At 36.6% G+C, this 72,089-nt stretch overlaps 2 protein-coding genes and 2 long non-coding RNA genes across 4 annotated transcripts; 3 read left to right on the forward strand and 1 right to left on the reverse strand.

Moving 5' to 3' along the window:
* The first annotated feature begins 2,245 nt into the window (after positions 1 to 2,245).
* Positions 2,246 to 9,144, forward strand: LOC129263167 (histone-lysine N-methyltransferase PRDM9-like). Its single transcript, XM_064100467.1, has 6 exons — positions 2,246 to 2,381; positions 3,431 to 3,553; positions 6,076 to 6,155; positions 6,700 to 7,015; positions 7,580 to 7,693; positions 8,870 to 9,144. Exons 1-6 carry the CDS (start codon positions 2,246 to 2,248, stop codon positions 9,142 to 9,144), a joined length of 1,044 nt encoding a protein of 347 aa, XP_063956537.1.
* Positions 9,145 to 9,472: 328 nt separating this feature from the next.
* LOC135154345 (zinc finger protein 678-like) lies at positions 9,473 to 19,363 on the forward strand. The gene is made up of 4 exons (XM_064100468.1): positions 9,473 to 9,506; positions 10,223 to 10,246; positions 11,382 to 12,399; positions 19,294 to 19,363. Exons 1-4 carry the CDS (start codon positions 9,473 to 9,475, stop codon positions 19,361 to 19,363), a joined length of 1,146 nt encoding a protein of 381 aa, XP_063956538.1.
* A 1,003-nt stretch (positions 19,364 to 20,366) lies between these two features.
* LOC135154426 (uncharacterized) lies at positions 20,367 to 31,969 on the forward strand. Its single transcript, XR_010293819.1, has 4 exons — positions 20,367 to 20,494; positions 26,918 to 27,123; positions 28,883 to 29,088; positions 31,591 to 31,969. It is a non-coding gene; the product is annotated as an uncharacterized LOC135154426 (long non-coding RNA).
* Positions 31,970 to 36,968: 4,999 nt separating this feature from the next.
* On the reverse strand, positions 36,969 to 44,595 carry LOC135154427 (uncharacterized). The gene is made up of 3 exons (XR_010293820.1): positions 44,486 to 44,595; positions 39,107 to 39,316; positions 36,969 to 37,315 (listed from the first exon to the last, which is right to left on the reverse strand). It is a non-coding gene; the product is annotated as an uncharacterized LOC135154427 (long non-coding RNA).
* Positions 44,596 to 72,089: the final 27,494 nt, after the last annotated feature.

Genomic DNA, 72,089 nt, shown 5'->3' on the forward strand with positions numbered 1-72,089 from the left:
CGGGGGGCATGGGGGCACACCCCCCCCCCCCATCGGCTGACCAAAAAAAAACGGGGAAAGGGGGAAAAGAAGCGGGCCGAAGCCCAGGACTCGCCCGTGTATTAGTTACTTAGGCAGAGCCAGAGGTAACCCAGAGAGCTCCCGCCCGCGCAGCGGGCGGGAGCCCAGAAGCTTACCGTGTATTTTACCATTGTCACCGGACTAGGGTGATTTATGGTCTAAATATTTCTCCAAATGAATTGTGAAAACGGAAAGTATACAATTACCACGATTATATGGATGAAGGTCTAACGAGTGGCAGATTCCTGACATCTGGGCACAGTCTGGAACCTCAAAAAAACGAAAAGTTCTCTCCTTCTACCCAGTCTCGATCGGCCATGTCTGCGCACCCGTTCACTTTGCTCACGATTCTGATATTTTTATGAGAAAGGCTGCATTTTGAGGCCTTCACATCATCACATGAAATGCCCAAATTCATTATTTTTCTAACATTTTGAGTCAGATTTTTTAATGAATATCTGTCAGAGTTGTTTGATTTAAATCATGTCGATTTAAATCATGATTAAAATCGCGATTTAAATCACTTGATTTTTTTCAAAAAAATCACTGAATTAAATCAACTTTTATGAAAAAAAATAGTTTTCTCTATTTTCTCTTCTTAACAGATACTTTCAATGTAATCATTTTCATTTCTGTTCCACATGCTTTAGAGATACTTTAAAAGAATGATGCACCCTCATGGAGTCTGATTTAACACCACTGTTTTATTTTCAAATTGTAAAACAAGCAAAACTGATGAAAACAACAAGTTTCTAACGAAGTAATGATAAATAACTCTCTGTATCTACACCAAACTGTTAAATCTTCAATAAAATAATATATAAAATCTACAAAGGTGCTCAAAGTCCACAACTTGGATACTTTTACAAAACAGCTGAACTACTTGTATGTACCTCCTTCTTGTTACTATTAATACCCATTCTTTCAATTACTTAAGTTGCAAAACCCTTTGTTTATTAGCTATTACCAGCTGTTAGTTGGGAAGTCCCCCATGTGATAGTTCTAGGAAATATTCCTAGCTAAAATCCCCCATGTGATAATTCTAGGAAATATTCCCAGCTAGAATTCCCAAGGGCAGTATGAGAACCCTAACAGGCCTTTAATAATGTCAATTTTGTTGGAAATTCTCAAGTTCTTTGAGTACTTCATGCATTGGAGTAACACTTCGGATGTTTTGAACTGACTGATATAAAAATTTCAAGAGTTTAAATGTATACATAATACATAACATTACTTGGGCTTCCATAAAATGTCCCTCTCTATAATGCAAAAAAAAAAAAAAAAAAAAAAAAAAAATTACCTGTATATAAGTGGATTATTGTGTCAAATAGTACAATACACAATGTTCAAAAGACTACCGGTACTTGACCACTATTATTGGTGTAAAACAGTTTAAATATAGTTTAAAACTTGTTAAGTGTGACCATTATTTTTCGTTGGAAAAAAATAAAAAAAATCTGATTTAAATCATAAAAATCCGATTTAAATAAAAAAAATCAACAACCCTGAATCTGTCTATATGTTGCATGTGTAAAGTTTGTGTTAGTTGCATATCTTCTTTTATTTTATTAGAATCGCGCAGATAGGCGTGTGCGCAGACAAGGGGGACTGCGCAGACTTAGGGGAACTTGCCATATTCATTGTTTTTAGAGCAGCTGAGGTAAGGTATGCATCATCTGGTCGTTCTTTCTGGGATTGTTGGCTTTCCCTGAACTGCTCGCCAGAAAACACCAATGTTGGCATATAGATTAATAGATTATAATATAGATTATAGTAGGAAAGTTATTTATGACTTGTGGCTTCGGTTGAACAAGCTGACAGTCTTTGAACCTTTCTAAGATTTTTCTACATTGGAGATACCTGTCTTTTCTTTTCAAAATCTCACACAGGGATATTCATGATCTTGCCAGCAACTGATAATTATTCAACTGTACAGGCTATCTTTACAGCCAATAAATGATCTAGTTATAGTTTAATATCCCTCTTACTAAGATACCTGTCTTTTCTTTTTATAATTTAATCGCACAGAGTTATTCATCTTGCCACTACCACCATTAACCAACTAATGATTGTTCGAGAGCCTAGGCTTCTCAGCCAATCAATTGGCAGAACCCTGCTGTATAGATATCCCTCTTTGTAAGATTCACATCTTTCCTTTTTACAATCTCCCGTAGAGTTACCAGCCATGCCATTACCAGCAACTGATGATTATTCAGCTGTCAAGGCTTACTTCACAGCCAAGGAATGGGCGGAGACCAGTGACTATGAAAAACTACGTCTCAAGAACATCAAGGAAAACTACGAGATGATGATCGAAGTTGGTGAGTTGGCCACCGTGTTTAAGTCTAGACTGAAGTCTGATGAATAGGTTGCAAGCTTTGGAAGTGTACCCATCTTCTTGGTTTATAACACCATGTGCACTTTACATAAAGTCAAGACTCTGGAGTGTCAGTCCACCTCAATCAAATTAATTCTTTATAAAGGAAAATGGGAAAAGGTTATTAATGCATGGAATACTATGGAATTATTTGTTGAATATTTTCCAGTATTGCTGAGGTGTTTCTCAAGCCACCTGGGGGAACATACCAATTTTTCCTTGGGTTAGGTAAACAACTTGGTTTAAAATCTAAGTCTCTTTTTTTTTTCAATATTAAGGAAACACAAATGACAATTCTTTCAAAGAGTCATGTTGTTTTTCTAGCTAATACTGTGCATATCATTCAGCAGTGAATATTTGTGCAAAATCATGTCTAACAAGGTCTTAGTGTTAACTTCAGGCTAGAACATATCTGGGGATAATGTATTTGGCACTCTTATTGATCAATGGTATTGATCCCTACATTAACTTACCATTTTATATGTATGTCTACTTGATTAAATCAAACATTTTTTTGTGTAAAATCACCAGAGGTGGGAACCCAAAGGGTTGTAAGCCCCCCCCCCCCTCCATCATTTTCAAATGGTCAAAGAGACAAACAGAAAAAAGAGGAAAGAAGAATGAGCATAAAAAAGAGAGAGGTATCAGTGGCAGATGGGGGGGGGGGGCATGATGAGCCCCCCCCCCCCTTGGAGAGGCATAATCAAAACCCCGTTTTGAAAGTGAGGACAAAATGACCTTCAATTTTTCAGTGAAGACCTTATTATTGAATTACTTTAGTATATAATTAACTTGAGAAAACATAAATGTAAATGAAGAATTGATTTGCACGATATTTTCTATTCTTGCAGGCCTAAACGTGCCCTCACAAATTAGTCCAGCTTTGGTTATCCACATATCTGTATACAGTCTACCATTCATGCACAATTAAATGTGCCCTCTCCTGGTAATTTAATTTCATACTTAATATCCCAGTACACTTCTTTTACACAGGACTTGATGTGGGTCCCCCAGAATTTATGCGACCTCGTCGTGGGAGAAAGAAACAGATCATTGAAGAGAGCGATAGTGAAGATGAGGAATGGAAACCGAAAAGGGCAAAGAAAAAGTCAAGAGGTATGTATTTGTATATTAAGAGTGAACTAAAATAAAAAGAAAAGAAAATATCTCTGCCTCTAGTTATCCACATGTCTCTATGCAGGCAACCATCTACCATATGACCTGCATATGTCATTTATTCTATTAAATTATTTACTATTGCTAACCTACCATATGCTTTTACATGTACTAGATATTTTAACTTACATGTAGGTGCTTTCTACTAAAGATTTTAAAATAATCATGTGCTTTCTACTAAAGATATTAAGATACTCATGTGCTTTCTACTAAAGATATTAAGATACTCATGTGCTTTCTACTAAAGATATTAAGATACTCATGTGCTTTCTACTAAAGATATTAAGATACTCATGTGCTTTCTACTAAAGATATTAAGATACTCATGTGCTTTCTACTAAAGATATTAAGATACTCATGTGCTTTCCCTTAAATATATTAAGATACTCATCTGCTTTCTACTAAAGATATTAAGATACTCATGTGCTTTCTACTAAAGATACTCATGTGCTTTCTACTAAAGATATTAATATACTCATGTGCTTTCTACTAAAGATACTCATGTGCTTTCTACTAAAGATATTAATATACTCATGTGTAGGGACAGTGATTTTCCGCGATCGCGGAAAACGGACGGAATTCACGGAAAGGGCCTTTTGAAACGGAAAATGGCATTTCAAACGGAAAATCACGGAAAACGTATTTTCCCTCAAAATACACAGAATAGCAACAGAAAATACTCCAAAATCACAACAAAATGAGAATATTAAATGGCCCAAAAAACCCAGAAAACACGATCTCACTTCGCTACTATCATGACAATTCACACATCGTGACTGCACTCGACATCAGCACACTCGATTGTACCCCGCACCGTACCGTACCCGTACCCGGCCGGCCGGGTTGGGCTTCACATGCACACATGTATCGTTCAACTACATGTACACAGTTGTGTGTTGCTGCCCTCTACGTTTGAAGATGTAACAGCACGATATCGTGGTCTTAACATCCAAGATGGCGGATTGGGAAAAGACGTTGACTGATGATAACGATGTCCAAAAACCCCCAAAATTTTCGATGAAATATCATTTCACCGTGAAATAATGCTAATAATATGAAAGGTGAGGATGTATGCATGCAAAATGGGTGTGTTAAAATATTTTATTCACCCGCATAGATCCGATTAGAACGGATTTTATTGTGTTGTTGGTACAGTAGCAGATACAAATTTTGACCAGTGCGAGTGTGCATGTAAATGTGTAAACGGAATTGTCACTTTTCCGTGTGTACAAAGTCTATGGGGAAACGGAATTTCCGTTTTCTGACATGCTGAAACGGAATTTGAGATTTTCTGAAACGGAAAATCACTGTCCCTACATGTGCTTTCTACTAAAGATACTCATGTGCTTTCTACTAAAGATATTAAGATACTCATGTGCTTTCTACTAAAGATATTAAGATACTCATGTGCTTTCTACTAAAGATACTCATGTGCTTTCTACTAAAGATATTAATATACTCATGTGCTTTCTACTAAAGATACTCATGTGCTATCTACTAAAGATATTAAGATACTCATGTGCTTTCTACTAAAGATATTAAGATACTCATGTGCTTTCCCTTAAATATATTAAGATACTCATGTGCTTTCCCTTAAATATATTAAGATACTCATCTGCTTTCTACTAAAGATATTAAGATACTCATGTGCTTTCTACTAAAGATACTCATGTGCTTTCTACTAAAGATATTAATATACTCATGTGCTTTCTACTAAAGATACTCATGTGCTTTCTACTAAAGATATTAATATACTCATGTGCTTTCTACTAAAGATACTCATGTGCTTTCTACTAAAGATATTAATATACTCATGTGCTTTCTACTAAAGATACTCATGTGCTTTCTACTAAAGATATTAAGATACTCATGTGCTTTCTACTAAAGATACTCATGTGCTTTCTACTAAAGATATTAATATACTCATGTGCTTTCTACTAAAGATACTCATGTGCTATCTACTAAAGATATTAAGATACTCATGTGCTTTCTACTAAAGATACTCATGTGCTATCTACTAAAGATATTAATATACTCATGTGCTTTCTACTAAAGATACTCATGTGCTATCTACTAAAGATATTAAGATACTCATGTGCTTTCTACTAAAGATATTAAGATACTCATGTGCTTTCTACTAAAGATATTAAGATACTCATGTGCTTTCCCTTAAATATATTAAGATACTCATCTGCTTTCTACTAAAGATATTAAGATACTCATGTGCTTTCTACTAAAGATACTCATGTGCTATCTACTAAAGATATTAAGATACTCATATGTTTTATACTAAAAATATGCTTTATGCTAAATATATTAAGTTACTCATATCTTTTTTTTTCTAAAGATATTAAGGTAAACATAACACAAACACTAATATTTTGTCATTATTCATTATTTTTAACCATAATAGTTGTAATTTCATTCAGACAGATAATTTTTGTTGTTATATTGATGTCTAGGAACTTTCAGTGCACCATTTAAAGTTCCTGTCAAACCAAACAAACCAGCTACTAGAAAGAAACAGCCTGTTACCAAACCGGTAAGTAGTAGAAAGTGCAAAGCACTCCAAGGCACCAGCCCCCCCCCCCTCTCAATAAGACCAAAAAATGTAAAAAGTCCATCAGATCATGTGTTTATGTTTGTTTTACACTAACTGTCCCACCATTCTGTAGCCCAGCATTATTTTTTAATACGCTGGGAAAGTTTAAAAAAAAGGCTGTGGATTATTAACCATTTACACTTCATCACTAATAGGTCTTATCACCAAGGCATTAAGTGATAACATGCAAAGCATAAGAACAAGTAGATGACTTCACTGCTCCTGTGCACTAATATGTATACTAGATTCAGTAATATACCATTGGATATCACAGGTAAACTATTTTATCAATGATGCTTGAAATTGCAGTTGACAAGAAGGAAGTTCCTGTGTGAAAAAATTATCAATATTAAATTGATATTTGTTACAATTTTACTTGTTTCATTGATTCTTTGTTGTGACTGTGCAACTTGACAGTAACAATTTGTTTGTTTCTTTTCCTTCTCTCTCCCTTTATCCATCATAAACTATCTCTCTTTCATAGCACACTGAAACGTCAAGTACTGTGTACGATGACGATGGAAATCCACTTGATGATGCTCAACATATCGGAGGAGAACGAATTATTGATCTTCTTGAATGGAAGGACTATGATGAAGCTACCCACACTCAAACCAATCCATCATCATCAGGTGATCAGGGAGACCGGTCAGGTGATCTCAATACTCAGTCATGTGATCAGAAGACTGAGCAAACCTTAGCAAAGTCTTCTCCAGGAAGTGATCAGACTCCCAAGCAATCCCAATCATCTTGTATGAAAGTTGGCGGGCGAGCTGGTGGAAAGGCGAGGTCTATATCTAGTAAGAAAAACTTCCATTTGCATGGAACCTACAACCAGGGATATATTTTCAGGGGTAGCCCTTCAATAATAGATTTTTTGAATACTTCTTGTCGGATTAAGTACTGATCTGTATTCTTAACATTACACTATTCATTTTAACAACTCAAGTTTCATTTGAACACAATGTTATCATATTTAGTCATTTTCTAAATTCATACATGTAGGACATTTCATATTGTGTTAATTTTGCAGATTGTAAAGCAGGGGCCGCGGAACGGTTTTCAAAGTGGGTGGGCTGACCATGCTAAAAATCACAATCATATGGTCATTTTTACGTTTTTGTACACGGTTTTTTTTTAAAGTGGGGGGGCTGAAGCCCCCCCAGCCCCCCCGGTTCCGTGGCCCCTGTAAAGTTCTGTAGAAATGCAGTGCATGCCACATGTAGTAAAAATGAGTCTAGTCAGAATAAAACAACACAAAAAATATTCCCCATCAAATTCATTTGATGATCAGAATATTAATTTAAAGTAGAAATCCTTAATTAATGATTGAAATTAATGTAATATTTGCATAATTATTTCAGAAGCAAGGAAGGCACAACCTCAACCGTCTCCCAGACAATCTAGATATCCTCGTAGATCTGTGACCCGGAAGTGCTATAAAGAAGAAGATGTCCCTGACGATGATCATTATATTTGTAAGTAAATTGATTTACATTAGAAAGGATTCCCAGACATATAGCTACCCTCGTAGAGTAGTGACCTGGAAGTGTTATAAAGAAGATGTTCATGACGATGATTATTATACCTGTAAATGAATTTATTTACACTAGAATCAGTTGCCAGACAATATATTTACCCCCGGTAGAATAGAGTTCTAGAAGAGTTACAAAGAGAAAGATGCACTTACAGGCCCGTATTCTGAAGTCAGGTTTAACTTAGACCATGGTCTAACTCTGTGCTAAAATTATGGGAAGCCAAAAGTTCAAAAATTCTGTTTGTGTTGTATAATTCTTATGTTTACTATTTTGGTGCTTTCATAATGAAGAAAAATACTTCAGTTATCATTCCCAGACAATTATGAACAATTTAGATGTCATATGAGTTAACAAATTGAATGTGTACTGTTAGGGATATGAGCTCCAATTGGCTCTCCATATTTAAACCACAACTCTAAACCATGGTTTAATTTAAACCCGAGTTCAGAATACGGGGCGAGGTGGTGGTCACAATACTAAATTAACACAGAAAGAAGTTGTCTAGATCTGTGTCTAAGTCATTATATTTCATTGAGTTGGCATCTGAGTTTCAAATAAATAAGTTCTTGGTACTGCATGCAAAGTCATAAAATGATATTGTACTTCGGCTTCAACATATAGTTCACTTTATCCCTTTCCCCTCTTACTTTTGTTGTGATTCCTTATTGCATAACTAAAGGTAACTCCTCTCTGATAAATGGATCCAATTAAATTCTCTAGTTTATTCCTCCTTTCTAATTAATAGAAACTTATATAGTTTCTTCTCTTTTTACTTCAGATAGTTAGGAATGTCATGCAGTCTTTCGAGGGTGAGTGTTCCAAATATCCTCTCACCAACATCCAGGATCACCCAACTCTATATACTGAGATGAATTCTTGTTTGTTTAATTCAGTGATTCTACTACCTTCAGAAATGTTCATAATTTCCTACATATCTTTTCTAGATTGTAAGGACTGTCATGAGTTCCTTGAGGGCAAGTGCTCCAAACATCCTCTTACCATCATCAAGGATTACCCCCAGTAGAATAAACTCTACTGAGATGAATTCCTTGTATGTTTAACTCAGTGATTCTACTACATTTACTGATTTTCTATTTCCTTATGTGTCTCTTTTAGATTGTGAGGACTGTCATGAGGTCTTTGAGGGCGAGTGTTCCAAACATCCCCTCACCATCATCAAGGACAACCCCATCCCTAAAGGCTGCAAGGACAGAGCAATAAAGACTCTACCAGATGGTCTACTGGTCAAGCAGTCATCAATACCAGGGGCTGGTCAGGGAGTCTTTGCCACCAAGTTCATTCCTAAAGGACATCGGTTTGGTCCCTACGATGGTGACATTGTGGACCTAGAGACTGGATATGACAGCGGATATTCTTGGGAGGTATATTGATTTTTTTTCACTCTTTTTTCTATGTAGCTATATGTGATATTTGCTTTGATGTATACTTCCACTGCTATTCTAATCAGGCTCAATTTTACATGAGAGCAGGCCTTGCTCATTTTGATACCAGAAGAAACTAGAAGTCAGGGGGAAATACACTGGGGCTCAGGGCGATTTAGCCCCTTAAATGATCAGGGGCCCGTTTCATAAGGAGCTGCAGCTGTTGTAACTTTGCCATTATCGCAACTACTATGGTAACCTTGATTTTGATTGGCTGCTGAGCCCTGTTACCATGGTAGTTGCCATAATGGCAAAGTTACAACAGTTGTAACTCTTTATGAAACGGGCCCCAGAAGAGGCCTGGAAACTCAGTAGGAGCCCTGAAAAATCCCTATTCATTGTAATGTTAAAGCATATCCAATCTTGCTGATTTAGGCAGTAATTAAGCTTGGTGCAAAAAATAGTAACCAAAAAAAAATTGCCTGAAGGAAACATTAATGGGGTATTTGCGTTATAATGGTTTGCTACAGTGATGCTCATGTCATGGTGACTCGGTGACAGAGTGCCTTGCTCATGAATAGGAGGTCGTAAGTTTGATCCCATAGAGGCATACCAGACCTAGATACCTTCATGTAGGTTTCAAGCAACAGATCTTCTGCCTCGTCAGGTGCTCAAACTTTGAGAAAGAACAGTAATAACAACACATGTTATGCAAGACCCACTTGAAAATATAGTTTAAGTGGCTACCCTTTATTGATATTTGTCTCTGCTTACCATGAACACTAAATACCATGTTAAAATAATTTATTCAAATTATATTCAAAACTTTTCAACTGTTATAATTGTGGGCGCGTTGTGGTCTAGTGGTTCTGACTCTCGCCTTTCAAACAGAGGGTCGTGGGTTCAAATCCTAGCCATGGCGTGTTTTACTTCAGCAAGAAATTTATCCACACTGCTGCACTTGACCCAGGTGAGGTGAATGGGTACCCGCCAGGATTATTTTCTTGAATGCACTGAGCACAGGTGATGGTAGCTCGAGCTAAAGCTGGGGTAATAATAGCAGCACTCTGTATCCTCAGGCAAAAAGCGTTTCATAAATCCAGCTATTATTATTATTATTATAATGTTCTACATATTACATCCATACATTGTAGATCTGTACAGAGGGTAAACCCCACCACTATGTAGACAGCAACAGTGAGCTGACAGGCAACTGGGTGAGATACATCAACTGTGCACGCAGTGAGGGCGAACAGAACCTTGTAGCATTTCAGTATCTTGGTGAGATCTACTATCGTACCTTCAAACCGATCTGTCCAGGAAGGGAGCTACTGGTCTACTATGGGGAGCAGTATGCGAAGGATCTTGGTATCACATCACAGCTCAATAAACTCACCATTGAAACAGGTAATTGATCGGAAAATTTCTAATCAGTCACATGAAGAATTTCTTATCAGAGTTTACATTTATCAACCAAAAGTCTTTGAAATCAAAATATAAATAGTCTGTCAATATACAATAAAACAAAATGAAAATTATGACATAGTAATCAATTCAATTTTTCAAAACTCAAAGCAATAATTCTTCTTTATTCAAAATATTTCAATGTAATAAATGTTGTTCTTTCTAATGTAATGTAATAATTGGTATAAATCCACCATTTAAAGATCATTCTTCAGTATAATTTTCAAATATATATGTATTTTAGCAAGTGCAGTTAATTGTTTTTTTTTTATTAAAAAGTGTGTTTATTTCCTCATCATCTCTAGCCATTTTAGATTCTGGACTCTATAGATGTGAGTACTGTGGATCTCTTTATGCTATTCCTCTGGTCCTGGCAAGGCATCTCAAGTGGAAACATGGTCATCATGGTATTGTCCCAACAGCAGATACACCAAAGGAAGACATTATACAGTTCATCAAAGGAGAAATACAGAAACCAACTCAATCTATAAGTAGAGTTATGAGAATTAAGCCTGGTAGTGGTATAAGGAATAATCCCAGCGAACGTTTGTCAAATGGTATAATTACAAAGGATTCTATACATGCTTGTAGTGCTGAGAAGAAATGCAATAATAAAGATGAAATACTTATACAAACAATTCTTCCTGGTAAATTTGAAAATACAATTAAGGATGATAATGCTAATGTTTGTAGTAAGCAATTTAAGGAAGCTCTTTGTAATCTTTCAAAAAATAAAGAAAATAATATATGTGAAGGGCTATGCACAAATAATCAAAATCCACCAAGACATAAATACATCCATACAGGTGCAAAGCACCATGTGTGCAATCAATGTGGTAAGGTATTTGTTTCTAAATCTCAGCTCACAATACATAAACGAATCCATACAGGTGAGACGCCCTATGTATGTGATCAATGTGGTAAGACATTTAATCAAGAACATCATCTCACATACCATAAACGAATCCATACAGGTGAGAAGCCCTATGAATGTGATCAATGTGGTAAAGCATTTAATAAAAAAACTAATCTCACAAGACATAAACGAATCCATACTGGTAAGAAGCCCTATGTATGTGATCAATGTGGTAAGGCATTTAATGTGGAAAATAATCTCACAATACATAAACGTATCCATACAGGTGAGAAGCCCTATATATGTGATCAATGTGGTAAGGCATTTAATCAAGAACAGAATCTCACAACACATAAACGTATCCATACAGGTGAGAAGCCCTATGTATGTGAACAATGTGGTAAGGCATTTAATCTCATGGGTGATCTTACAAGACATAAACGAATCCATACAGGTGAGAAGCCCTATGTATGTGATCAATGTGGTAAGACATTTAATCAAGAACAGAATCTCACAGCACATAAACGTATCCATACAGGTGAGAAGCCCTATGTATGTGATCAATGTGGTAAGGCATTTAATCGTGAACATCATCTCACATACCATAAACGTATCCATACAGGTGAGAAGCCCTATGTATGTGATAAGTGTGGTAAGACATTTAATCAAGAACAGAATCTCACAACACATAAACGTATCCATACAGGTGAGAAGCCTTATGTATGTGATCAGTGTGGTAAGGCATTTAATCGTGAATATAATCTCACAACACATAAACGAATCCATACAGGTGAGACGCCCTATGTATGTGATCAATGTGGTAAGGCATTTAATGATGGAAGTACTTTCAGGAAACATAAACGAATCCATACAGGTGAGAAGCCCTATGTATGTGATCAATGTGGTAAGGCATTTAATGATGGAAGTAATTTCAGAAAGCATAAATCAAAGTGTCAAGGTGCAAACACACAGTGCAATAAGAAACCTGTGCAGTCAGAAATAAGAAACATCAAAACCAATGAATTCTAAATTTTGATTCATGACGATGAACTCTTAAAGTAATGAATTCTCTGAAATAGTCACTAAATTTCTGAAATGTATATTGATGTTCATATATATTGTTTTATAGAGTTTTAACTTTATTTGAAGTTTCTAATTTGTATTACATAGATGTATATCTATACTTCTGAATCATTACTAGTAAGTTACACTATCCACAAGAAATAGTTCCTCTTCTTTCTTGACTATCATAATGCATTTCCATTTTCATGTACTACCCAGGTAACAATACAGCGTTGGACCAACGTTGGATCAACGTTGGGAAATTTTTTCCCAACGTTGCCTCAACGTTGGCAGGCCAACGTTGCATCATCGATAGAAGTGCACGCGCATACATCGTCAGACCAACAACATTTCCAACGTTAGTTCAACGTTGTCCAGCAACAATGTTTCAACGTTGTCTGGCAACGTTGATCCAATGTTGGCTAAATAGTCAAATACAACATTGCTACAACGTTGGTAAGCAACGTTGTATCATCGATAGAAGTGCACGTCCATACATCGTCAGACCAACAACATTTCCAACGTCAGTTCAACGTTGTCCACCATCAATGCTCCAACGTTGGTATAATGTCGGCTGAGTCATCAATAACAGCGTTGCTGCAACGTTGATGGGCAACGTTGAAGCAGCGATGGACGTGCACTTGCATACATCGTCAGTCCAACTATGTTTACAACGTTGGTTCAACGCTGTCCAGCAACAATGCTCCAACGTTGTCTGGCAACATTGCTCCAACATTGTTACAACGTTGTCACAACGTTGCTCCAACATTGCTCCAACGTTATTCCAACGTATGGCAGTAATTAACAAAACATTAATTGGTTTCAAGGTGAAGTCCACCATTACAACTCTACACTCAAATCTTTATCATCATATGTCTTATCCTATCCTAAAATCCTACATCCTAATCCTATATCCTATTCCTATCATCCTACACCTATCCACTGTATCCTGTCATTGACTCCTATATATAGAGCAACTTTGCTATACTTGGCAGAATACAGTTAGTATCATTTTCCACACTTAACCTTGAATATTTCACTTAGAATAATATGTTTTGATTATATATGATATGGTAATGGAGCCACATACTTTTCTGAAACTTTTCATGGTGGAAATATTGAATAAACATAAATACTCTAATTATTATAGCAATATTACCTAAAATTTTGGTCATTTACTGATGTAATGAATATTCATGAGTGCATAATCATTGTCCAGATGAGGCAGGTATGGCAGCGTTGGTCCAATGTTGGTCCAACGTTGGGTGACGTTGATCCAACGTTGGTATAATGTTGGTCCAATGTTGATGGAAAGTTGATTCAACTTTAGTCCAATGTTAGTCCAACGTTGGCGTAAACGTTGATTCAATGTTTGTCTAATATCGGTTAAATGTTGTTGTAACGTTGATTCTTTGTTGGTCTAATTCTAAACAAATCCAACGATGCGCCATCTCCATCAAACAGTTTTCAACACTGTGCCATCATCATCTGTAATCTGTTCATGATTCTATCAAAAAACATTACAACTATTATTACAGCTATTCATTTCTTTTCATTCTTTCTGTTACAAGTCTCTTCACATAATTAAGAGAAATCAAGATAATTACGTGTGATATTTATTGAGGCCTTTGTAGCATTCAAACTTTTTTGACATCCTATTTTTCTCAAACAAGACTAATACCAAAAAAACATATGCATATGTAATAAAAATTAAGATGTATTACATTTTCTTGCGAGTTGCAATCTCTGTTTCTGTCTACAATTGTTTAATGACTCGGTATGCAATGCCAATTGCAACGTCAGTAATCATCACAAAAACTCACATGTGTAATTGCAGTCTCTCAGTATTTACAAAATCAAAAAAGGAGGTCGCGTAACTTGGCCTCACTCAGAGTAACGTAGCTACTGCCTACTGTAACTAAAGAGTGCCTCTTTTTGATTAAGATAGAAGTCAACTGATATCTCAATATGCATGGCCATGGCCTAGTCTCGCTCGTGCCATAACTATTAAATGATATTTCAGCGTCAAGTGTAGCATGCCTCACATAGCAACTACAGGTTTGACTGCAGTTGGAAAACACTCGGTCCAGGCTAGGCCAGGCAGGACCGACCAAGTCAATTCAAGGCAGCGTATAATAAATAAGGCAGGAATGCCAGGTAGCAAGTCATTTGGGTGATTTCAAGTACGGTGTACGGTGTTGAGAGCGTGAAAGGGCTGCTGAACTGAGCTCCAACACCAAGCGTAATATTATTTTTCATTGAAATGTATTAAAACTCTAATGATTTGCTCTCATCTTAAATGTAAAAGATAATTTTACGGAGATGGTTCGTCGTGTTCGCCCCCTGTTCGTAATTAAGCTACAGTTCATCAACACCAACACTGAACTTTAAATCACGATTCTCCCAATCCCTGGGGTACGTCGGTGTTGCTGAATGGGGAAATTGCTTGTAGATCATCAACACCATGCAGCCACAGTGCAGTGTTGGGTTCAGCAGATGACAATCAACACCAGCCTTCAACACAAACTGCCGGAAATACACCATATTTTCCGAGGTCAATCTTAACACCAGCCTGATTCAAGTACGGTGTTGTCACAACACCAACACTAACCCAGGGAGCTCCGGCCCGCTCAGCGGGCCGGAGCCCAGGGGCTTACCGTGTAATTCACCATACCCACGGTAGTAGCGTGAAGTATGGTCTAAATAATTATCCGAATAAATAGTTAAAACAGAAATTAAGCACTTACCACGATTATATGGATGAAGGTCTAACGATTGGCAGCTTCCTGACATCGAGGCACAGACTGGAACCTCAAAAAACGAAAAAGTTATGTCGCGGTAGCTCTCCTTCTTTCAGAATTCATAGCAAAATGGCCGTTCGAGACCGGTACCGAGGGTGTAGGGCGCATGCGCGAATTTGACAAAGTCTATATCATAGAGATGTATACTAATGCACTAGTGCTATTAGTCTCGGTCTCAATCGGCCATTTTGTTTTGAATTCTGAAAGATGAGAGCTACCGCGACAGAACTTTTCGTTTTTTTAGGTTCCAGTCTGTGCCTCGATGTCAGGAAGCTGCCACTCGTTAGACCTTCATCCATATAATCGTGGTAAGTGCTTAATTTCTGTTTTAACTATTTATTCGGATAATTATTTAGACCATACTTCACGCTACTACCGTGGGTATGGTGAATTACACGGTAAGCCCCTGGGCTCCGGCCCGCGCAGCGGGTCGGAGCTCCCTGGGTTACACTCACACGTATTGCCAGGTTAGTATTAGTATACTAACCTCGCACCACGAACCGCGTTTGGCAGTGGATTTCTTACTAGTGGGTCGCACGTGCTGGGATCTCACTTCTTGGGTCCACAACACACGACTTCTATGGCTTGATTTTTCTGTGCGCGGCGGCATGTAATGAACCCTTGGGTGCCTGGGTTACACCAACACCAGATTTCAACACTGTACTTGAATTTTGAAAATCATCCAATGACTGTTGCCTTGCCATTGGTATCGCATACTCGTTCCCACTCACACGTATTGCGAGGTTAGTATTAGTCACTCACACAAGCTAATTACGAGGTTAGTTAGTATGTTATACTGTGCAGTGACTGGTGTTAAGTACTACTTTACTACTACTTACGGTACACGAATATACTAGCGTCGGACTGTACGCACACAGAAGCTGACTCCGTGATCTTTCGGAGGGGATCAATGGTTGCAGTTACCGATTATCTGCAAGTGCAAAGAAAATTCAACTGTAGATTGTAGGTCCTAAATATACAGCTTATAAGTACTGTTCCAGATCACTAGATATTCTGGAATTTACTTATCTATATCCACTATCCAGTCCAAATTCTGCCAGATTCTTCAAGTTCAAAATTGAAGGAAGCAGACTACACAGACATGACAGAAGGAGTCCGACGTCGCGACTAATTCTGCGCATCAGAATAGTATGGTATTTTTAAATAGGCACATATTTGATGCTTGTATTTCCTTCTTCAATTTCTTCTAGTTATGTGACGGTAGGCCTATGACATATCTCGTACTTACTGTGAAAGGCCTTGCCAGCTGCAAAGGATCGACGAGGGCGTTTCTGGAAATTCTGGTCTTGAACTACATTTTTTTTCTTGTTTTTCTTCTTTATTTTCTATATTAATCGACACATTTGCATCCCCAGGTGCATGCAGCCTCTCTATTCTACCCCATCTTTATTTTTGTTTTCCCCTTAGACTTAGTTTTAGTTCCTCTTTCCCTTCCCATTATTTTCCTTCTCTCTCGATTTCTTTTCCCCTTATTGCTGGGGAATCCAAGGGTGACATGGATAGACAAGCAAACTTACTTGATCGACCCCCCCCCCTTGGCCGCGCCCATTGGAAATTATGCCAGTAGTCTTGTATTGTCTTGGGTTAAGTCGGCATATGCAGACTTGCTGTACTCCGCCAACTTTATCAATTATCAATTCTCCAATGAACCAGTTTCTAACGTTCTCAACACTGTGTATATTATGCCGGGATATTATGTTGACTGTCAAACAAATATCCAACAAACTATAGTTTCCAACATTGTGTCAATGTTAACTGTCCAATAAACTATTCCAATTACGCTGTCCACGTTGTGCCATTGTCCGTTGTTCAACAACTCTCCATCAAACTAGTTTCCAACTTTGTCAACGTTGTGCCATTGTCGACTGTCCAACAAATCTCCAAGAAAATAGTTTCCAACGTTGTTCCTTTGTCGGTTGTTCAGCAACTCTCCATCGAACTAGTTTCCGACGTAGTCAACGCTGTTTTGTTGGCTGTTCAACACCTATCCAATCAAACACGCGTTTCCAACGTTGTGACGTTGTTGGCTGTCCAACAAATCTCCAACACACTAGTTTCCAATGTTGTGCCATTGTCTGTTGTTCAACAACTTTCCAACGTTGCCAACGTTGTGTCATCGTCGACTATCCTACTGATCTCCAATCTACCAGTTTCCAACGTTGTGCCAGTGTCAGTTGTTCAACAACTTTCCATCTAACTAGTTTCCAGCTTTATCAACGTTGTGTCATTGTATACTATCTAACTAATCTCCAATCTACCAGTTTCCAACGTTGTGCCATCGTCGACTATCCAACAAATCTCCATCGAACTAGTTTCTAGCTTTGACAACGTTGTGCCATAGTTGGTTGTTCAACAACTTTCCATCGAACTAGTTTCCAACGTTGCCAACCTTGTGTCATCGTTGACTATCCAACTAATCTCCAACCTACTAATTTCCATCGTTGTGCCATTGTCGACTGTCCAACAACTCTCCAACTAACAAGTTTCCAACGTTGCCAACGTCGTGTCATTGTTGATTGTTCAACAACTTTCCAGCGAACTAGTTTCCAACGTTGCCAACGTTGTGTCTTTGCTGGCTGTCAACAACTATCCAATCAAACGTGTCTCCAACGTTGTGACATTGTCGACTGTCCAACAACTCTCCAACTTACTAGTCTCCAACGTTGTGCCATTGTCGACCGTCCAACAAATCTCCAACAAACTAGTTTCCAACTTTGTCAACGTTGTGCCATTGTCGGTTGTTCAACAAGTTTCCAGCGAACTAGTTTCCAACGTTGCCAACGTTGTGCCTTTGCTGGCTGTTCAACAACTATCCAATCAAACGTGTTTCCAACGTTGTGACATTGTCGACTGTCCAACAACTCTCCGACTAACAAGTTTCCAACGTTGCCAACGTCGTGTCATTGTTGATTGTCCATCATCTTTCCATCAAACTAGTTTCCAACGTCGATTCAACGTTAATCCATCAAGTTTTCCCAACGTCCAACGACTTTCAAGTTTCCAACGTGGAGCCAACGTTGGCTTGTTACCTGGGTAGTAATCTGAATAGGATAAAGAAGTTGCTTCTTGTCTGATCCACACCTGTTTAATCAAGGTGTCTTTTTACCTCTATGGATTATTGGACCAATAAAAATAGCACTTGAATACATGTACATGAGTACACTCTTTACCAATTTGTTTTTGTTTTTTGTTTCTTTTTTCTCTTAAAGATGGAATACCACTTTTACAGATGAAAATTCAAAACATTTGTAAATTTCAGGTACATTTCAGCTGAAATTTACATCCTGTTGTAGTTTACATGATGTTAGAGGTAAATTTCACTAGAACAATGTCCAACTGATATGCACTGTATCCTTCCTAGGTTACATTGAAAACACTGCATTACTTATTACATTCAATACAGTGCTTCATTGACGTGTAGTTTAATTGTAATGCAATGTGTGATAGAAAACTAAGAATGTGCTAGCATTGATTGGCCAAAAGAAAACACACAAAATGAGGTACATGTATTCATATTTACAATTTAAAACTGTTATCTTCAATTCGTTTGAAACGATGGAGATCATTCTTTTTTTTTAAAGAAAACATTAATTGATTGATATCAGATGAGTGTTGCATGTTGATAGAAGTGCTCTAAATTATTGACAAGATTAGGCTTTTGCCAGACATTTGTAAATGTGTTCAAAATCGTGTTGACAGCTTTTTAAAAAATGTGTGTTATTACGGTAGAATATAATGCATAATCTAATATTTTGAGCTTTCTTAAATGATAAATGTATTTTGTACTTAAGTTGTGTATTATTGGTACATGTACGCTAGATTTCAATTTGGAAAAAAATTAGGAGCAGTGTAGTACATTTATTTAAATTTGATTTTTAACTCATCAGATAAAGCATGTTTGAATATTTTGTTTAATAGCATTTTTAATGGATCGACTTTTCCTTCAAAATATGTACAGATTTTCACAAGTCAAAAAATTTATCAACCAATTCTATGTTTAAATGGTGTCTATATTATTGAGTAGAAAATTGAGTGATTGAGCTTTGATGTCTAACATCAATACAGTGTGATTTTTGCTTAAGACATCTTTGACTGCCATCTAGCAATGCTGTCTGATTTTTTGTGGCCATTCTCTGCAAGCAGTTTGCTTTTTATGGTCCTAGCCATATTTTGTACTAGTTATTGCATAATTATGTATAATTTGTATACACATATTTTTATGCTTGAATCCTATGGGGCGCCAAGTGTCCGCCAGTGTTTTCCGTCCAAATCACGGCATTCCGTACACAAAATGTGTTTTTATTCAGACGAAAATCATTTCGTCATGACGCTTTTTTATTTCGTACACAAAATTTATTTTTTGTCACACAAAATCAATTTCGTCTCGACGAAATGCACGAAATCAATTTCGTCTAGACGAAATGTAATTGCGTCCACAAAGTTTATTTGGCGTGCCATACGAAATGAATTTTTATCAAACGAAATGGCGCACCAAATGTCCGATGGTAAATTCCGTCCAATTCACGCCATTCCGTACACAAAATGTGTTTTTGTTCATATAAAAATCATTTCGTCATGACGCAGTTTTATTTCGTATACGAAATTATTTTTTGTCACACAAAATCAATTTTCGTCGAGACTAAGTGTAATTGCATCCACAAAATTTATTTCGTTGCGATGCGAAAATCTATTCCGTCGACGAAATCATTTTGTGTCAAAACCACAAAAAAATTCCGTCAACGAAATGATTTTGTGTCAAAACACAAAAAAATTTCGTCGACGAAATGATTTTGTGTCATAACACAAAAAAATTTCGTCGACGAAATGATTTTGTGTCAAAAGACAAACAAATTTCGTCGACGAAATGATTTTGTGTTTTGAGTCTTTTTGACATAAAATCATTTCGTCTCCTCTGTCTCGAAGGGGACATAAGAAGGTCGCTGATTGGCTGCACCTTAATATAATTGCTCAAGCTGTTTTCGCTCGTGATCGATCGTCCCATAGAGATGTATACATCTCTATGGGACGATCACACTTTTTCACAGCTCAGATTGGCATGTTGGTGAACTTATTAGCTTAGATTTCACGTTATTCATGCCTACATGAGCTGCATACAACTGCTCTAATCGGTAGGATGTGGACGGACATTGCATTCGTAAGTTCAGCTATGTTTTCGACTTCAAAATTACGTTGAAAAAAAAATGGGAATTCGTTAGTCGTTACCAAACTTGCAATTGAATTGCATTTGCAAAAAGCTGTGTAACAATACCCGGTACTAACTTTAGTCCCGTGTATTGAAGTTTATGTACTGTAGTCAGCAGACCATTGGGGGGGGGGGGGGGGTGGTCTTTTCTGCACACCTAAAAAGTAAAATGGTTATGAATTATACAGATTGAAGATATTTAGGCCTTGATCTTAATAAATAATGTAAAATTCATTTCGAGCAAAATGCTGAAAATTTCATTGAAATTGGATGACAACAAAAGTTATTGATGCCTGGCCGTACATGCCGTATGAAACTCTAACGTTAGGCTACTCCACTCAGTGACTCACGCGTATTGCGAGGTTAGTATTAGTATACTAACCTCGCACCATTAACCACGTTTGGCAATGGATTTCTAACTAGTGGGTCACGCGTGCTGTGATCCCACTTCTGGTGTCCACAACTCACAACTTCTATTGCTTGATTTTTCTGTGCACGGCGGCATGTAATGAACCCTTGAGTGACTAGGCCTAAAAAACTCAGGCGATGGTTCGTATAGCCAGCCATTAAACACTCCACTATAGCCTATAGGTGAAGCGGAGGTTAGCAATGCAGTAGTGAAGTGTAGTGGAGCTTACACGAACCATCGCCTGCTGTACTACTAGTATAGTTGTGGTACTGCCTGGCCCTGGCCCCACTCATTACTAGTTCGAGGTTAGTTGCTACATATAGTTGCTACAGTACATGTATAGATTTATAGTACTAACCTCGTACACCGAACTGCATTTGGCCCTGGATTTCTGTGAAGTTGGCAAACATCGCTTCATTACAATACAGAATTAATATTTGCCGAAACTCCTCGCTACTCACCGGGGCGCTTTGCGGTGAGTAGCCATAATACAAAAAGTCAATAGTATATTTTTAATTAAATCAAAATCATATTTAAAAAAAAGCAAATTTGATTACTTTGGAGTTTGGACTAGAAAGTGACTTCGCGTGTCTCTTGTTTTTACGCAAATAAAAGGAAGCCAGATGGTGGCGCTAATAAATTTCACAGCCTTGATTCAGACTCGCTTCAAATGCAGCTCCTTGGTAATTATGCCCCCGCAGACAAAGTCCGGAGGGGGCATTAAGCGTTGCCCCTGTCCGTTGATTCGCCCGCCCCCCCCCCCACTTTCCGTGCAATAAATCGAAATATATTTCGATTTATATATATTGATTAAAATTTTTTTTGGTGTGTAGGTACATGACACCATAGTACAGGCTAACTTTGAATTCGGAGTCTGCAGGTCCAAGGTCACAGCTCATGAAATATCCGAGTTGGTTTCCACATGATGACTTATGAAATATTCTACATATTTAAACGAATTTGAGTGTGTAGGTAGATGACACCAAAATACAGGTTAAGTTCGAATTCGTAGTCGGCAGGTCAAAGGTCACGGCTCATTAAATATGCAATTTAGTTTCCGCATGATTACTTCAAAAAAATATTCTACATATTTAAACAAATTAGAGTGTGTAGGTAGATGATACCAATACAGGCTAAGTTCGAATTCGGAGTATGCAGGTCAAAGATCACAGCTCCTTAAAGATATCTTATGAAATATTCAACAGATTTTTTAAAAATGTGGGTGTGTAGGTAGATGATGATGATGATGCACAGCATTTTTACAGCGGCGTAACAGGGTTCAGTGGCCAGGGGGGGGGGGGGGGGCAAGAGCCAAAAATTTCCCGGTCATATCATGGTATGAATAGGCGTAATGGTGTAATAAGGCGACTATTTTGAGAAATGCAGCTCCTTGGTAATTATGCCCCCGCAGACAAAGTCCGGAGGGGGCATTAAGCGTTGCCCCTGTCCGTTGATTCGCCCGCCCCCCCCCCCCCACTTGGTTTCCGCGCAATAAATCGAAATATATTTCGATTTATATATATTGATTAAAAAAATTGTTGGTGTGTAGGTACATGACACCATATAGTACAGGCTAACTTTGAATTCGGAGTCTGCAGGTCCAAGGTCACAGCTCATGAAATATCCGAGTTGGTTTCCGCATGATGACTTATGAAATATTCAACAGATTTATAAAAATTATGGTGTGTAGGTAAATGACACCAAATACAGGCTAAGTTCGGAGTCGGCAGGTCAAAGGTCACGGCTCATTAAATATGCAATTTAGTTTCCGCATGATTACTTATGAAATATTCTAAATATTTAAACGAATTTGAGTGTGTAGGTAGATGACACCAAAATACAGGTTAAGTTCGAATTCGTAGTCGGCAGGTCAAAGGTCACGGCTCATTAAATATGCAATTTAGTTTCCGCATGATTACTTATAAAATATTCTACATATTTAAACAAATTTGAGTGTGTAGGTAGATGATACCAATATTGGCTAAGTTCGAATTCGGAGTATGCAGGTCAAAGATCACAGCTCCTTAAAGATATCTTATGAAATATTCAACAGATTTAAAAAAAATTTGGGTGTGTAGGTAGATGATGATGATGATGCACAGCATTTTTACAGCGGCGTAACAGGGTTCGGTGGCCAGGGGGGGGGGGGGCAAGAGCCAAAAATTTACCGGTCATATCATGGTATGAATAGGCGTAATGGTGTAATAAGGCGACTATTTTGAGAAATGCAGCTCCTCGGTAATTATGCCCCCGCAGACAAAGTCCGGAGGGGGCATTAAGCGTTGCCCCTGTCCGTTGATTCGCCCGCCCCCCCCCCACTTGGTTTCCGCGCAATAAATCGAAATATATTTCGATTTATATATATTGATTAAAATTTTTTTTGGTGTGTAGGTACATGACACCATAGTACAGGCTAACTTTGAATTCGGAGTCTGCAGGTCCAAGGTCACAGCTCATGAAATATCCGAGTTGGTTTTCGCATGATGACTTATGAAATATTCAACAGATTTATAAAAATTATGGTGTGTAGGTAGATGACACCAAATACAGGCTAAGTTCGGAGTCGGCAGGTCAGAGGTCACGGCTCATTAAATATGCAATTTAGTTTCCGCATGATTACTTATGAAATATTCTAAATATTTTAACGAATTTGAGTGTGTAGGTAGATGACACCAAAATACAGGTTAAGTTCGAATTCGTAGTCGGCAGGTCAAAGGTCACGGCTCATTAAATATGCAATTTAGTTTCCGCATGATTACTTATAAAATATTCTACATATTTAAACAACTTTGAGTGTGTAGGTAGATGATACCAATACAGGCTAAGTTCGAATTCGGAGTATGCAGGTCAAAGATCACAGCTCCTTAAAGATATCTTATGAAATATTCAACAGATTTTTAAAAAATGTGGGTGTGTAGGTAGATGATGATGATGCACAGCATTTTTACAGCGGCGTAACAGGGTTCGGTGGCCAGGGGGGGGGGGGGCAAGAGCCAAAAATTTCCCGGTCATATCATGGTATGAATAGGCGTAATGGTGTAGTAAGGCGACTATTTTGAGAAAGCCAGAACTCATCTTTAAAAAAAGTTGCGAGCGAGCGAAGTGAGCGAGCAAATTTTTTTTAACCTTTTTAATACAAAAATCCAATTTTGTGATAGATTTTGACATGATATCCAGATAATAAATTTATTTAATTCTTCTCTCTTTAGATTCCTTTTTTGTCACGGTGGTCTGTACGCGCCACTGTGAAGAGGATTCTTTGCGGCAGTAGCGTGAAGAGTAAAAAACAAAACAAAAAAACAACGAGGGGCGCAGTATAGAACATGTGCCAAAAGGCTGCTTTATATATTTATAAAAAATGCTGAAATAAAATCAAATCAAATCCAACACCTATAGTGTCCTACTAGGCCCTGCCAGAGGCAAGACTTCCAGATTGCTCTTTCTAGAATTGATTTACATCCTGGATAGAAATAAGCTTGTCTTGTATAAGTGGTTTGGGGATAAAGGAATCAATCCAGTGGCGTAGCTAGGATTATTTCTCTGGGGAGGGGGGCACCGGGGGGTCCTTGCTTTTTCAGGGGGGGGCACTATTTTTTTCTCTGTGTGTGTATGTGTCACAAGGGTGTATCAGACTTTCGCCAATAGGGGATGGGGCCCAAAATTATCTTCACCTATATTTTCCCCGATCAGTCATTTCTTAGCCTTATTCTTATAAAACAACATCAATATGAAATAATCTCATAGGCCTTATATAAAAAGTGCGAGCGCGAAGCGCAGGCGAATATTTTTTCTTTCTTTTTTTGAACTTTCATGTATTTATTTTGTCCTGAAAATTTAACATTCTGGGCACTGTTTGTGATCCTGAACAAGATGCGTATGTAACGAGATAATTACTGAGAATGCCAAGCATGAACAGAATATTTAACAAGTGTTCTAGCATGATCGAAAAGGGACCTATTAAGGACTGTTTACCCATGAAGACGGTACATATTTCAATAATGGGGACACGAAGCGCGAGCTAAAAATTCTGACCTAAAAAAATTGTCATTCTAAGCACTTTTTGTAATTATAAATGGGAAAGGTATGTAACTAAACAATTGATGCAAGCGCAAATTGGGAATTTGAGTGTGGCAAACTGATTCTGTTTGGTTCTGCTTGTGTAGACTGGGGCCCGTTTCTCAACACCGTCCTAAGTCTTCTAACTTCTTAACTAAATTGGAGATAGTGAGCTACTTGTCTACTAACTGTTTCACGAATCCCCCTTTGCCAAGATCGGGGACAACTTGACGAAATAGTTATGACATCTCCGAACCTGTCATAACTTCTTTCTTAATGACGTAGTGATATCATGTGGGTAGACTATGACATTCAAATGAACCTCGAAATTCGAAAATTATAATATTACGTAATAATTCATAGAAAATGAATTTTATTGCAAACAAGTGGGATAAATCATTCAATAGTAATTGTAATGCACAGAAATTATAACAAGTGTTGGTAAAAAATCACAAAACCATTCATTTTAAAGTAGTAAAATAATTGAATTGACAAAGATTCTACCACTTCAGGCCATCCATAATTGGACTTGTACTCGTTGCTTTCAGACCCTTATCAAGATTTTGATAAATTCTCTCTCTAATATATGCATAGAATTTATAAAATTGTGTGTTTTGGTATCTAAAGAGTTGAACAATTCATGATGATAATATTTTGATGGTGTTTGGAATCCTAAAAGCCTGTATAATTATCATCATTTTAGGAAGAAAGCCTGCATGGTTTACTTACGTAAACTATTCAAATTTTATATCTGGGGGTACCCATCTCAACGTCCACATGTGATTTTTATTTGGTCATGAAATGAATTAGTGATAATTTCATTTCCTCGGCAATTTAATGCCCATGTCTGCATGTTTGAGTATTTTTTATGCATATTTTGCCTCTGCTATTATTTTGATAGGATGTATTTCCAAATTCATCACAATAATTGTAAGTTTGGAGGAGCTGTGATGTAGTGGTTCTCACTCTCGCCTTGTAATCAGAGGGACGTGTGTTCGAATCCCACCGCGGTCTGGCGTCCTTTGGCAAGGCGTAAATCCACACTTTGCCACTCTCGACCCAGGTGCTAAATTGGTACCCGGTAGGATGTGAAAGTCATTGTAGCTTGTCCAGTACAGTGTGCGCCTCACCGGCGACGGACTGGAATACTCCCGAAGGAGTGGAGGATGTGCACACGTTGTGTGCGGGAATGACTGATTGAGTCCGATCACCGGGGTAATAATATATCTGTAAAGCGCTTAGACACGTCATTCCGATGTATTAAGTGCTATATAAAAGCGGATTATTATTATTATTATTAGGTTTTATCATAATTTTACTTTTTGAAAATTATGCTATTTTGTGACTAAGGCTACGTCTCATGTACTTTCCACCAATAGTATACGATATCAATGGATTCTAGTTAATCCTTTTGGGTAAGATTGGAACTAACTCTGTGTTTGGTAGATAAAGTTATATGACTAACTTGTCCAAGTGTTGAGAAACGGGCCCCTGCTGAGTACATGTAGGCCTAGAGTTTTTATGCCCCCACAGACGAAGCCCAGAGGGGGCATTAAGCGTTGCCCCTGTCCGCCCCCCCCCCCACTTGGTTTCCGCGCAATAACTAAAAAAATATTTAATGGATTAAATAAAAAATTCGTGTGTAGGTAGATGACCACGAAATACAGGTTAAGTTCGAATTCGGAGTCCGCAGGTCAAAGGTCACATCTCATTATATATGTAAGTCGGTTCAAAGGTCTAAATTTGTTAATTATATATATATGCATATTGGTTTCTGCATGATATTAAGTTCAATCATATTGAATGGATTTCTGATCGCGTTAAGCGGGGGCATCTGTGTCCTTTGGACACGTCAAATTTTCTTAATTATGTGTAATTGATTTTATGACATGTGTTTACATTTGCTGCAGATTCCCATTCAGCCGTTGGACTGAACCGGTACTGTAACACAGTATGGATGGTCAATATGAAGCGAGCTTCATTGAATTCCTCCAAGAGCTCTGTACTCCGTTTTGCTCATTTTGAAGATGGTTGCTTTGACAGGACTGGGCAAGTGACTCGTCTTAGACAGGATGCTTTCCCAACCATATTTGATTTCCTGCCTCGTCTTCAGAAGGTAGAGTAGATCTATATCATACATGTGTTCTAAAGAAATATTTTCTCTGTATTATCTACCTTTGGTTTGATAGAACATTGCTTTAAATATTCCATTTTCAGTAGCCAAATAGAGATGAAAATTATCCTATTTGGGAGGGTAACCATGGACCTGGGCCTTTACTGTGTATTTACAGTAAACTCTTACTAAATGAACAAATATATTAAAAATTTGGTATACCCTACATAATAATCCTGGGCTACTTTTAGATTGCATAGCCCGGGGGGGGGGGCTGCTTTTTGGTCCCCCTCTTCAGATCTCCGTCGATCGCAACGAAAACCAATGCACACGTCACCATCAATGTAATCTGCAAGCATGGAGCTAAGGGTGTATCGCTGATTTTACAGAATTTAAATTTATTTTTAATAAATTAATAATGCTAATTTATGCCTAAATATAGAATTCTCTGTTTTAAAGGTAAATCTCTAAATAATTCCCCAAATTCTATGATTTCTAAACAAATGTGCTCCTGAAAAAAATGGTAAATCAAATTTCTAATCTAATGTATTTTATTGGTTTTATAATTCCATACGTATTTCTTAGTTTTGGGGCCTTATGTATTTTATTGGTTTTTTTCAATGGGATCACTTCGTGGTACTATTCCAATTATAAAAAGCACAGATTTGATTATTTTCAACCAATCAGTGCAAGAATAATGATGCATTTGTCAATTATGACTGAAAACAGAATTTCCATTGGATTAAATATGTATACAAAATAATATTTTTTAGCAATTTTTGGTCCAACATAAACTCATAAAATGTTGGGTAACTGCGTATCCGGGCGTCTCAAATTTGGTCTCAAAAGCTCTGTGAGAATTGAACGAAAAAAAAATAATGGTACCTCGTTTCTCATTGTGGACTTATCGTGAAATATGTGGATGGGGGGGGGGGCTTATTAAGCCCCCCCCCCCGGGGCTAGATAGGGTTAATATATCATCATTAATATTTTTTTTAAAAAATCATTTTGTTGCAAGTCACTGGAAAAGGTTTGATTCCTAAATAAATATTATTCTTCATGTATTATCGAATATTTAATTGAAAAATTTAAAGCTATCTTTTTATTCGATGTATTAAGCGCTATATAAAAGCGGATTATTATTATTATTAGGTTTTATCATAATTTTACTTTTTGAAAATTATGCTATTTTGTGACTAAGGCTACGTCTCATGTACTTTCCACCAATAGTATACGATATCAATGGATTCTAGTTCATCCTTTTGGGTAAGATTGGAACTAACTCTGTGTTTGGTAGATAAAGTTATATGACTAACTTGTCCAAGTGTTGAGAAACGGGCCCCTGCTGAGTACATGTAGGCCTAGAGTTTTTATGCCCCCACAGACGAAGCCCAGAAAGGGCATTAAGCGTTGCCCCTGTCCGTCCCCCCCCCCCTTGGGTTTCCGCGCAATAACTCAAAAAATATTTAATGGATTAAAAAAAAATTTTGGTGTGTAGGTAGATGACCACAAAATACAGGCTAAGTTCGAATTCGGAGTCCGCAGGTCAAAGGTCACATCTCATTATATATGCAAGTCGGTTCAAAGGTCTGAATTTGTTAATTATATATATATGCATATTGGTTTCTGCATGATATTAAGTTCAATCATATTGAATGGATTTCTGATCGCGTTAAGCGGGGGCATCTGTGTCCTTTGGACACGTCAAATTTTCTTAATTATGTGTAATTGATTTTATGACATGTGTTTACATTTGCTGCAGATTCCCATTCAGCCGTTGGACTGAACCGGTACTGTAACACAGTATGGATGGTCAATATGAAGCGAGCTTCATTGAATTCCTCCAAGAGCTCTGTACTCCGTTTTGCTCATTTTGAAGATGGTAGCTTTGACAGGACTGGGCAAGTGACTCGTCTTAGACAGGATGCTGTCCCAACCATATTTGATTTCCTGCCTCGTCTTCAGAAGGTAGAGTAGATCTATATCATACATGTGTTCTAAAGAAATATTTTCTCTGTATTATCTACCTTTGGTTTGATAGAACATTGCTTTAAATATTCCATTTTCAGTAGCCAAATAGAGATGAAAATTATCCTATTTGGGGGGCTAACCATGGACCTGGGCCTTTACTGTGTATTTACAGTAAACTCTTACTAAATGAACAAATATATTAAAAATTTGGTATACCCTACATAATAATCCTGGGCTACTTTTAGATTGCATAGCCCGAGGGGGGGGGGGAGGCTTTTTGGTCCCCCTCTTCAGATCTCCGTCGATCGCAACGAAAACCAATACACACGTCACCATCAATGTAATCTGCAAGCATGGAGCTAAGGGTGTATCGCTGATTTTACAGAATTTAAATTTATTTTTAATAAATTAATAATGCTAATTTATGCCTAAATATAGAATTCTCTGCTTTAAAGGTAAATCTCTAAATAATTCCCCAAATTCTATGATTTCTAAACAAATGTGCTCCTGAAAAAAATGGTAAATCAAATTTCTAATCTTATGTATTTTATTGGTTCTATAATTCCATATGTATTTCTTAGTTTTGGGGCCTTATGTATTTTATTGGTTTTTGTCTCGCCTGCATAGCAGAGGAGGCGCGATAGCTCAGTCGGTAGAGCGGGGGACTCGTATTCCGGTGACCCGGGTTCGATTCTCACTTGGTGCGCTAGTGCCCTTTGGTAAGGCATTAATCCTCAGTACCAGGTCCTTCGGAGAGGACCTTAAGCCGTCGGTCCTCTGGTTGCTTGCTTACAAGCATTCATGCTTTCTTAGCAATCAGGTAAAAAATCACCACCAATACCAATACCAGACTATAGGCGCCGCTTTTCCGACGGTGGCGGCGGCGTCAACATCAAATCTTAACCCAAGGTTAAGTTTTTGAAATGACATCATAACATGGAAAGTATATGGACCTAGTTCATGAAACTTAGGAATAAGGTTAATCAAGTATTAGTGAACATCCTGCTCAAGTTTCAGGTCACGTGACCAAGATCAAAGGTCATTTAGGGTCAATGAACTTTGATCAAGTTGGGGGTATTTGTTGAATTACTATCATAACTTTGAAAATTTATGGATATAGTCCATGAAACTTGGACATAAGGTTAATCAAGTATTAGTGAACATCCTGCCTGAGTTTCAGGTCACATGACCAAGGTCAAAGGTCATTTAGGGTCAATGAACTTTGGCCAAGTTGGGGGTATTTGTTGAATTACCATCATAACTTTGACAATTTATGGATTTAGTTCATGAAACTTGGACATTAGGTTAATCAAGTACCACTGAATATCCTGTGCGAGTTTCAGGTCACATGACCATGGTGAATGGTCATTTAAGGTCAATGAACTTTGGCCGTGTTGGGGGTATATGTTAAATTACCATCCTAGCTCTGAAAGTTTATGGATCTAGTTCATAAAACTTGGACATAAGAGTAATCAAGTATCACTGAACATCCTGTACGAGTTTCAGGTCACATGACCATGGTCAAAGGTCATTAAAGGTCAATGAACTTTGGCTGTGTTGGGGGTATTTGTTGAATTACCATCCTAACTATGAAAGTTTATGGATCTAGTTCATAAAACTTGGGATATAAGAGTAATCAAGCATCACTGAACATCCCCTGTGAGTTTCAGGTCACAAAACCAAGTCAAAGGTCAGTTAAGGTCAATAAACTTAGGCCATGTTGGGGTAATTGTTGAAGTGCCATCATAACTTTGAAAGTTTATGGATAGAGTGAATGAAATGTGGACATGGGTGTAGCTGACAGTCTTAAGTCTCCGTTCAAATGTCATTTATGGTCAATGAACGTGGTATTATGTCATTATATGAATGATGTTTTTGTGAATGATTATTTTATAGTAGTTTTCAAAGTTAGCACTGCTGCTATATTAAATTGCGTAATGCAGGCGAGACTGCCAGAGGCGTTCCACTTGTTTTTCAATGAGATCACTTCGTGGTACTATTCCAATTATAAAAAGCAAAGATTTGATTATTTTCAACCAATCAGTGCAAGAATAATGATGCCTTTGTCAATTATGACTGAAAATAGAATTTCCATTGGATTACATATGTATACAAAATAATATTTTTTAGCAATTTTTGGTCCAACATAAACTCATAAAATGTTGCGTAACTGCGTATCTAGGCGTCTCAAATTTGGTCTCAAAAGCTCTGCGAGAATTGAACGGGAAAAAAAATGGTACCTCGTTTCTCATTGTGGACTTATCGTGAAATATGTGGAAGGGGGGGCTAGATAGGGTTAATATATCATCATGAATATTTTAAAAAAAAAACATTTTTTTGCAAGTCACTGGAAAAGGTTTGATTCCTAAATAAATATTATTCTTCATGTATTATCGAATATTTAATTGAAAAATTTAAAGCTATCTTTTCATTCTTCTATCTGTTTTTGTTCAATATTTCTTATATGTTTCTTTTTTTTAATTCATTCATCTCGTACAGAATTTACCCAAGCCAAGGAATTCCCCAAAAGAAAGACGTTTTGATTCAGCAAACAACCTCCCAGATACTGCAAAGTCTTCAGCACCTTCATTTCTCGAGGACCACTCCTACTCAATATCAGAAAGTCCAAGAGGGGTAAAGTGGAAGATAACAGCAATAATGGACTATTAAAAACTTGGAGAAGAGGCTGAAACCACACAGCAGAAGTCCCGCCGTGTACATTACTTGCTCTTAAGTTTGGACAAACATGACTCGCAAAACTTTACAACAAATAATTTACGCTATGTGCATTCTGATTATTTAAAATAGCTCAATGAAAAAGTTTACCACTGGGCATGTAACAAAAGTGCATTCATTAAATTTGAACGTGTTGCAAAAATGATGTCTTATAGTATATTCATTCTGACTTAGAATGTCAGAAGAGAAAAAAGGTTGTGAAAAGTAGGAATGACAGCAAGCTGACAGAAGAATAGAACAGGATAGAACAAGGCGATAGTTATGAATGAGCTGTTGGATAGAGACAAAAAGATGAATTAAGAATGGGGGTGATAGAGAAAGAGAGACGGGTGTTGGGGGAGCCTGTGATCAATGCCTGAGAAAGCGAAGATTACCATAATTTTTTAAAGGATTTGAACAGTCAGGAAGAATCTGGGTTTTTTTTTCTGTTGGTATTTCTCAAAATACTTGTATGTTTTATGTAACGAAACGGGTATAATCCTTTGGAAGTTTCACTCACACAGAAAATATTAACTAAACAAAAGAAAAAAAAGCCAAATAATTCACTGATTTTCAATTGTTCAGTAACTCTCATATCCAAAGTGCCTCCCCCCCCATCATTTCAATGTATTGGAGAGAGAGTATGAACGGGACATGGCTGTCTGCAGAAAAGAAAATACGGGGGGGGGGGCAAAACATTTTTTGGGATATGTGCAAGGGAGAAAAGCGACAGCAGAAAATTATTTTGCAATATATGCGAGAGAGCGAAATGACAGAAGAAAAATGCAAGGGACAAGAGATTTGGGGAATATGTGAGAGGGAGCGAAGTGACCAAGCAGAAGAAATGTAGAGGACATAAAATTGTTGGGGTATGTGAGGGAGCAAAGCAACCGATAAAAAAAAACAGGTTAAAATATTTTCGAATATGTGTGAGGAAGCGACTCGTTCACTCTTGAGCAGTAGGGACTTGTTTAAAAATAGCTTAAGAAATATGCGTTTTCTAAGCATGGTAAACACATATTGTAGGCCTACGGTAGAATTTAGGTGCTCTAAGAGTTAGATTCTGAATGAGCTGCATTTGCTGGTAAGACATGCGCAGAGGAGCTTTGTCTTTCATCCATTTTCCACACTTTTCTTTTGATTTCAGTTTCCAGGCAGAAAGGCCCACCCTCCTGTGGATGCCAATGGGGCAGGGGATTATATGCTTAAAATGCCAATTTTTCTGGTTGGAATATCAAACATTATCCTGAGCTTCGCGCTCATTTTAAAAATTATGTATAAACTATTAATGCTGATAAATACATTTAGATGTGCAGTGCTCTCTTGTAAAGCAGTTTTGTACTGAAGAGGCTACCCTGGGTAAATAAAACAATAAATGAATAAAGAAATAAATAAAAATGATGTTTCTAATCTCAGACTTTCTTATGCCCCTCGAAAGCTCACCCGCTCTCTCTTTATCTTTGTTTTCATTATTACAATTCTTTGTTTCTCTTTTGATATCTAAAGTTCCGGTTTTTCCCTTTCTATCGCGCACTATTCTAAGCCCCAGCCCCACTGGCTTCCACAGGAGGGGGGGGGGGGGGGCTTCCCCTGAAAACTGAAATCAAACAAAAGAAATGTGAAAAATAAAAATGGATAAGAGACACAGATCCTTGCCGCATGTCTTACCAGCCAATACAGTTCATTCAGAATTTGACTCGTAAAACACCTAACTTCTACCGTAGGTCTATAATAGGTTTATTGCCATTTCGTCTACTGCCATTTTGTCCACTCACCAAATGGTATGTCATTTCATCTACCATCAGTTGTTCCTTTTCCACATCTTCCAATTACCATTTTGTCCAATAGCTAGTTCGTCTAATAACCAATTTGTCTACTTTCATTTGGTCTAATTGCATTTTTGGCCAATTTGTCCAATAGCCACTTTGTCCATTTTCATTATGTCTATTACCATTTAGTCCAATAGCCAATTGGTCTAAGGGCAAATGGCCACTGACCACTTAGTCTACTTACATTTTGTCTATGTTCCATTTTGTCCAACTGCAGTTGATCCACTGTCACTTAGTCTAAACCCATTTCATCTAACAATCATTTGGTCTAATCATCAATGGGTCCAATTGCCATCCCGGTCAATATTCGTTTCGTCTACAATCAAATAGGAATAGTCTACTACTAGCAGTCCTTCTAGTTTGGTGCCTGTGTATTGCTACCTCAACTCCTGTTGCTCTTGTGATTTGTTATTAATGTACACCTGTCGTTTGATTAATCTTTTATTAGTGTTTTTTTAAGCTCCATTGTAATACATTTTATGTTTTTATGTAATGTTCTCCCCATCCTTTCCCACTTTTCTCTCTTTTTTATTTTTTTTGTACCGTCCAAGGCTGTTATCGTTATTATTATAGTACATTTCTTGTTTATTAGTACTATCATTAATTACTATTATTACAATTATTATCATTGTTATATGATGAGTGATGATTATCATTTTTAGGTGTGAATTTGTTAAAAAAAAGAAATGAGGGTAAATTCCAAATCAAAGGACCCTATTTCAATTTTATCATTTTTAACCACTCCAATTCCCCCTTTTGTGTGCGTGATGTGGTAGAGAGAGAGCGGGGGGGGGGGGGGGGGGGTAGGAGGCTGCATGCTGTACCGCATCATTCCATTCCTGATAGCAGGCCTAGTTATATATTTTTTTATCTTCAGGAATTTCAAGGTATATTTAAGAAGTCATTTCGTCCCCCCCCCCCCGATGATGCATTATATTTGTATTGGACAACATGGCTATTGGACCAATTGGCTATTAGACTAAATGACTATTGGACGATTTGAGAATTGGACGAACTGGGCGATTTGGTTGTTAGACAAACTGATTATTGGACCTAATGGGTGGTGGACGAAATGATAGACGAAATGACAATTATCCGGTAGATAATTTGGATATTGGACCAACTGATATTAGCCAACATGGCTTGGACTAAATGAACATTGGACGAACTGATTAATGGAGATGGCATTAGCCTTAATAGAATTAGACTAAATGGGTGGTAAACGAAATTGCTATTGGACGAAATGGCATTTATAGATAAAATGAAGGTAGACCATGTGGTGAGTGGACTGTATGGCAGTAGACGAATTGGCAATTTACCTTAAAATATGCGTTTACCATTCTTAGAAAACGCATGTTTCCTAAAACAAGTCCCTACCGCTCGGGAGTGAATGTGTCGCTCCCTCGCACATATTCCAAAATATTTTGACTGACCCTGGGTAAATAAAATAAACAATTACAAAAACAAAAATGTTGTTTTTAATCTGAGACTATTTAATGCCCCTCGAAAGTTCACCTGCTTTCTCACTCTCCCCCTCTCTATCTTTGTTTTTATTCATTTTCATTTTACAATTCTTTCTTTCTCTTTTGATATCTATAAAGTTCAGATTCACCCTCTCTAACTTGCACTATTCCAAGCCCCCGCCCCATTGGTATCCACAGGAACGGGGGAGGGGGGGGGGCTTACCCCCTGGAAAATAAAATCAAACAAAAGAAAAATGTGAAAATAAAAATGGATAAAGACAAATAATCCTCTGCGCATGTCTAACCAGCCAATACAGTTCATTCAGAATTTAACTCTTACAACACCTAAATTCTACCATATTATCAGTTTACCATGATTATAGAAAACGCATATTTCCTATGCCATTTTAAACAAGTCCCTATCGCTCGGGAGTGAACGTGTCGCGCACCAGCACAAATTCGAAAAATATTTTGATTGACCTGCTTTCTGGTTTTTTTTATCCGATGCTTTGCTCCCTCACACATACCACAATTTTTGTCCCTCTTTCCTTTTACTTCTGCTTGGTCACTTTGCTCCCTCTCACCGTATTCTCGAAATATTTTGGCCCCTGCATTTGTTCTTCTCGTCACTTTGCTCTCTCACATATATCCCCAGAATAATTTTTCTGCTCGGTCGCTTCGCTTCCTTGAACATATCCTAAAAATGTTTTGCTCCCCCTGCATTTTTTTCTGCAGACAGCCAATCCATTTCTCATCCAACCTCTCTCTCTCTCCAATACCTTGAAATGAGGGGGGGGGTACTTTTGATATGAGAGTGTCTGAACAATTGAAAATAAGTAAAATATAATTTGGCTTTTTTTTGGTTTAGTTAATATTTTCTGAATGAGTGTATCTTACAAAAGGATTATACCCATTTCATTACATACAACATACACATATTTTGAGAAATACCAACAGAAAAAACATGTACTATTCATTACTGTCCAAATCCTCAAAAAAAAATTATGGTAATGTTCGCTTTCTCAGGCATTCATCAAAGGCTCCCCCACACCTGTCTCTCTTTCTCTATCACCCTCAATCTCAATTCATCTTTTTGTCTCTATCCAACAGCTCATTAGTAAAGGTCAAGTCTACCCAAGAAAATTGTTGGTTCAGTTAAATTGAGAAAAATCAAACTAGCATAACGCTGAAAATTTCATCAAAATCGGATGTAAACTAAGAAAGTTATGGCATTTTAAATTTTCACTTATTTTTCACAAAACAAAAATATTCACAACTCAGTGACATGCAAATGAGACAGTCGATAATGTCCCTCACTCACTGTTTATTTTGTTTTTTATTGTTTGAATTATACAATATTTCATTTTTACAGATTTTACCATAAGGACTGAACCCAAAAAGTATTGAATAATGCTAATTCCACATGATCAGGGAGGAATAAAATTTCGTTTAACATGACAAGGAGAAAATTAGAATATACCTTATTCTATATATCAAATGAAATAGTGAGTGGATGACGTCATCAGTCTCCTCATTTGCATACCGACTGTGTACAGAATGTGCATATAACTCTTTTGTAAAAATTTAGCAAAATTTTTAAATGTCATAACTTTCTTATTTTACATCCGATTTTTTATCAAATTTTCAGTGTTATGCTTGTTGGATTTTTCTCTTTTTATTCATATCAACAATTTTTGGGGTGGACTTGTCCTTTATCTGTCCCCCTTGCTCTATCCTGTTCTATTCTTCTGTCATCTTGCCGTTATTCCTACTTTTCACAAACTTTTTTCTCTTCTGACATTCTAAGTCAGGATGAATATACTGTAAGACATCATTTTTGCAACACGTTCAAATTTAATGAATTCACTTTTGTTACATGCCCACTGATAAGCTATTTTAAATAATCAGAATGCACATTGGGGTAATTATTTGTTGTAAAGTTTTGCAAGTTATGTTTGTCCAAACTTAAGAGCAAGTAATGTACACGGCGGGACTTCTCGTGTGTGGTTTTCAGCCTCTTCTCCAAGTTCTTAATACAGTCCATTATTGCTGTTAACTTCCACTTTACCCCTCTTGGACTTTCTGATATTGAGTAGGAGTGGTCCTTGAGAAATAAAGGTGCTGAAGACTTTGGTACAGGTGTCTTTGCAGTATCTGGGAGGTTGTTTGCTGAATCAAAACATCTTTCTTTCGGGGAATTCCTTGGTTTGGTGAATTCTGTACGAGACGAATGAATTTAAAAAAAAGAAATATTGAACAAAAACGAAACAAGAATGAAAAGATAACTTTAAATTTTTCAATTAAATATTCGATAATGCATGAAGAATAATATTTATTTAGAAATCAAACCTTTTCCAGTGACTTGCAACAAAATAAATGTTTTTTAAAATATTCATGATGATATATTAACCCTATCTAGCCCCTGGGGGGGGGGCTGAATAAGCCCCCCCATCCACATTTTTCACGATAAGTACACAATGAGAAACGAGGTACCACAATTTTTTTTTTCGTTCAATTCTCGCAGAGCTTTTAGACAAAATTTGAGACGCCCAGATACGCAGTTATGCAACATTTTATGAGTTCATGTTGGACCGAAAATTGCTCAAAAATATTATTTTGTATACATATTTAATCCAATGGAAATTCTATTTTCAGTCATAATTGACAAATGCATCATTATTCTTGCACTAATTGGTTGAAAATAATCAAATCTTGCTTTTTATAATTGGAATAGTGCCACGAAGTGATCCAATTGAAAAAAAACTATAAAATACATAAGGCCCCAAAACAAAGAAATACGTATGGAATTATATAGAACCAATAAAATACATAAAAGTAGAAATTTGATTTACCATTTCTTCAGGAGCACATTTGTTTAGAAATCATAGAATTTGGGGAATTATTTAGGGATTTATCTTTAACCCTAAATAGACTGGGCTATTTCGACGCCTAAGAAGACGGGGGGGGGGGGGGGGGGGCTGATTCAGCCCCCCTTATGATCTCGGCCGTTGATCTCCCAATCGCGACGAAAATTGGCACGCGCGTTACCCATGGCATTATCTACAATACCATAATATCAAAATCTGCGAAAAATCTCATTGCTCATTATGTTAATTAATGCGTAAAATCACAAGTTTGCTCTAATTAACAAAATAATGCCCCTAAAATGCTCATTTTTGTTTCACTTACTCTTTATAGGCATCTGATTAAATTAATTTTTAAAAAAGTTGTCAACATCACATTCATTTTTTATGTATTTTATTGTTTTCTAAATTTCTTATGTATTTCTGTGTTTTTCGACTTTTTGTTTTTTATTGTTTTTTCAATGGAAATTGTCGGAGACGTTTTTTTTACCATAAACAAGATAAAATTAATTGATTTTGAGAAGTAAAAGGAAAAATATGATACATTTTATAAATTTTGGCTAAAAACACTACTTGCATTGGATTTGTACACAAATACACGTTTTTGAGCAATTTTGGTTCTGCATGCAGTTACGAAATGTTGCGTAATTTCGGAACCCTGTACCTGGGGGTCACAATTTTGGTCTCAAAAGTTGCGCAAGACTTGAAAGTAAAAAGTCAACGAGTGACGCGGTCAAAAAAATTCGCGCGACGGATTTATGGCGAAAAATGTCGAGCTCCATGCTTGCAGATTACATTGATGGTGACGTGTGCATCGGTTTTCGTTGCGATCGACAGTGCATGGAGATCTGAAGAGGAGGACCAAGAAGGCCCCCCCCCCCCCCGGGCTATGCAATCTCAAAGTAGCCCAGGATTATTATGTAGGGTAAACCAAATTTTTAATATATTTGTTCATTTAGTAAGAGTTTACTGTAAATACACAGTATAGGCCCAGGTCCATGGTTACCCTCCCAAATAGGATAATTTTCATCTCTATTTGGCTACTGAAAATGGAATATTTAAAGCAATGTTCTATCAAACCAAAGGTAGATAATACAGAGAAAATATTTCTTTAGAACACATGTATGATATAGATCTACTGTACCTTCTGAAGACGAGGCAGGAAATCAAACATGGTTGGGACAGCATCTTGTCTAAGACGAGTCACTTGCCCAGTCCTGTCAAAGCAACCATCTTCAAAATTATCAGAACGGAGTACAGAGCTCTTGGAGGAATTCAATGAAGCTCGCTTCATATTGACCATCCATACTGTGTTACAGACAGTACCGGTTCAGTCCAACGGCTGAATGGGAATCTGCAGCAAATGTAAACACATGTCATAAAATCAATTACACATAATTAAGAAAATTTGACGTGTCCAAAGGACACAGATGCCCCCGCTTAACGCGATCAGAAATCCATTCAATATGATTGAACTTATCATGCAGAAACCAATATGCATATATATAATTAATTAACAAATTTAGACCTTTGAACCGACTTGCATATATAATGAGATGTGACCTTTGACCTGCGTACACCGAATTCGAACTTAGCCTGTATTTTGTGGTCATCTACCTACACACCAAAATTTTTTTAAATCCATTAAATATTTTTCGAGTTATTGCGCAGAAACCAAGTGGGGGGACGGACAGGGGCAACGCTTAATGCCCCTTCCGGGCTTCGTCTGCGGGGGCATAAAAACTCTAGGCCTACTCAGCAGGGGCCCATTTCTCATTACCTGGACAAGTTAGTCGTATATCTTTATCTATTAAACACAGAGTTAGTTCCAATCTTACCCAAAAGGATTAACTAGAATCCATTGATATCGTCATATTGATACTATTGGTGGAACAAAAATAGCATAATTTTCAAAAAGTAAAATTATGATAAAACTTACAATTATTGTGATGAATTTGGAAATACATCCTATCAAAATAATAGCAGAGGCGAAATATGCATAAAACATACTCAAACATGCAGACATGGACATTAAATTGCTGAGGAAATGAAATTATCAGTAATTCATTTCATGACAAAAAAAATCACATGTATGTGGACATTGAGATGGGTATCCCCAGATATAAAATTTGAATAGTTTAAGTAAACCATACAGGCTTTCTTCCTAAAATGATGATAATTATACAGGTTTTTAGGATTCCAAACACCATCAAAATATTATCATCATGAATAAACTCTTTAGATACCGAAACACACGATTTTATAAATTCTATGCATATATTAGAGAGAGAATTTATCAAAATCTTGATAAGGGTCTGAAAGCGACGAGTACGAGTCCAATTATGGATGGCCTGAAGTGGTAGAATCTTTGTCAATTCAATTATTTTACTATTTTAAAATGAATGGTTTTGTGATGTTTTACCAACACTTGTTATAATTCTGTGCATTACAATTACTATTGAATGATTTATCCCACTTGTGTGCAATATAATTCATTTTCTATAAATTATTATGTAATATTATAATTTTCGAATTTCGAGGCTCATTTGCATGTATTATGGTGTCATCTATCTAAACACCCAATTTTAAAAAAATCTGTTGAAATTTTATAAGTTATTATGAGGATACCAACTCGCATATTTAATGACCCTGTGTAGTGGTCCACCTGCATTCCCCCAACCAGTTATCGGGAGGAGAGACCTGCGGGTCACAGTTCTGTGTGCGCGCCCTTGTAGGCGACCCAGATTGGCTGGCTCCTCCAATATGCCTTTGAATGTCTTTGACAGATATATGGTGCTATAAAAATGCAGTGGCGTAACAGGCGGGGGGGCAGGGGGGGCAAGTTGCCCCCCCCCTGGCGGATTTCACCGGGAAAATAAAAAAAAAACGGGAAAAAGAAAAAAAGGAGGGAGAAAGAAAGGGAAAGGGGAAGGAAAGGGGAAAAGGAAAGGAGGAAAGGGAAATGGAAAGAGAAAAGGAAAAAGACAACGAAGAAAAAACTGTTTTTAGTAGAAAAGGGAGGAAAGCGGGAAAATGTACGATAGAATTAACATTTGAAAAAGAACAAATCATTGAGAAAAGGGCCTATGTAATGCAATAGCACGGTGGGAAATAAATTAAAAGATGACAAAATGGCAAACAATAGCGGGAAACAAAGGTAGAATGTAATTAGTCAAGAGCTAAATTAGAAAACAAAGAAAAGGAACAAGAAAAAAAATAACACGACCGGGCTGCTGATGATTGAAATTAAAGAGCGAGAAGAAAGATGGACTGCATTGTGCTATAAGTTTTCTAAATTTTATGCAAATAAGCTACCGGGGCTTTGCCCCAGACCCCACAAAGTAGGGGCTCTTCATTTATAATCTTCAAATGGCTCTATAACGCCCCCGTTCAATCACGTTCAATCACTGCCATACAGGCGGGGGGGGGGGGGGTCGTGGTTCCACACCCAAGAGGATATAAAAGAAATTTTATAGGAGACAACGTACATGACGTATAATGAAATGAATGGAAACAATGAAATGTGTTATTTGCTGAATATAATGGAAAAATCTATCACATAATTAGATTTTAATTTCAATAGGCAATTTTTTCCAGCTCGCTTTGCACACTGGCGACTTTTTACAAATTTTCCCACATTTCTATGTTTTGCCCCCTCAAAATATTTGGTTCATTATGCAACTGGGTTGAATAAATGTGTTGTGTAAAAGCTATATTATGCCCGCGATTTGATTAAAATTGGGGAAATCTGCAAGGTTTAAATGGCTTTGATATCAAGAAGTTCCTGGGGCTCTGCCCTGGACCCCAAACGCACAGCACTGCGTATGGAAGGGTTGGGCCATGGCCCCAAAAAGTTCTACAGCCAAGAACAAAAAAAGGAGGAATTACCTCCTTTTTTGTTGGAAAAGTATTGTAGGATATGATTTTAATGACTGAATATGTTAAAAAATAGCTCAAAGTTAGATTCTCATGAAAAGATGATTTTTTTTTCTCGCTCGCTTCGCTCGCTCAGGACATATATATATAAAGCAGCCTTTTGGCACATGTTCTATACTGCGCTCCTCGTTGTTTTTTTGTTTTGTTTTTTACTCTTCACGCTACTGCCGCAAAGAATCCTCTTCACAGTGGCGTACAGACCACCGTGACAAAAAAGGAATCTAAAGAGAGAAGAATTAAATAAATTTATTATCTGGATATCATGTCAAAATCTATCACAAAATTGGATTTTTGTATTAAAAAGGTTTAAAAAAAATTGCTCGCTCGCTTCGCTCGCTCGCAACTTTTTTTTAAAGATAAATTCTGGCCTTCTCAAAATAGTCGCCTTATTACACCGTTACGCCTATTCATACCATGATATGACCGGTAAATTTTTGGCTCTTGCCCCCCCCCCCCTGGCCACCGAACCCTGTTACGCCGCTGTAAAAATGCTGTGCATCATCATCATCATCATCTACCTACACACCCAAATTTTTTAAAAATCTGTTGAATATTTCATAAGATATCTTTAAGGAGCTGTGATCTTTGACCTGCATACTCCGAATTCGAACTTAGCCTGTATTGGTATCATCTACCTACACACTCAAATTTGTTTAAATATGTAGAATATTTTATAAGTAATCATGCGGAAACTAAATTGCATATTTAATGACCCGTGACCTTTGACCTGCCGACTACGAATTCGAACTTGACCTGTAGTTTGGTGTCGTCTACCTACACACTCAAATTCGTTTAAATATGTAGAATATTTCATAAGTAATCATGCGGAAACTAAATTGCATATTTAATGAGCCGTGACCTTTGACCTGCCGACTCCGAACTTAGCCTGTATATGGTGTCATCTACCTACACACCCTAATTTTTATAAATCTGTTGAATATTTAATAAGTCATCATGCGGAAACCAACTCGGATATTTCATGAGCTGTGACCTTGGACCTGCAGACTCCGAATTCAAAGTTAGCCTGTACTGTCGTGGTCTAGTGGTTCTGACTCTCGCCTTTGAGACAGAGGGTCGTGTGTTCGAATCGTAGCCATGGCGTATTTTCCTTCAGCAAGAAATTTATCCACACTGTGCTGCACTCGACCCAGGTGAGGTGAATGGGTACCCGGCAGGAGTAATTCCTTGCATGCACTGAGCGCCGGTGATGGTAGCTCGAGCTAAAGCCGGGGTAATAATAGCAGCGCTTTGTATCCTCTGGCAAAAAGCGCTTTATAAATCCAACTATTATTATTATTATTATTATTACTATGGTGTCATGTACCTACACACCGAAATATATTTCGATTTATTGCGCGGAAACCAAGTGGGGGGGGGCGGGCGAATCAACGGACAGGGGCAACGCTTAATGCCCCCTCTGGACTTTGTCTGCAGGGGCATAATTACCAAGGAGCTGCATTTGAAGCGAGCCTGAATCAAGGCTGTGAAATTTATTAGCGCCACCATCAGGCTTCCTTTTATTTGCGTAAAAAGAAGAGACACGCGAAGTCACTTTCTAGTCCAAACTCTAAAGTAATCAAATTTGCTTTTTTTTTAATATGATTTTGATTTAATTAAAAATATACTATTGACTTTTTGTATTATGGCTAATCACCGCAAAGCGCCCCGGTGAGTAGCGAGGAGTTTCGGCAAATATTAATTCTGTATTGTAATGAAGCGATGTTTGCCAACTTCACAGAAATCCAGGGCCAAATGCAGTTCGGTGTACGAGGTTATACTATAGATCTATACATGTACTGTAGCAACTATATGTACTGTAGCAACTAACCTCGAACTAGTAATGAGTGGGCATGGTGGGGCCAGGGCCAAGGCTACCACAACTATACTAGTACAGCAGGCGATGGTTCGTGTAAGCTCCACTACACTTCACTACTGCTAACCTCCGCTTCACCTATAGGCTATAGTGGAGTGTTTAATGGCTGGCTATACGAACCATTGCCTGAGTTTTTTAGGGCCTATAGTCACTCAAGGGTTCATTACATGCCGCCGCGCACAGAAAAATCAAGCAATAGAAGTTGTGTGTTGTGGACACCAGAAGTGGGATCACGTACAGCACGCATGACCCACTAGTTAGAAATCCATTGCCAAACGTGGTTAATGGTGCGAGGTTAGTATACTAATACTATAACCTCGCAATACGCGTGAGTCACTGAGTGGAGTAGCCTAACGTTAGTTAGAGTTTCATACGGCATGTACGGCCAGGCATCAATCTGTCAATAACTTTTGTTCATTGTTGTCATCCAATTTCAATGAAATTTTCAGCATTTTGCTCGGAATGAATTTTACATTATTTATTAAGATCAAGGCCTAAATATCTTCAACCTGTATAATTCATAACCATTTTACTTTTTTGGTGTGCAGAAAAGACCCCCCCCCCCCAATGGTCTGCTGACTACAGTACATAAACTTAAATACACGGGACTAGTATTGTTACACAGCTTTTTGCAAATGCAAGTTTGGTAACGACTAACGAATTCCCATTTTTTTTTCAACGTAATTTTGAAGTCGAAAACATAGCTGAACTTACGAATGCAATGTCCGTCCACATCCTACCGATTAGAGCAGTTGTATGCAGCTCATGTAGGCATGAATAACGTGAAATCTAAGCTAATAAGTTCACCAACATGCCAATCTGAGCTGTGAAACAGTGTGATCGATCGTCCCGGAGCGAAAACAGCTTGAGCAAGGTGCAGCCAATCAGCGACCTTCTTATGTCCCCTTCGAGACAGAGGAGACGAAATGATTTTATGTCAAAAAGACTCAAAACACAAAATCATTTCGTCGACGAAATTTTTTTGTCTTTTGACACAAAATCATTTCGTCGACGAAATTTTTTTGTGTTTTGACACAAAATCATTTCGTCGACGAAATTTTTTTGTGTTTTGACACAAAATCATTTCGTCAACGAATTTTTTTTGTGGTTTTGACACAAAATGATTTCGTCGACGGAATAGATTTTCACATCGCAACGAAATAAATTTTGTGGACGCAATTACATTTAGTCTCAACGAAAATTGATTTTGTGTGACAAAAACTAATTTCGTATACGAAATAAAACTGCGTCATGACGAAATGATTTTCATATGAACAAAAACACATTTTGTGTACGGAATTGCGTGAATTGGACGGAATTTACCATCGGACATTTGGTTCGCCATTTCGTTTGATAAAAAATCATTTCGTATGGCACGCCAAATAAACTTTGTGGACGCAATTACATTTCGTCTAGACGAAATTGATTTCGTGCATTTCGTCGAGACGAAATTGATTTTGTGTGACAAAAAATAAATTTTGTGTACGAAATAAAAAAGCGTCATGACGAAATGATTTTCGTCTGAATAAAAACACATTTTGTGTACGGAATGCCGTGATTTGGACGGAAATCACTGCCGGACACTTGGCGCCCCATAGAATCCTGGGGGTTGAATGAATTGAATTGAATTTCACCTAACAAAGTTAGTCACACAGAATTAGACAACATAAGCCAAACTGAATTTTGAACATGGCCAAAGTATTTGAAACATTTAGCATGTTTAGTAATGCATGTATATAATCTACTTTCGTCTAGAAAATAACGGCAAAAAAACATAACCCTAAATGCCTTGTTCCGGGCCTTGTTTCCCAACCATACATATATATGCAAATAGACCTTTACTATTATACCCCAGGGCCCCGTTGCATAAGTGTAACTATTATGTTAACTTTGCTATCCAATGGTAACTACATACCATGAAATCCTTGATATTGATTGGCTGTTGGGCCATGTTACCTATGAGGCGCCAAGTGTACGCCCGTATTTTCCGTCCAAATCACGCCATTCCGTACACAAAATAATTTTTTATTCAGACGAAAATCATTTCGTCATGACGCTGTTTTATTTCGTATACGAAATCTATTTTTGTCACACGAAATCAATTTCGTCGAGACGAAATGTAATTGCGCCCACAACATTTATTTCGTACCGTACGAAATTAATTTCGTCGAGACGAAATGTAATTGCGTCCACAAAATTCATTTCGTACTATACGAAATTAATTTCGTCGAGACGAAATGTAATTGCGTCCACAAAATTTATTTCGTACCATACGAAATTAATTTCGTCGAGACGAAATGTAATTGCGTCCACAAAAATTTATTTCGTACTAACGAAATAAATTTTGATCAAACGAAATGGCACACTAAGTATCCGACGGTAAATTCCGTCCAATTCACGCCATTCCGTACACAAAAAAAGTTGTTATTCAGACAAAAATCATTTCGTCAAAACGCAGTTTTATTTCGTATACGAAATCTATTTTTTGTCACACGAAATTAATTTCGTCGAGACGAAATTCATTTCGTACAATACGACATAAATTTTTGCTATAACGAAATGGATTGCGCCGACGAAATGAACTTCTTGTGGTACGAAAAGTTTGTCGTTGCGATGCAAAGATCTATTCTGTAAACGAAATGAATTTTCCACCGGATGGAAAATTCATTTCGTTTACAGAATCGGACACTTGGCGCGCTAAGTCCGCCAAGTGTAAAAAAAATTAGTTTCGTGTCCGAAACACGGAAATAAAAGGAAGGAAGTGGTCCGAAACGGCATTTACGCCCGCTCTGTCAAGTATAGGGGGGGGGGGTATAAGAAGGGTGCTGATTGGCTGCCTTGCTCAAGCCGTTATGATAGTGTCATTTTGTGGGACAGGCTAACCGATGAGACATAATGTAGTGAAATATTCAATATCGCTTTGAAATGTACTTTCATGTTTCCTTTTTTTTTTAAAGACCTTTTTGTCCCTTTCTTTCCTTTGTGGTTCTTTAATCATCCCCTTTCTCTGTCTCTATTTATCACTTCTTTTTATCTCTATTTCTTTTTAATCTTACCCTCTTCTATTTACATTTCGTTGTGTTGTTTATTTCTTGCCTCTCTTTCTCATCTCCCCCTCGATCTCTCCCCCCTGAAATTTCAGTATAGTATATGGTCGCTCTTCTTTGATACAGTTGTACATGTATAGCCACAAATAACTCAAATGTGAAATTGTTAAAATGTTTAAGTTATAGTTTTACTGCGGGGGGGGGGGGGGGCAAGGGATATCAATGCTCTCTCATGACAAAAATATTAAATGTGTATCTGTCTAGTAGGGGATATAAGAAAGTCGCTGCATTGCTCAAGCCGTTTTTGTCCCCTTCAACTTACTTTGATTGATTGAATTCATTGTCATGCACAAACAAAAGTTGCATAAGAATCGTCTTGTGGCTCCCATTTCATAATACAGAACATATAACAAAAATACAAAGTAATCACAAAAGTAAATACAAATTGAAAACATGACAATACACATTTCATATTTCTGTTGAGAGCCAGAGGAGAGCAAACTTACTAGTTTATTTTATGTCCCCTGCCCCCCCCCCCGCGAAACTAACTGAAATGACAAGTCCACCCCAACAAAAAGTTGATTTGAATAAAAAGAGAAAATTCCAACAAGTATAACAGGCGCGTATCCAGGATTTTGCACCCAGGGGGAGGGGAACCTAATTTTTGTGCTCCGGTGAACTTTTAGAAAATGGCGCCCCCACCTTCCGCCTGGCACACATAGGTGCCTTAAATGCATGTTGAATTATCTTATTTCATAATCACGTGAAAAAGGACAACCGAATACCACTTTTTTTTAATATGTTCATTAAAAAGATATTCATGATTATGTTGTCTTGCCACTTTTTCAAAAGAATAAATGCGAATGGGTGGGTGTTTCATACAGCTCTTCGTAAGTTAAGAGCGACTTTTAGAACGACCGGTAAACCTTTTTACGCTCTAAATAATCACCAATGAACATTAAATATTCAATATCATTTACCACAAGAAAGGATCACCAGTCGTTCTTAAAGTCACGCTGTTAATGTACAAGCACTTCGGGGTTTAACTCCTCATCAGAGTAGGTCCTACTGAAATTATGTGAGAGCGGACATTTCTTTTCCAGGGGCCGATCCAGCTTTCGCTAATAGGGGGGGGGGGAGTAGTGCCATCTAATGTTCTCCGATCGGAAATTCTAAGCACTTTTTGAAATCTGAACATGATTGGTATTATTGATGCAAAATTACGAAATTTGAATTTGAATTTGAAAAAAAATTGATACGCGATCGGAAAATTGTTGATATTCTGATCTCAAATATGGAATTTCTGTAAGCACTTTTGGTAATCCAGAACTGGATGGGTATCTATCTCAACATTAATGCAAGCGAAAATCGCGAGCTGATAATTTCCGAATTTACGACGTAAAACTGAACATTCTATGCACTTAGCCTGGGTTAATTTAGCTTTATCAAATATATTGATGCGAGCGTGAAGCGCGAGCAGAAAATTTATGTTATTTTACCTAACATTTGGACATTCCAAGCACTATTGGTAATGACAGGATCGATAGGTATCTAACAAAATCATTTGCGCTCGCATTAGAATTTTTGATATTCCGACTCAAAACTAGACATTCTAAGCGCATATTGTAACTATGAATGGTATGGTATCTATTAACAATTGATAAAAATGTTTGATATTCTAACCTATAATTTTGACGTTCTAAGCACTCTTGGTAATCATGAACAGAATGGGCATCTAATTGTATGCGAACGCGTAGCGCGGGCTTAAAATTCTATCCTAGCTGGACATTCTAAGCAAATTTATTAACCATGAACAGGATGCGTATCTATCTAAACAATATTGTAAGAGCGCGAAGCGTGAGCTAAAAACTGTGATATTCTGACCAAACATTTGGACATTCGAAGCACTTATCTAACCATGAACATGATCGATCTTCACCTTACTAAACAATTGATGCGAACGCGAAGAGCGAGCAGAAAATTTTTTATATTCTGACCTAAAATATGGACTTTCTGAACTCTTTTGGTAATCATGAACAGGATGGCATCTTAACGATGCATTAATTTGATGCAAGTGCGAGCACCAAACTAATGTGTAACATGAGGCTGAACATCAATTCGGCGCCCCCCCCATGTTGAGGATCAATTTGAAGCCCTTAGGACGAACTTTTATTCGGCGCCCCCCTAGTGCGAACATCAATTCGGCGCCCCTCTTCCCTCTTATTTATCTTTCTTTCCCCTTTTCTCTTCTTCTTTCTCTCCTTTTTTTCTTCCCCTTTATCTTTTCCTCTCTTTTCTTCTTTTTTCGCCCCCTTTTCGTCTACCGGGGGCTCCGGGCCCCGAAAGCCCCACACCCGAATACACGCATGCATAATACTGAAAATTTTATCAAAATTGGATGTGAAATAAGAAAGATATGATATTTTAAAGTTTCGTTTAATTTTACGGAACAGTTATATGCGCATCCTGGTCTGTATACGAGGAGACTGATGACGTCATTCGCTCGCTATTTCTTGTGTATATTATTACATGAAATATTTTAATTTTCTTCTCATTGTCAAGTGAAACAAAGTCTAATTCCTCCCTGAACACGTGGAATTAGCATATTGTTTTAATACTATATGATTTGAACAGTCAGGTTAATCCTTATTGTCAAATCTGTAAAAATGGAATATTGTATAATTCAAACAATAAAAAAAAAGAAATAGTGAGTGAGGGACACCATCGAATGTCTCATTTCCATCTCACAGAGTTGTGCATATAACTGTTTTGTGAAAATTGAGTGAAACTTGAAAATGTCATAATTTTCTTATTTTACATCTGATTTGATGGAATTTTCAACGTTTTGCTAGTCTGATTTGTTTCTATTCATTCAAATCAACATTTTTCTGGGGTGGACGTGACCTTGAAATACTTGAACAATTTAATACATAGTCGAAAAGTCATTGACAACATTATGTACATGTATGTATAAATCGGTTTATGGAAATAACTATGTGGAAAGACAGAAAAAGAGTGACCATATACTACACTGAAACGTCAGGGGGGATAGAAAGAGGGGGGGGGGGAGAGGCAAGAAAGAAACAACACAAACGAAATGGAAATATAAGTGGGGAAGATTAAAAAGAAAGAGAAATAAAAAGTGATCAAGAGAGACAGAGAAAAAGGACGATTAAAGAACCACAAAATAAAGATAAGGATAAAAAGTATAAAAATGAAACATGAAATGAAATATCAAAGCGATATTAAATATTTCACTACATGTGCCTCATCGCTTTGCCTGTCCCACAAAATAATGACATACTACCATAGCGGCTTGAGCAAGGCAGCCAATCAGCGGCCTTCTAATACCCCACTCGACAGTAAATGCCGTTTCTTACACGAAATGATTTTTTTGGACACTTGGCGGACCTATCGCGCAAAGTGTCCGATTCTGTAAACGAAATGAATTTTCCATCGGACACTATCTTGGCGTGCCAGGTGTCTGATGGAAAATTCATTTTGTTTACAGAATAGATCTTCGCATCGCAACGAAAACTTTTCTTTGCCACAGGAAGTTCATTTCGTCGGCGCAATCTATTTCGTTATAGAAAAAATCATGTCGTATGGTACGAAATGAATTTCGTCTCGACGAAATTGATTTCGTGTGACAAAAAATAGATTTCGTAACGAAATAAAACTGCCTTTTGACGAAATGATTTTTGTCTGAATAACAACTTTTTTGTGTACGGAATGGCGTGAATTGGACGGAATTTACTGTCGGATACTTGGTGTGCCATTTCGTTTGATCTAAATTTATTTCGTTAGTACGAAATAAATTTTTGTGGACGCAATTACATTTCGTCTCGACGGAATTAATTTCGTATGTAACGAAATAAATTTTTGTGGACGCAATTACATTTCGTCTCGACGAAATTAATTTCGTATGGTACGAAATAAATTTTGTGGACGCAATTACATTTCGTCTCGACGATATTAATTTCGTATGGTACGAAATAAATTTTGTGGACGCAATTACATTTCGACTCGACGAAATTGATTTCGTGTGACAAAAATAGATTTCGTATACGAAATAAAACAGCGTCATGACGAAATGATTTTCGTCTGAATAAAAACATATTTTGTGTACGGAATGGCGTGATTTGGACGGAAAATACTGGCGTACACTTGGCGCCTCATAGTTACCATGGTAGTTACCATTGGAAGGCAAAGTTACCATGAAACTAATATAACTTTTATGCAATGGGCTCCCGTTAGTGAAGAATAAAGTGCAGAGAAATGAAAGAGGAAATGATTACAATTCTGGTTGTTGGTAGCAGACTATGAACAATTCTTTCAGGATACGGTAGCCATGGTAGCCGCGCTATGCATATACCGTACATACTGTACTGTGCTTTGGTTACTCCTATAGCTTATCCTACACATTAAGAATAAATTCAATACTTCAATGCATGCTTAGCTTAATCAAAAATTGTAGTTGACTCTAAAAGTCTAATATGTGGTATTAATCTCATTTATTTTTTTATATTTTTTTATTGTATCTCTTGAATGCCATGTAGCACTGTAACTGTGTCTTCATTTTGTGTGGCGCCACCATGTGTTGACTTCTATAAAGGTTTGGAGTTACTAAATGAGGTTATCTGTAAATATTGTGTTTAAGCGTTTAGTGTTAAGTGTTATTCTTATTAAAAAAGTTATATCTATATTAATCATTCAAACTTAAGTATCATTACAGCATTATTGAAATTATAATATAAAGTTATTTTTATCTGAGCAATATAATATTTGAAATGTACATAGAATTATGTATTTATGTTATTTGCACTCAGTAATAATGCAATTGCCATTGTTTTGTGAAAATTGCCTTTTATTCATAAAGAGCTCCTAAATCTCATTGTAGGTGAATACTGTTCACTTGTGCAAAAAAAAAATCATATTCACATTTGATTGAGTTTCAATATTTATATATATATATATATATGCGTTACAGCTAGAGAGAAAAAAAGTTGGTGTTCCATACATATGGCTCGTTTACAAAAATTACAATTTCTAGCCTGTTTACAAAATTGTTGGAGACTTGTTAGGAAACTTCCGAAACAATTAAATGGTTTTAACAAGAGTTGAGATACCAATTATATCATATATCTGCGTTGTCTAATGATTTAGCTGTGCAACATCAGGGTGGGGTAGACTTATGGAGAAAGTGCGAGAGAGTGATGATTTGGGAATGGAGAAAGAGAGGAGAGGGGGGGGGGGTAAGCATAGCCGCCATCCAATAACATCTTATCAGATATAGTAAGAATTTTTTTCCGTTCAAAATAGGGAGGAAAATATAATCTTAAACAAAAAATAAGGTTTTAAAAAGTATGTGTAGTTTAACTTCAGTGTGTGTTTGCCTGGAAAAATTGTGTTTTCTTTGTTTCAGTAATAATTATGTATTAGACTTGGAAGTGCACTGCAACGATGTCGTAACTTAATAATATTACATTTATCTTCCATAAAGTATGTGTACATGAGAAACTTTTAACGTGGAACAATGTTTGAGGCATATCAGCAGTCGAGCTCATCTCAAATGTGCGTGCGCTGTCAGCCAAGTGATTTTCAAGAAGTGAACAAGGGCGGGTTAGGAAAGGAAATGGAAATGAAGTAAAAATACGTAGAACAAAGAACAGAATTAAGTATAATTATACTTATAAAAAACCGGGTGTGTCTCGTATTGATTCTATCCAAAATACCCTTGGGCCACCTTTCTTGTTTGTAGTAGTGTAGATTTTTTTTTAATACATGATTTTTTCTTAAAGAAAATGCTAGTTGGTGGATACTCTCGACCCAGCTGATAAATGGGTACCCGACAGGATGTGAAAGTCATTGTAGCTTGTCCACTTGTTCAGTACCGTGTGTGCCTCACCGGCGACTGGCTGGAATACTCCACAGGGAGTGGAGGATGTGCACACAATGGCCCGTATTCTGATAGCGTGGTTTAACTTAACCCTAGTCTAAGTGTGGTAATAAACTGCCATATTTAAACCTAGGTTTAAATTTCGTATTCCGATAGCAAGGTTTAAGTTAACCCTGGTCTAAGTGTGGTAATAAATCCTCAAAAAGTTAAACTCGCGCAGGGGGTAGTTTAAGCCTGGTTTAAATCCAACAAATCATGGCCAACAATTTTTTAGAATTTATGCCTATATTGCATTTCGAGCTACTTCCTCAGTTTTTAACAGATTCTCATGAAATTTGGAACACACTTTGGTCTCAAGGTAAGGGGGTGTAAGAATTTTTTTTCCCTTTTTCGGAAATTGTGTTGCCATGGTAACAGTATATTATGGTTCAAAATTTTGCCGTTTAAAATACTTAATCAGTTTTCTACCAATTCTCAAGAAAGTTGGCTAACACATTGATTTTGAGGTAAAGATGTGCAAGACTCATTTTTGCATGTGTCGGAAATTGTGTTGCCATGGTAACGGTATAGTATGACAAAAACTAAGCATAAATCTTGCTGTTCCAACTACTTCCTCAGTTTTTAACCAATTCTCGTGAAATTTGGCACATACATTAGTCTTAATGTGAAGATGTGCAAAACATATTCTATGCCTAAAGTATATAAAAAATCGCGTTGCCATGGTAACATATCAAATATCGAAAATTAGGTGAAAAACTTGTGGTTTTAATTACTTTATAATTTTCAAACCATTTCTCATGATATTTGGCACAGACATAAGTCTTGAGGTGAAGATTTGCAAGACACATTTTTGCATGTGTTGGAAATTGTGTTGCCATGGAAACGGTATATTATGGCAAAAACTATGTAAAAATCTTGCAATTCCAACTACTTCCTAAGTTTTAACCAATTCTCATGAAATGTGGTACAAACATTAGTCTTGATGTGAAGATGTGCAAAAAATATTTTATGTCTTTATAAAAAAAATCATGTTGCCATGGTAACAAATCAAATATAAAAAATTAGATGAAAATCTTGTGATTTGAACTACTTTATCAGTTTCCAACTGGTCAATTCTCTTAAAAATTTGGCACATACATTAATGTTGAGGTGAAGATGTCTGACATATTTTTGCCTGTATCAGAATCGTGTCGCCATGGTAACAACATATTATATAACGAAAATAAGGTGAACATTTTGTAGTTCGAACTCCTTCATTAGTTTTCATTTTTCAACCAATTCTTATAAAAGTTGGCTCACACATTGGTTTTGAGGTATAGATCTGCAAGACATATATTTGGGTGTATCAGAAATCGTGTTGCCATGGTAACAACATATTACATAATGAAATTAGGTGAAAATCTTGCGGTTTGAACTCCTTCATTAATTTTCATTTTTCAACCAATTCTTATAAAAGTCGGCTCACACATTGGTTTTGAGGTATAGATCTGCAAGACATATATTTGTGTGTGTTGGAAACTTTGTTGCCATGGTAACATCATATTAAATCAATAAATGTGTAAACACATCTCGTGGATTGAACTTCTTCATTTTATGACATAGGCCTATGCTCATGAAATTTAGAACACATAGGTTTTGAGGTAAAATAATCTGCAAGACACATTTTCTCATTCATCAAAATATGTGTTTGTATGGTAACTACACACACCAAAATAAGATTAAGACAATAGTCAATGCTAACTGTTGTTTGGCTATATAGAGAACTACATGTAGCTGTAGGCTTAGTTCTAGTTTTAAGGGGGGTGCTAGACCTCTAGATCTCGAACTACAGTCCCTAGCTTTAGATCTAGGCCTAGATCTAGATTCTTTAGATCTAGTAATAATCCGTTAGATCTCTAGCCTACTTCTTTTGTCATGCCTAAGGTTAGATGAGTAGATCTACTGTAGACTAGCCTACATTTACTATTTTTCGATTTAGAATCTAAATTGAGAGTCTACAAATCTCTAGATCTAGACCTATTACATGTAGACCTAGATTGATACAGATCTAGTTCTAGATCTAGATAGGGTCTAAGTTATTTAGTCTAGAACTAGGCCAGCGTTAGAGATTCTAGATCATACAGTAAGTCAGTAGACTAGATAGCACAGACTAACGTAAGGCCTAGATCTAAATTCTTACATAAATCTAGGCCTGGCCTAGTCTAGTCAAGACTAAGCTGTTGTTGGTCTAGGTTTAGGCCTGTTTTTTAGTCCTGGACCTGGAAACCTAAACAAGTCCCCAAAAATATTTAAATAAAATAAAAACTCTTCAAAGAAACAGATATGGACCTAAAACAGGAGTAGAGAGATGTCATTTAGCCAGGCCTAGTTACTTGGCAAGCAATGGCAATGCATATCGATAGTCAGATCTAACACTGTAGACAGGAATAACCGTCGTTTCTGGGGATTTATTGAAAAAATTCTGACATTTTATTGTCATATCACATTGCCTTGGTGAGAGAGGCCAACGGCAACGTAGACTGTCATACTCATCACAGACTCAGCGGAACAATACAGAGACTGAAGCTTTTTGTCTAAGACAAATCAGATCTATTCTACTAGATTCTAACTAAGAATAAGGTTAGAATATAGATCTATATCTATCCCTGTCCCAAGGCTAAGCCAGCCTAATTCCTGAATGATGTTCTAGGCCTAGACCAATACTATAAATATGTATAATGTAGCTTCAGTCTCGGTTGCTCCACTAGACTACGGTTTGCTTCAGGAAAGTAAAAAAAATCAAAACAATGTTCAATTCTCCTCCAAACAATTGGGCCTAAGCTAGATCTAACTATACTAGCCTAGGCCTAATGTTAGACCCAAGACTACTCTCAAAAGTTACAAAAATTTCCCCTTACATAAAGTTAGAATAAAGATGTCAACCTCTTAACTTATTGTTTTAGATCTAGGACTAGAGTCTAGACTCTAGTCTAGAGTGGGTGAGGTGAATCTATTCAATTTAGATTTTGACAAACATGAAAAGCAATCAATGGGACTGATACACACAAAACTATGCAGGTCACTCGGTTTGGGATTGAAATGTTTTAGTAATTAAAAAATATAAAGATAATCTGAATGAAAATTTCTTACCATATATGGGTGATGAATGCTTTTCTTTCACTACAATAGTTGTAATTAGTTTCCATAAAATCCAAATTTTTAAGAAAATACAACTTTAGTGACATTTTTTCAACTTTGTTGCAGTCATCCCTGCAGCACTAATTTACCAAAAAGGTGCTAGTCTTGGTTAAAAGAGGATTATTATTTCCAAAAAGAATTTAAACCCGGGTTTAACCCAGGTTTAGTTAAACCTGGCTATCAGAATACCAAAATAATTAAACTACACTTAGACCAGAGGTGAGGTTTAGAGGAGGTTTAGTTAAACCAGGGTTAACTTTAGACTAGGGTTAAGTTAAACCTGCTATCAGAATACGGGCCATCGTGTGCGGGAATGACTGATTGAATCCGATGACCGGGGTATATCTGAAAAGCGCTTAGACACGTCGTTCCGATGTATTAAGCGCTATATAAAAGCGAATTTTTATTATTATTATTATGAAATAAAGTAAGTAAAGTTATTTCATGACAGAAACTGTAATTTCTTCTGGATATCGTGTTAAAGGGAAAGTTCACCCTGAAAAAAGTTTATTGTAAAAATAGCAGAAAAAAATGATAAAATATATTGCAGAATATTGCAGTGTATCAATAGAAAAATCATTTCACATCTGTTTAAAAAATAAGTCATCACAAACCATTAAATATTTGAATTTTATGCACTTTAAATGACATAAGGTATGTGACAGCTGCTCGTTTAAGACGTCATAAATCCATAACTTGCAATTGTAATAACTTCCTTAATCTTCAATGGATCTTCCTCAAACCTTTGATATAATTTTTCTGCTATTTTTACAACATAAGGTTGTTCCGAAATCTCCCACCATTAACCAGTCAACAAGCAGATATGTACAGTCACACAGAACTGGTAAGCAAAATCTCCATATACACTCTTAAAACAAATCAGTCAAATTGACTAGACCTGTAGTCAGCTGGATGCAACTAATATGTCTAGTCACATTTCTGACATATATTCTAGTCAGAAATAACTCTGCTCTAGTAAAATACGACTACAAAATAGTCAAATATGACTAGAATAACAGTGACACCCAGCTGACCCTATTAACTAGTCATTTTTTGACTGATTTGGTTTGAGAGTGCATGTACCAATCAATGTTATCACGTTATTTCAAAATGGCACATCTATGGAAAGCCAAGTGCCCTGAGGCTGATTCTGCAACGAAATCAATAATTTTGTTACGAAATAAGTTTAGAAAGTGCTTTAGTCATGAAACATTATCATCAAATGATTCTTTTTCGCCATAAGTGATCATTGACTATCTTGTTACAAAATCAACTAATGCAAATGATTTCGTGACGAAATCACATTATGAAAGTCGAGAAGAAAATTCATCGAAAATCAACATTCGTATCATATTGTTCGAAATAGAAATCATGAAGAGAAATCCTCCGAAATCCCTCGCTTCGCTCGGGACGCAGCCGTCAGGGCCTCGACAAGAGGCTACCCTGCCCCCCACCCCCACATGGAGGCCATCGTGATAAAGTCTGTTTTACACTTAGCAATGCCACATGAAATATAGCTTAGGTTTGATTTTCTTTCTGTTTATCATTGTCATGCTTCAGAAAACAATGGAGAAACAAGTATTGAATGAAATATCAATTGTAAACGCGTATCGAATGATAAAAATGCTGGAGATGTCTCAAATAAACTTTGCCTACATTTAGCTCTGTTCTCAGAACCAGATGGCACAACATGAAAAAATATAGGTTGAGCAAAGAATAATTTCACGAGAAAGTCGTTTAAAACAAGGTTAATTATTGTCACGATATTATATATACATTAATGTAAACTTGTCTTTGTGAAATCAAGTTAGCTCACTCTGATGTTTCTGCTTATCACTAATCACAGAAAAGCATATAAGGAACAGTGTATTTATATTCCTATTGCGTAGAAAAAAATACCCGACATTTTTATTTTGATGGAATTGTGTGCTTATGTTGCACATTTCTCAGCAATAATGCAATTTCTTTCAGAGTAATTTGGCAAATATTGTTTTAATCATACATACAAACACTTGGTTAGTAATTTTATTTTATTCTGTTCAAACTCATTTTAAGATCGTTACCACAACTAGTATTTATCTGAAAATGTGAATTTGGGTGGCATAGTTCAGGGGCCGCGGAAGCGGGGGGGGGGGGGGGGCTGGGGGGCTTCAGCCCCCCCACTTTTTTCCAAAACCGTGTACAAAAACGTAAAAATGACCATATGATTGTGATTTTTAGCATGGTCAGCCCCCCCCCACTTTTGGCTCAGCCCCCCCACTTTGAAAACCGTTCCGCGGCCCCTGTAGTTGTTTCAAGAGGTAAAAATGTATTTCAACTGGCTGAAAATACACCCACACACACACGCACACACCTTCGCACACACAAGAAATGTACCACACGGTCAGTGTGTTTACTCCGTTTTCCTTCACACAGTGTGAAAATTTAGCATTTCTGCGAGCTTTTCAAACATGGACAGCGCTCACTCAATTGTAAAATTCTGTCATTTTGTCACTTTCAGATTTTGTTTTCCCTTTTGAACGGGATACAGGAACCGAAGTGCAAATCACTTCCTTCCTAAGATCCTTATTTATCTAATTAAGGATTGCAGCATATTACAGTAAAGTCCTTGACAAAATTTGAATTGATTAATAGTTATGAAAAGTTCATTGATATTCTCCGATACAGGAGATAAAATTTACAAAAAAAATATATAAAAAAATCGTTGGCATTTAGGCGCACCTATGAAAAATTTAATGAACAACATGTATTGAATTTTGAATGTATATATGACTTTGTAAACATATTTTAAATATTAAAAAGAATTATAATGCCACGATGACCAAATAACAATCAATTTTAACAACTTTTGAAAGACAGGAAAGAAAAAATGTCTCGGTAAATGTAAACAATTAATATAGTGAATCGATTGTACCCGTATTTTCCCCTTATCAGTGAATAGTGTTGTACGGTGAATGGGTAGCTGGAATGAAAGAAATTCCTTGAATACTTCAGCGCCTATTTGGCAGCACTGCTAAAGCCGGGGTAATGTTAGCAGCGCCATGTATCCTCAGGTGTCACGCGCGTAAAATATTCCTCATATACTTGCGTGTTAAAATGGCACTTTTGAAAAATTCATACAAATAAACGTGTAATTAGAGAGTCGAATGTTTACTACCATTGGATTGGATATTATATCCAACATTCCATATCTGACCAGAGAAGGGTATGATAGCCAGCTCATTTTGAAGAAAAAAAAATCGCCATTTATGAAGATAACTATGATGGAATCAAATTAATCAACTTAAACAGTAAAATAGCCCGCCAGCCAAAAAATAGTTCCAAGTCATTGATATATCTTCCCAATTATTTGGGCAAAGGAAGTTCAGTAGTTTCCATTTCTAGAAACAGAAGAAGTTTTCTGTTTATATAATTACTTATATTTCAAGGAACTGTGGTTTGTTATCTTTAGCTTTGGGTAAAAAAGGAAATAATAATAATAAATAAATAGATAGAAAGATAAATAAATAAATAAATAATAAATAAATAAATAAATAAATAAATAAATAAATAAATAAATAAATAAATAAATAAATAAATAAATAAATAAATAAATAAATAAATAAATAAATAAATAAATAAATAAATATATAAATAAATAAATAAATAAATAAATAAATAAATGAATGAATAAATAAATAAATAAATAAATAAAAAATAAATAAATGAATAAATAAATGAAATAAATAAATAAATAATTCCCCCCAAAAGAGCAGCAATGTACGAGTCAATTTTATTAATTGGTAGTGTCAGTTTTAAAAGGATGTGATTTTGTTGCAAGTTTATATTGTGGATGTAATTTCACAACCAACGCTTTAAATCATTTCTTTAAAATATTTATTTAATTTTTACGGTTCAGATGATCTCAGAACATGACGCATTAGAAAATGTGTATGTTTACCTTAAAATTGCCCATGAAAAATGATTTTGCTTGCAAGGTTACCTGTGTGCCTTTACTGGCGTTTTAGAGCTACTGACATACCAGTTTGAAGTTTCCTTGATTTTAAATAATTTGTCATTTTATTGAAAGTTAAGAAATAATAACTACTTTATAAAAAGTGTTATTATCATTATGATTACAATTGTACAACACATTTCTCGCTTTCCTCGCGCATGGAGACCTGTAGGTGTTATGCGTATTAACGAACTGTACTATTATTATTATTATCATTATTATAATCATTGTCAATTATTATCAGTATCATTATTTTTTTACCATTATCATTATAATTATTATCATTAATACTATTATCATCATTGTTGATATATATATATATATATTTTTTTTATTTCTTCTTCTTATCATTGTTATCGTTTGAGTAGTAATAGATGTATGTAGCATGTAGAAGAGATGCTTGATCAACATAATTCCATTTGAAATTCCACGCACTTCTAGTAAACGAATGAAAAACGACAATCCGGACTTTAACTATCAAAAACAACAAGAGAAGTTGGGACGTTTTCTTTCAGATAGATAAATGTATTATAATCGATTATGTAAAGTCAAATTATTAAAAGTGAATCCAGGATAATTTTCACCCTTTTTTTACGTCAGATAATATCTATTTACAAAAAAACAAAAATTATAATTGTTTTGGAAAAATATTTTTTAAGTCAGTAAATGATAAAATATTTTATTCAAAGAATTTGAAAGAAATAAACAGAATATACACAGTAATAAATTAAGCTTTTATTTTATATATATATTGGTCATGATCTCATTTACAGTGAAATTTTAAAATCAAATGATTTTTTGAAGAAGAATTTAAGAAATTTTGGGAAGGTCCAAACGGTGTCGACTACACCAGCGGATCTTACTATCAACGAAAGAATGACTTCTAGATTTTCATGAGAGTAGATGTCTTTAGCTCTGTATATATTGGTGTATACATGCTATGATACGAGTGAGGAAAAACGAAATGCCAATATCTACGTCTAGACCAAACTTACATGATTTTTAACTTCATTTCCTCATATTCATGTATCAGTAAGGGTTGACCTGACACCACATCTGAATTACTTCCGGTTCACGCCACGGATGAAAGGTAGTCTGCAGGCACAGACCCTCATTGGAACTTTGATCAACAAGACAGTGTGCCTCCACGCAAAGACTAGCACATACAAAACTAGAGCCTTCAGTACACAAGGCATGAGTAGGCTGCACACTCAGACCCTTAACTCGAGCGAAGGGTTTGCCCAGCAGACTAGATGAAAGGTGCAGAGAATCACTAATCTGTACACTAAAATATTCAGCTAAGTGCAGAGGGTAGAAGACAAGGTTTAGATTTGGTTTCTCATGTTAAAACATCTGAACTACTTCCGGTTCACGTGCCTGATGAAAGCTGCAGATGACTGATGAGAAGGTTTAGGTAAGGTTTCCCGTGTATTAAGAATAAAACGATCTACCATCGCGTCTGTAGAAACTTAATCACACCATGGACCTATTCGTAATAGGTCCATGATCACACAAACACGCACGCACTCTCTCTCTCTCTCTCTCTCTCTCACGGAAACCCAATCACTTGCAATATAACACGATTTTTTTTGCTAAATGAACTTTCTTTCTTTTTACGTTCGTTTTGCTCCGAATCATTTAAAATAGGATGTAATTCGGTGTGAAAGAAATATTCTCAACATGTTTCTGATGTGTCTCTGATAAAAAGTTCTCAATCAGGTAACATGATTACAATAGAAACTCACTTTATAAATATAACATCATAAATTGTGCCGTGTGTGTAATTCACTGTGTAATAATAATAATAATGATAATAATGATAATAATAATGATAATTTTACTATTACTACCACCACTACTATTCTAATTTTACTACTACTACTACTACTGTTACTACTACTACTACTAGTAGTACTACTACTACTACTTCTACTATTACTTCTTCTACTACTACTACTACTACTACTAATAATAATAATACTACTACTACTACTTCTTCGAATGCTATGAATCCAGTGACCGGGCAATAATAATTGTGAAGCGCTTTGAACAGTCGTAGATTGATAAAGCACTATATAAATGCCAATTATTATTATTATTATTATTACTTATTATGATTATTATTATCATTATTAATATTACTATTATTTTTTATTTTAAACAACAAACTTTTCCTGAAGGTGAACTTCTGTGCTTAACGCATGAATAATCATGTATAGTTTAGAGCGAACCACACAAACCTAGTGCGTTCGCCGACAAATTTGTTTATTTTTATATGAACATGATTAAATTTAAATGCTAGAAAAATAGTATTATATGAATTTCATTCCCCCCAAAGTTATAAGTAGTAACAAATAGTTATGCAAATAAATAGAGATATAGAAAATTGCATTTTTTTTTGTTAATTCATGCAGAGTATTTTTTTTCAATTCGTTTTATTAGTACTACATTTTAAAAATAAAATTACAAAAGATACATTCTGGATTATATTACGCCATGGTGTTTATTATTGATACTTTGCTTTGTATTGCCGCTACATGTAAGCTGCGCGGATAACCGGTATCCGGCCTCTTGGCCGTGTTGTAAATAAACACAACTCACAACCCTTACTCCGTCTGGTAAATTATCTCTTTTTATTTTATTAAGACTGGCGTGGTGGCAGCTTGTGGTCTGAACCGAAGGCCCAAGGTGTTTTGCTTACATTACAACAGTCCGATAATTCTTACTCTAAAATTTGGGGCCAGGCGTTCCGTTAGCCTAACGGTGATAGGTGGGGTTTCCTTTGCAAATTGAGTTCGTGTAGTCCCTTCAACTTATATTCATGTGCAGTATGAATAGTTGCTCGAAGATACATGTGGGCGTGTCGTCCGCGGCCAAGGGCACCGCCTCGCAAGAGAGCGTGGCGGTTAACAGTACTAGAAGTAATGCTCGTATGGAACAGTGCTCCAGTTCATGTATTTCATCTCCACATTTTCATGCCGTTGGGGGTTATGATTATAATTTTGAGCAGAAAGAAGTGGAAGTAGAGATTAAGAGTGCATGTGAGGTGAATTTAATCAGTGAATCAATGGCAGAGATATTGGGATTGGAGATATTAATTGATGAAATGATGATTGAAGATGATTACATTGAAAAATCTAATTATGTCAATAAGAATGATATCATTGGCCTCACCGATTTCACACTGTTTCGTGATGACCTAGAGTTGTATTTTGATGGTTTGGTTGTAGAGGATGATGCCTTGATGAATGTTGGACTTATTGCTGGTGCCCCATTTATGGAAGCAAATGACATCTCCATTAGACCATCAAGGCACCTCATTACATTCAGTGATGAGTCTGTTTTCATCTATGGTAACTCGAGTAATGTCGTGAGTGACAAACCTTCGCCATGTGATAATGTTAGTGTAACTCGGTCTACTCATGGTGAGATTGGTGGTGATGTTGATCTAATGCATGTGGTGTCTAGGCCAGCACCCATTGCCATAGTTACATGGAATAATAATAATCTTGGTGTCCTCTCAGACGAGAGTCGGTCTGAGTTGGTTGTGTACAATGAGCTATTGCCATCAAGCAAGGAGTCCAAGCGTGTTGAGTCAATTGAGGTAGATCTGTCCTCCCGGTCCGGGTCGGAACATTCTGACTCTTGTGTCAAGCCAAGTAAGGGTAGTGAGAATCAACCCTCTCTCAAGAATCTAAGTGAAGTTGTTCACATGACCACCTCGAATGAAATAGTTGAGCATAGGCCTACATTCGATCTTGTGCCCGATTTGACTGACAATTTTCATTTGCCTGTGTTGACAGCTAAGTCTAGTTTGTCAGTTCCTGATTCAACTGACAAGTTATTAGTGCGGTCACCCGAGTCGTTTGATGATCTACGCTCACCCGTTCTAACCAGCGAGTTGCGCATGCCCGATTCGATCGTTTCGCTGCGCTCGCCCGATTCGGTTATCGATCAGTCAAACTTGCCCGATTCAGATTCACTCAATAAACCGTGCTCAATCGTTTCGATCCGTAAAGATTGTGTCTGTGAGTTGGAATCTAACATCACAACATCTACACACTCGCCTTGTCATCCACACATCAAACCTCATATTCATGACACCTCACAATCGTCTCGTGATCCTGATATCAGTACACAGGTCTTTCAGTCACATAACCAACCACACACTAATAGCCCATGTTTTACTCAGGCCATCGTTCACACCATCGATATGACGGATGTCCACCCTCGTCGCTACCTACCAGATTCTGTTGTCACCCCTCTGGCAACTGAGGTTAGAGTCCATGGTCCACCCTTGGCAACCCATGTCACCTTCGGTACCCCTTCAACGAAGAAAGCCAGTGGTACCCATGATCCGCACTGTCCTCCTTCAGTGACCAGTGGTACCTATGATTACGGTCCTCCATCAGTATCCCGTGGTGCCCATGATCGCGGTACTTCGTCAGCGACAGTAGTCCGCGTTGCCCATGATCACTGTTCTTCATCTGCGACAGAAGTCTGTGGTGCCCATGACCATGGTCTGCCGGCTTCAAGAGCCCACGATTCCTTTGACGCTGACCCCCAGATGACAGCTAGCGCCACCAGCGATACTCTTCGGGTTGAAGCCAGCAGTATCCCTGACTCCCCAGTGTCCCTTGCTGATGATGGCATACCCACGTTACTGGCTCTTACTCCATCTGCCATTCCTGAACTGATTAGTCCCACATCCATCCCTCCTGACACCCCTGCCTGTTCGAGTAATGTCCCTTTGACCCTGTCTCACAAGGATGGTAGTCCCCCCAGTCTTCCCCACTCCATAGGTGCCGGTCCCTACACAGCACCCCATGCTTTTCAGTTAGGTGTAAGCCCCAACCCCACTGTACGGGATAATGACTGCCAGAGCCAGCCTTGCCTGTTCACCACAACACATGATCACCCTCCTGAGTTTTCCTCCCTTGCTCACAGTACCCTTGACTCTCAGTCCCCCTATCCCATGATATCTGTTATTTAACCATGTATTTCACATGTTTTATGGTTTTATATATTATATATGTATGTGTATATTTGTCACATTACATTGCATTAAACTGATGTTTACCCTTTTGTAATGTATCTTTATTTGACAATGTTGCTAATGATTGCTTTCATGTACAATGTTTTAACATTTTAATATTCCTCGTTATTTACTTGGCAAAGCTTTGAGCAAAAACCTAGAGTTCACAATTTATATAGGGTTTTTTTTTGTCTGCAGAGTTAGGACTTGACTTTTGCTTTGTTCGTTGATGTGCGATTGAGTAATAGTGACATTTGCATTGTTTGTTTGTTGATGCGGGATTGAATACGGTGGATATTCGCTTGTTTGTGTTTTCTTATAAAGGAGTTGGTTCAACAATTGTGCAGGATTTTTAAGATACACTTGCATGATTGTTTTAGAGAAGTATGGAAGATGCAAGAATGTTCCATGGTGCATGTGTTAATGCTCATTGATATTGTGTTCCTATGATGTGATATAATTCGGATGTAATGGTAGAATGAGGAAGAGGTGGCAAGGGATGAAAAGATAGTTGAGTTGTATGAGTATTGGACATAAATGAAAAGCTCTTGTTGAAATGAGTGGTGTCATAACTCTTGTTTGCATTCCATGTACACTGTATTATGCTCATCATACATTTTAATTATGTGCATTACTGTTTTTAATTGTTTACTACAGACAGGTGATTATTGATACAGTACCATATTTTCACGATCATATATGGTGTTAATTTGTACCAATGTTTTGATTGTTTTCTTTAGCAAGTGATTATTGCTGTATACGCTCCTGATCTTGTTTCTTCGATTTTGATCTGTTCACACAAAACAATTGTTTATCATTATGTATATTATGGATTTGGTGATGTTTGTTATTATTAAGGAGATATGAACACTACTTAATCATGTCCCTCTTTAATTCGCTGATTGTATATTGATTGTATTGGAAGTTACAATGCATCAATTCAATTTACTTAGAAGTTTCTGTTTGTATGTCAATTGATAAACAGTTTCAATTATTATTTGTAGAGGCTTTTTAAGTGTTTTGAAAATTACTTTCTATCATACTGTAGGCCAATCATTGGTTGGAGTTTGATACTGCTTTTTTATTTATCTTTGAGCATTATTTGATAATAGTACTTTTGTGTATTTTCTTTAAAAAATAACTCACATGGTTCTCTCAATGGAGGTGAACTTCATTTTAAACGATTGATGTTTTTACTGAACGTATTTTCAAATTATTAATGTCTTTTCATATTCTTATAACCCAGAATTGTAAGAATATTTTAGATAATTCCTGACTTTATGGGTACTATTGTTGTAAAGTGTATGGGGAGCTAGACATGATTCTTTTTTGCATTGGACATTGAGGAGGTGAAGATAAATTCAAACGATTATGTTTTTCTGTATTTGCTCAATAATGAAGATTGTTAAAGTGTACTTTAGGATGATTGCTGAAGTTTCCGAGGATTTGCAAAGTATGCACAAATACAATAGACATGATCTATATTTAAAGAAAAGAAACATTTTTACTGGTGTCTAGTTGGTAGATGATCAGTGTTGGAAGGCAATTTAATTGTGTTAGTTTGAAGTTTTATGCTGTAAAGTAAAAAGTAAAGCAATTGAGATTTGTTTGACTTACTCATATAATGTTGAGGGATAGTTGGTCCCTCATTGATTGTTTTGTTAGAGTTTGTAGAGAGTTATTAAGGGTTTATTACTTGTTATATAACTTTGATAGTTACTTAGAGAAAGGGAAAGACGAAAATAGGAAAGAAGAAAAATGAGTCACGCCATGGTGTTTGTTATTGATACTTTGCTTTGTATTGCCGCTACATGTAAGCTGCGCGGATAACCGGTATCCGGCCTCTTGGCCGTGTTGTAAATAAACACAACTCACAACCCTTACTCCGTCTGGTAAATTATCTCTTTTTATTTTATTAAGACTGGCGTTATACATTTCCAATTAAGCAGACAAACCATTTAATTACCTAAATCGCACAGTTTGTTGCCGAACAGAACAATAATTTTCGAGCTTATTACTAATAATGATAATTACATGCATCATTTATATAGCGCTTATTACAACATTTTTCTAAGTGCTGCAAACTATTTACCCCGGATTTAGCACGGCTATCCGGTGGGGTTTGAACCCCAGACCTTGCGGTTCAAAGTCTGGAGACTTATCCACACTGAATCGCTACGAATTTCAATCAATATTTTGCTCATGCTCATAGAGCTAAAAAAAAACTTATTTTTTTATTTTTTTTATTTTTTTTTTTTAGATTTTGATGGCAAACGTTCCGATTTATTTCCAATTTGTCTAATGCCAAAACGTCCAATTGCCAATTCGTCTCCTATCATTTGGTCTACTATCAGTTCGTCCACTATCCATATGATTTAAATAAAATTTCGTCCACTCGCCATTTCGTCTAATAACCAGTTGGTCTAATAGTCCATATGCCATTTGGTCTAATTGGACTATGTGTTAATAGTTGAGTTGAATTTATTAACAACATTAACATATTTACATGAATGAATATATGTGTAATACATATTTACAATAATGTGTTATATAACATGAATCATATAAATGCAATTCATAACATAACATAATCATAGTCTAAATAAAAACACAATATAATACCGCATGTGATATCAGCATATAATACAAAAGAGTAACATCATGTGGTTTGTCTTGATGCAGTTTCACCTGACAAGAAGCAAATCACCATAAAAATTGATTGTATGCATGAACATAAATTATAAATGGTATGAGTGATTTTGTACCAAATGAAATGCTGTTAAAGGGAGAACCAAAAGTTAGCACAAGTGCTAGTCGAGAATGGTTTCCCAAAAGGATCAAAGTTCAATGTATCTACTTCTAAAACAACTTTGTTTTATTTTATTTTTTTCCAAACTCATATCAATCATCAAACTTCATTAATCAAGTAAATTTTCAGATTTTTACGAAATGAAAACCGTGTTCTTTTCTCTCGTATACTCTGGGGCAAACTATTCCAAAACTTTGCTCCAATAAAAGATATAGAAAAAGTGCCATGTGTAGTGTTACATTTGGGGAGTCTTAGCATGGAATGTTCTCTGCCTCTGGTTTTGTAACTATGATTTAACATCTCAAAGTATTGCTTTACAGAATGTGGTAAATGTTCCTTGTGTAAATCATAAACAAATGTTGATACTGCAAGTTTATGCAAGTCATAAACACCTAATACCCCAAGACTGACGAATAGTGGCGTAGAGCTTGTTCTAAGTGGAGAAAATGTAATTGCTCTCATAGCCATTTTCTGCGCCAAATATATACGATTTAGGTGGCTCCTGTAGCTACTTCCCCAAACTTCAATTCCAAAAGATATGTGTGGTTGTATAAAACATTTATACAAAAGCATTAGAACATGCCGTGGTACATAGTAACGTAATTTAAAAAGCAAACCAATTTTCCGCCTAATGCATTTATCAATACATTGGATCTGGTTTTTCCACAACAAAGATTCATCGATTTGAATTCCTACAAAAGATGCCACATGTACTTTTTCTATAACTGTTTCACATAAAGTTAATACACCTTCAATTTCAATAGATCGTCTTGGTCCTTTTATTATCATTTAATTAGTTTTCTTCAAATTTATGGTTAATTTATTAAGTATACACCAACTATACACCTCTTTTAATTTCTTACTTACATAGTTCATATCAATATCTTTTTGACATTTGGGGAAAGTATGGAAAATATTTGAATCATCTGCAAAAAGTCTAAACTGGAAAAAATCAGTTGATCTTGGTAAGTCATTAATATATTATAAAAAGAGTGTTGGCCCCAGGACTGATCCTTGGGGAACACCACATGTTATCCTTCTACTACTGGACATTTCATCTTTGTAACATAAAACCTGCGATCGGTCCATTAAGTAATTCTGGAACCACTGCAATACAATACCTCTTATTCCATAATGCTTTAATTTTTCGTAGAGTATGTTATGATTGATTGTGTCAAACGCCTTTTTGAAATCTATAAATATACCTATGGTTATTTCACCTTTATCAATCGCCTTCAATAATGTGTTTACCAAATTTATTACTGATAATTTCGTACTATATCTCTTACGAAAGCCATACTGATGTCTATACAAAATATCACTGGACTCTAGAAAGGCCATGAGACGCATATTAACTAATTTTTCAAAGATTTTTGCAATAACTGGTAAAACTGAAATGGGTCTATAATTGCCTGGGTCACCCTTCGAACCCTTTTTATACAGGGGGGTCACTTTTGCTACCTTTAGGGCATCTGGGAATTTGCCCAATTCTAATGATAAATTGAAAATATAAGTCAACGGAGAAGCAATGAAAGGTGCTGCATCCTTGATCAATCTAACTGGCAAATTATCATACCCATGAGATTTTGAAGCATCTAAAGTACATAAAATATCTTTAACTTCCTCTTCCATTATGGGTTTCCAAAATAAAGAGGTCTCATTTGAAGCACCCAAGTAATCTTTAAAACAAGAATTAGGAGGCCCATTTGGTATTAGTTCTGCCAAATTTGACCCAACAGTAACAAAGTAGTCGTTAAGTTCCTCGGCTATATCCTTTCCTGAGGTAACAATTGTATCTAATCCACCTCGATTAATGACCAACTCCTCAATAGGATGCATATTTTTATTCTTCCTTTTCCCAATTAACTCTTTAATAGTTTCCCAGGTCTTTCGCATATCATTTTTATTATAATCAAAAGAATTGCAATAATACATTCTCTTAGCATTTTTTATAACTGTCACCAAGGTGTTTCTATACCTTTTATATTTATTCCCATACTCTTCATTAAAATTCGACGACCGGTACTTTTTGTACAGTTTGTGTTTGTTCCTGATACATTTAATAATTGCTGATGAAATCCACGGTTTCTTGGGACTATTCTTTTTACGAGATACATTGTGTTCTGTGTTAGGTGCGTGTTTATCACACACTTTCACAAACATGTCATAAAAAACTTCATAAGCTCTATTTACATCTTTGTGTCTGAATACAGGTACCCAATCAATTTTGCCAAGATCTTCATGAAATGATTGAATATTAAATGACACGTAGGCTCGGGCAACTTTCCTCACGAAAGCGTTCTTACTCTTATTCTTACTTTCAAATATTACAAAGATTGGAAAATGATCAGAGACATCTGTCTCGATAACACCTGAATGAATTGCGTGATTATAAACATTAGCATAAACATGATCAATAACCGATGAGGTAGAATTAGTCACCCTGGTGGGGGATGAGATAAGCTGCTGAAGTCCTATACTTTCTATCATACTTAAATAATCATGTACCTTTTGATTCATTGTTTGAGATGCATCTATATTGAAATCACCAATAAGTACAATGTTCGTTTTCCCAACATTAACCTCTTCCAAAACACCAAGCAAGCTACTTTGAAACTGATCAATATCAGTATTTGGTTTCCTATAAATTATACCTATCACAGTTTTATCAAAACAATCTTGATTTATTCGCACCCATAGACTTTCAGTGTGCGTAACATTATAATCAAGTCGAGTGTAATTCAACAAGTTATGAATGTAAGCTCCTACTCCACCACCCCTCTCATTTGCCTGACGGCAATTGACCTCCAAAGCATAATTCCTTAAAGGTAAAGTGTTTACATTACAAACATTCCAAACTTCAGAAAGGGCAATTATATCAAATTTGAAATTAAGACTGTGATCATACAATAATTGTAGTTCACTTAAATTTTTATTCAAAGATCTAATATTGACATGACTTATACTAAGATTGTTATCATTTAGATTTTTCAATTTATTATCAAAATCACTGGGACATAATTGGTATTGTAGTACTTCAAAAGCATTGATTTCATTTTCTATCATTATTGATATAGTTTAAGGTTTAGTTTACACTGCTACTAATCATTATGGTTAAACCAGAAAGTGAAGTTTAAAGTCACTGTACGAGATGTTGTCAACGCCCAGATCGAATAAATCATCTGGGCTCTTGACAAACCTTGTCTCGCCGTTGGCCAGCTTGCATGATATGTTCCCATATCTACTGTTCACAGATTGGACATTCGGGGCCTCTTTTGCCTTCATAAGCACAGAATGACGCATTGCCGTTAGGTCTTCATTGATGTATACACCTTTCATGCTGTCCTTTCCCTTCAAGGAGAACCGGGCTGCATACAGCTTGTCCCTTCTCCGTCTGTTCATGAAACGGACAACCGCTTGTCGGCTCCGACCCCCATCTCTCTTTTTTCCAAGGCGGTGACACGATGATATGTCATCAGGGCATATCTCAACACCAACCTCCCTGGCCACCTTGACAACACTTTCTAAGAGCTGTTCCTCCGTCTCCTCCTCAGCCTCCGGGATCCCAGCGAACCGAAGGTTATCCCGTCGTAGCTCTTGCTGAATCTCATCTTGCTGGAATTGAATTCGCAGCAGATGTGGATTGATGTTCTCCTTAATTGTATTTAGACAGGCCTCCTTTACCACCTGCACTATTTGTGGTAGTGCAGCTTTAAGCGCCGTGTCCACAGCATTGGCTATTATCTGTGCAAAATCAATGAAAATGAAATGTATATTCGACCAACTGGTTACGAGACGAAATGGTGAGAGACGAAATGGTTATTAGACGAAATGTTGATGGACGGAATGGCATTAGACTAAATGAAAATAGACCATGGGTGAGTGGACGAGTTGACAGTAAACGAATTGGCAATTAACCACGTTTTCGACTGTTGTAATCGATTCCAATTTAAGTAGCCATCATGGAATAATATTATAGTTTTTTGGTTGTCGGTAAATCTAAAACATATTATAATGTATGATAAAAATGACAACTTTCAGGTAACTTTTGTATTTTTTCGCTTCTTACTAAAATCATAATAGATTGAAAAAATACTTCTTTCTCTCACACTTCGATATTTTCACTTTATAATACATTTTGTCAGCGATCAACCAATATTTGGTTAGTCGCTAGATTCTCTATCGGAAAGGAAACACAACTAGATAAATTACAGGACTAACATTCTGATAACGAATTTTAGATCCATATCTTCTATGCAAACTACTCTTGCATATACATTGAAAGTTACAGATTCTATTACATCAGTCAACTTTAATTCGACTTGCATAACACGTGAGATAATCTCTGTACGTTGAC

Source organism: Lytechinus pictus, chromosome 6, assembly GCF_037042905.1.
Source record: "Lytechinus pictus isolate F3 Inbred chromosome 6, Lp3.0, whole genome shotgun sequence".
In the NCBI taxonomy this organism is placed as follows: domain Eukaryota; kingdom Metazoa; phylum Echinodermata; class Echinoidea; order Temnopleuroida; family Toxopneustidae; genus Lytechinus; species Lytechinus pictus.

What these genes read in the sequence shown, in the direction of transcription:
- LOC129263167 (XM_064100467.1), top strand. Translation starts at nt 2,246, where the DNA reads ATGCCATTACCAGCAACTGATGATTATTCAGCTGTCAAGGCTTACTTC. An exon ending in CGAGATGATGATCGAAGTTG is followed by an intron (nt 2,382 to 3,430) that starts GTGAGTTGGCCA and finishes TCTTTTACACAG; the next exon opens with GACTTGATGTGGGTCCCCCA. An exon ending in AAAGGCGAGGTCTATATCTA is followed by an intron (nt 7,016 to 7,579) that starts GTAAGAAAAACT and finishes TAATTATTTCAG; the next exon opens with AAGCAAGGAAGGCACAACCT.
- LOC135154345 (XM_064100468.1), top strand. Translation starts at nt 9,473, where the DNA reads ATGAAACGGGCCCCAGAAGAGGCCTGGAAACTCA. An exon ending in TCATAAATCCAGCTATTATT is followed by an intron (nt 10,247 to 11,381) that starts ATTATTATTATA and finishes ATCAAAATCCAC; the next exon opens with CAAGACATAAATACATCCAT. An exon ending in AGTAATTTCAGAAAGCATAA is followed by an intron (nt 12,400 to 19,293) that starts ATCAAAGTGTCA and finishes TTCAAAATATGT; the next exon opens with ACAGATTTTCACAAGTCAAA.